The 72,089-nt window shown below is 47.0% G+C and overlaps 1 protein-coding gene across 2 annotated transcripts; it reads right to left on the minus strand.

The window, feature by feature from the left end:
• Nucleotides 1-400: 400 nt before the first annotated feature.
• LOC135914137 (ipis-1-like) lies at nucleotides 401-44,197 on the minus strand. 2 transcript variants are annotated; one of them, XM_065446889.1, is made up of 6 exons: nucleotides 43,949-44,197; nucleotides 36,463-36,688; nucleotides 28,784-29,063; nucleotides 10,302-10,587; nucleotides 6,770-6,914; nucleotides 401-1,624 (listed from the first exon to the last, which is right to left on the minus strand). In XM_065446889.1, the coding sequence occupies exons 1-6, from the start codon at nucleotides 44,107-44,109 to the stop codon at nucleotides 1,286-1,288; spliced, it is 1,437 nt and encodes a 478-aa protein (XP_065302961.1). In that variant the 5' UTR covers nucleotides 44,110-44,197; the 3' UTR covers nucleotides 401-1,285. The 2 variants fall into 2 exon arrangements, with proteins under 2 accessions (XP_065302961.1, XP_065302960.1); XM_065446888.1 differs by having other exon boundaries at nucleotides 404-1,624; nucleotides 6,740-6,914.
• Nucleotides 44,198-72,089: the final 27,892 nt, after the last annotated feature.

The raw sequence follows: 72,089 nt of genomic DNA on the forward strand, positions 1-72,089 counted from the left end.
TACTGGACGAGGCTTCAGGGTTTCTTCTGCGGATTCGTTCTTATGCGGCTTTCCGATTCTGTGCATCCGCTCTATAGTTTTCAAGTTAAGACCGAGCTTTTTCTTGAATAATTCTACAACAACTTTTTTTTCAAGTTCTTCTGAAGTTTCATTGACATTCTCCGATATCCCAAACACCATTAGATTGTTTCGCCGCATTCTATCTTCTAAGTCAGCCAGTTTTTCTTCATGTTTTTCCAAAGCTGAATTTAGCCTATCGTTTGTCTCTTTTAGCTCAGCAAGACTTGCCGCTTGGTCCTTGAAAAGCTGTACAATCTCTTCCATGACTCTTCCAATCTCTTCTGACTCGAACAAGCTACGATGAATCAACTGGAATCTTTTGCGTTCTTTTATAGCATGTTTCACCTTAAGGTATGTCTGACATAAGCGCATGGAATAGCTAAATGCTGGCTTCCCTCGCGTCGACGCTTATTCTTTGTGCGTTGTAGTGAAGCGTGCCTTGCTGAACGCAGCCACCTCTGATTGACGTGATCGTCCCTGCTGCAAGAACTGCCGAATCTGCTTCTATAGCGTTCATGCGCGCTTTCTAAGAATTTAAAATGCGTGTAATTCGACGCATCTCAACCTGTTACAATGGCAACCTGCAGTTCTCGCAAATATTTGCTTTAATCATGAGCTTGCTTTATTCACACTCCTATAGAACGATTACACCACTAATGGCAATTTTGGAATTGGTAGCGCGCTTACACAGCGTCGCATGAGCGCCATGTTTCTGCGTACATTTAAAAGCACACTCATCAGTGTCCGTTCACCCTTATTGTGTAATGCTATTTCGTCGACTTAAAGCACTGACTGCTTTATGTGCGATTCAGCGCAAAACTTAGCAATAACCTGCATTATATAGCTGACTATTAAAAAATTACGGGCTAGTATGGCTAATGGTTCGCTTTTGTAAAAAAACAGATGTACAAAAATGACTGCAGGCTTTCGATACGTTGAGAATAAGTTGTTAGAGCATAAGATGTACGTAAAGTTTGAATAACTGCACTTGAGAAACGCCACATTATGAACACAGTATGCATCAGATACTTGAAAAATGCAGATGGAACATTAGGCAGAAGAGAGCCACAAAAAGCTACGACTGCGCATGGTTTGTTGACTGGAACTAAAACTAATACATATTAGGAGCATGACAGGTAAAAGTGAAGATAACTAATTAACAAAATCAAATCAGAAAACAATAAGTATTGCAAAACATAAGGGGTAATCATTCCGGCAAAAGAAATCACCAAGTGATCTTGCGCACAGACCCAAGCAGTATCAGAGTGTCCGGGTTGGTGCAGATTAGAAAGAAGAGAAATGGCCGGTTCACGACGAACTCATCTCCGTGCTGGGGGGTCTTTACAAGGGAGGTAAGTCCTTGTACGAGGGCCGTTTCAAGCTGGCCCACCTGCATCGTCGAGTGCGAGTGGCTGCGGCCTCCTGTCCTTGCCGTCTCGAAGGCGGCAGCATGGCGAATCATCGACACGCGCTTCTCGCCCGCCTTCGAGCCCCAAAGCAGGGCCCGATCACTGAACACGTCTCGAACACCCAGTGCCGACAGGGCTGGGGCTAGTTCCGTGACCTGTCGGAAGCGGTGGGCAACATCCACTGACCACTTAGCATGGCTGCACCAGCTATTGCCTATACGTAAGTATTGCGCGTGAAATAGATAGAATTTGTCAATACTTGTGCTTGTGCGTCAGCAGTACTACAACCTGCACAAGCCCGGTCCTCTACATATTTAGCTCAAGTACACAATGGCTTACTAAAGGCTGTAATGCCTGCGGCTCTGTAATGTTTATGCACCTGTACAGGTAGGTTTCTTGTATCTGTTAATAAAAAGACGAAGCCGCATGGCTGCGGACATTGCGAAGCGAACCTTCGGTGAAAATAAATGAGGATTTGTCCAGTGGCGCTTGCGTCAAATGACGAAGTCAGTGTATGCCCTGGTAAGCAGGCTGGACTTGGCCTTCGCGTGTGAATCCAGCTTTAGGCGGATACGCCCGTCGTAAATACTATTCCAGCCTTTTTTGCCCTGACAGTGGTCGTGTGACAGATCTATAGCGAATCATAAGAAGCCAACAAACATAGACACCAAGGGCAACATAGGGCAAATTACTTGTACTTACTAAACTACTTAAAGAAATGACAAATTAATGTAATAGAAAGTGGATGAAAAAACAACTTGCCGCAGGTTTGGAATGATCCCACGCCTTCGCATTACGCGTGCGATGGTCTACCAACTGGGCCCCTGAGGTAATTACCCTATCTTCACATCTGTAGCGAGGTGAACAGTATTTTCCTCTCTTACTGTCACGTGAATGGATTCACAAAAGGCAATTGGCTCACTACGCAGTCGCGACAAACAGAGATAATGCTATCGGCCTTGAGAATAACAAATGAATACGACTTAACAATGGAGACACCAAGCTGCAGACAGTACAAAGGAGTTAATCTATAGTAGGCAAACAAGTGAACCATCAGCCCGCGGCCAATCATTTCACAAGGGCCTGGTTCCGCTGTAAGAACCTTGGATCCTGCAGAAGGGTACACATTACGCTCTTAAAAAGTATGCACCCTTCGGAACGTATCTCGTCCCACAACAATAATTGGCGTCTGCCTTTCTTGCACTGCCTTTCTTTAATGCTGTGAGGCTGGTACTTCATGGTCATGCACGGGATGCGATTTATCAGGGTGACATACAATTCTTGACAGTAATGCAACAAGCGCAGATTTTTCAAAAAAGAAAACGCAAGCGAGGGTGCTATAACATAAAGCTCTCCCAAACTTTTCTATTCCAATTCTGCAAACAGCCCTCCGAGATTGGTCAAAAACTTTTTTGTGTCACCTCCACTTCGCCTGTCAGCCACGCGATGTCAGGCAAACCGCAATATCCCTATCTAATATGACGTGTACACTCTGATTATGCATGATTGAGCTAAACAATAGAAAAACAGTTGTTTCGATTCGACGCCATTTTCCCATTAACCCTCGGCTATTGGTCAAAACATTATGGGTTGCACCCACTCCATCTACCTGTCACGTGACCTCACAAAACCGCAAAAACTCACGGCGTCAAAGTGACGGGTGCGCATTAAAGATGCGCTAATATGCCGAACAAAACTGATGTTTCCCTGAATAGCTGCAGGCTGCCCTGTTCGGAAAGGAATAAAAGATGGCTGCCGCCGATCGCTCAAGAATTGCTACAAGCACGTACCGGTGATTAGGGGCTTATTAGCATACAAGAAAACTTGTTGCGTGGCCGTGTAACATTCTAGAGCACTTTCGGCACGTTTACGACGTCGCACATCCAACATTTCTTTGCTGAGGATCCTTTTTAACGGCATTCTTAAGCTTCCGTTGTGTACCGCCGCGATTTTCCACCAGCAACCTCAAGCTATGAGTACGTGGACCAATCGCCGAAGCCGGTACCACCCTCTTCATCCACGGTTATCGATGTTCAGGGCACTCGCTCGGCCCCATCCAATCCCTCTCCACTTGAGCATGCGCCTCGCCTCATATGAGCCAACTAAATATGAAAGCCGCTCAATGTGGGCAATGTTATTCGTTTTTAAAGCAACCAAACGTGACTTCCTATAAAAGATGAGAGCGTTTGATTGGTCTGTTTAGACAATCCTGCGGGTCTCCGCCCGATGCTTGCGTCGGCGGTTACGCAAATTTGATGTCAGGAGATTGGAATGAAACTATTGGAATGGTTTTACGTTATGGGACCCAAGACGAAGATTATTGTTGTGGGACAAGACAAGCCATTAAGGACGCTTAGTTTTTAAAGTGTAAGGAAAATTGCACACTTAAGGGCGCTTTCTCGAGTCTATGACTCATGCCGATAGATCCATGAAGAACGGTGTTTAGGTGAACTAGTACTCCCGTTTGAGAGGGTGATTATTTCGCAAGTTCGCCCTTCACTCCCGATGAGTGTTTGCCAAAACACGCATTTTTATTCTATCACTACCCATGTCTTTCCAGCACCTATCCAAGTAATCTGGAATTGCTTTGCGAGGCGTTTATAAGAAAATTAAGCGAAAATAAAAAACCGCGCCACCTGGATTCAACAAGCAGAATGAGACTTGCAAGAGTTAACTCTCTGCCACTCCACCAACATAATTAAAGAAAATAATTCATCACCAGAACAGTCCAGTAGCGCCTCTAGCTACTTTGCTGGGCTGACGCCTTGCTTTACAATGCTTCAGTTTGGCTGTGAATGTGCACCGACGTGAAACAACTTAGCTGAAGCTAGCAGTAACATGGGAAAGGCAGAAGGGAGAGAAGAGGACAAACTAGATGTGTTTTTGCGCTTGACGATCGGTGGGCGCCACCTTCACAATGAATACCTTGTTCCTAGCGGTAGAACATAGTTCCGCATGCTGCTCAGAATGTTTATTCTAATCAATACTGCAAGAAGCAATTTAAGTCTTACTGCACATGCTGAGCTGTGCGTATGCTGCTACGTAAAGAACATACGCCTGAAGAACTATAAGTGGCCAACGCGCCATGATTCGCTGACGATTGGCAGCTGATCTACAAAAGAACCCCTAGCTGGGACAACCAAAACGAAGTCAATGGTAAAAATGGAAACGCCAAGTAGGAAATAGCAGAAAAAATTACCGACGATTACGTTACTTCCTAATGCGAAATTTGAGCGCAGCAAATAAGCTGTTTCACCTTTTCGATAGATTGAGGCAAAGAAATCGAGCAACACATGTATGCGCTATCACAGAATTTTTTTTTTATTTTTCACACGTATTCCTTTAACAAAGACTCCATTAACAGTTCTTGACAGTCATGAAGGAAGCTTTGTGGTCGGAGAAATAGACTGATATATGTTCGACTTGGTACACCAATGCTTGATTCTCAAAGACGAGATCTATACAAGTGCCTCGCGAGGTTGTCACAGCCGTGGGACGCGTTACGAGCGAGAGGAACGGGATGTTCTCCCGCATAAGTGTTAGGAAATTGCTGTTTGTCTTTATGTCAACATTAAAGTCCCCCACTACTAACATCGGTGTGGATCGATGGACGGTTAATGCGAGTTGCAGGAAGTGCACGACGTCTTTCGTGAGTGCGGTAGCGGACTCACGAAAGCGGTATCAGTCGGTCGCTGCTAGCGCTGGGGGGATGAAAGGGGGGCGGAGCTGGTTATGAGGCCGACGACAACGCGAAACCCAGGAACGGACGCCAAAGAGCCATTTATGTAGCCAGCCATCCTCCACAGTCTCTCCTCCTCCCTTCCATCATCCTCCCTCGCCCGGAGAGCCGACAGCGCGCATGCGTGGCGGCGGAGCAGCGGCGCATGCGCGGCGGCGGAGCGCGGCGGCGAAGGCGAGCTGGTTACGAGGCCGACGCCGACGACGACGACGACGACGACGACGCGAAACCCAGGAACGGACGCCAAAGAGCTGCGCTCTAAAATGATATGTCTTCCCACTTCACCACCGGGGACACCATGTACACGCAGTAGCAGGTTGATATCCACAGCCAATATTATGACCATGTCAAGCGCTCCAACAAGCATGCGGCCGAAACCCATGTATCGTTCGTCACTTGCTTGAAATCTTGATGTGCCCGAGCAGCCTTAATTATTAAAGTGGAAAGTTGGGCGAGTTGGTATGCATCCATAATCGTAACAGCGCGAACAAAATGACGACGGAGTGAAAGGACACAGGACTAGCGCTGACTCACAACTACGTTTACTGAAACACACACATCGAGGACACAGGCGATCACATGGTCAATCGAAGAACGCACAACCAGCGCACATGGATAAGGGGCATCTGTTACAGTATCGAGCTATGTAGGTAAATTAATCCCTGCGAAAAAAGCATAATTGTGAAGGCTCGCTAATGCACCACGTGTCGTTTCGCTCAATGTCGCTTGCTTGTATGACTAATCTCGTGGATACATCAGTAAGCTTAAACAACATTGTTGTTTCTTTGAGCATAGACTTGCACTTGGCGGCAATGGGCAGACACATGCGCATATTCATTCTTGTTCAAGGACAATTCATGCTCCCTAAGTCTTACATTGATGCATTGGCCGGTTTGCTCTATGTACACTCGCCCCACTTGAGCGAGAAAGTGTACATCGCATTAGTAATGCAGCCTACATACTCATAAACCTGAATCACGTTGCAGCTCAGATTATAATTACGTTGTGCTCCACTTGTTCACCTTTCGAGAGCCAGACAAATAGCACTGAATTTTCCAGAAGACATCAACCAGGACGCACGTTCAACGCAGCAGCACTAAACACAGCGACTTAACTGAGCGACACACTTAGCGACAAGTAATGATCTCCCATTTAGGCACAATAAGGATTTTTTATTATGTCCCTGGTTGATCTGTGTTTTTCGTTCAGACGTTCCGTGATCTGTGCTGTTGCGCCATATTGGATCCCGGCGGAGGCACTTATCATTCGCTTATAGTTGATCATGTTTGTATACACCCCGGAAACGAGGTGCTCGGTTATATATGGGGCTAAAGCTTCCCGACAATGCTTCCAAAATTGGTCATATGCGGCTGTCTACGTCTCACAGAAAACAATGTTCTGCACTATGCTCCGTGAAACTACTCTTGGAGAAGCCTGGAGTAGCACATTTCTCTCGTGAAAACTCCTGCAACTTGTCCTGAAGTAAGTATCTCTCTGCAGCCTGTGTGAACTGAGTATAAGTCATGCTCACCTGCTTAACCTTGAAAAGGGGCAGGCTCACATTTATTTCGTCCCGTGGTCGCAGCTTGCCGAGACACTGCAAGGCTGTGACGGTGTTCCGCTTTGCCTCTACGCTGTCAAGCCCGTTATGCTCGTCCGGGAGGAAGATCACCAGCGAGAACTCAGGCCCGTGCTGTGGTTCCTCACTGCAGTTAGCAAGAATAAAGATTATTTGTTATTGTGTTGCAAATTTATTTAAAACATTTTCAAGCATTTTTTTTAAAGACCACCCTACATTTTGGGACAAATTACAAACATCGCAGGTGAGCGATGCCGGCGTCTCTTGCTCCTCTAGCTTTGGCGAGGCTGCGCGTGCCGGCACGCACGGCCGAACTCGGGTGTGGCCCAGGCGCCATGTCTTGCAGGTTATCAGCGGAAAGACTGGTCGGACCCGTGATGGCTAGTCGTTTCATATAAGCTGTTTAACCGCGCCGCTAGTGTTGGATATCGCGTGGTCTCAAATTTGCGCTACGTGTTGATACGAGGGGTGGCACGAAGCATTCGCTCCGCCCTTCTGTTGGCGCTTTTCATTGCACCGGCTTTGTGACAGGGAGTGTTCGCGATCATTGATATATATATATATATATATATATATATATATATTGACACGTGTACTTGTCTTTATCGGGCGACACGTTTCACGGCTTAACACATGTTATCGCAAAGCGCCGGACGTGCCTGGATGTATCAGACTTTTCTGGAATGTTATCGATGGTTCCGTCCGCTGTCTGTGACCGAACCTTGTGTAATCTGATTGCATGTGTGCGCAACGCGAATTATGTAGGACTTTGTGAAAGGCACGCGGGTCCCAGCGATTACTCTGGAAGATTCGACGATGGATGTACAAAAGCCGACGCGCTTGACCGCTCATGAGAGTTTCGATCGCCGACCGTGTTCGCCGCTATCGTTGTGCTATAAGTGTAGCCTGGACTTGTGGGCACAGGTTCGCCCAATGAAAGTTAGTTTTGTCTTTCACAGTATTGCTACTGTGTTCTTCAACGTCACCACCACGTGACATCTGGTGGAGGTGCTTGTGCCTTCATGTACCGAACGCCCCCGCAAAGCCGCGATCCATGCCTGAAGCTCGAGGACAAAACCAACATCGCCCAAGCCGAGCGTGCAAACCGTCGACTGCAAGGACTGCCACAGAGCACGGACTTCTATCTGGGACGACAAAGAAGATCGTGGCCAAGACAACCCCAATGTCTGCCCCAGCGTCCCACGTTATCCTGCAACAACCTCGGGACCCACCGACCTTTTCCGTAGCGGCTTCCTGCGAACCTTTACGAGCGTCGTGCGCAAGGACAGGGCCGTAGCTATGCTGGACGCCCGAGCAGAGCTGCCTAACGAGAACGTTGCCATCTTTACGGAAGAAATGAGCCGTCTGTTCCGCCATGCCGACCCGGATATGTCCGAGGAAAAGAAACTCCGCCTACTGATGCTTGGTGTAAAGGAGGAACTTTTCGCCGGAATGGTACAAAGCCCACCGAAGACCGTCGACGAGTTTCTTCGCGAGGCCACTTGCATCGAGAAAGCACTGGAAATGCGGAACCGGCAATTCAACTGCCGAATGAACTCGACAAGCTACGCCGAAGTTCAATCACTGGCCACCGACGACCTGCATGAGACTATCCGTGCGGTCGTGTGGGAGGAGCTACAGAAGCAGTTCCCGTCGTCACTGCCTCTCGATTGCCGACGCCGTACGTGAGGAGCTCCAGCAACAACTGGGAGTAGCCCCCGAATCGCCGCAGCCTCAGCCGCAAGCGATGACATATGCCGCTGTAGCCAGCCATCACGTTCCCCCTCCACACCCATGGCAAGGCCCAGTGACGACACCGTTCCGTCGTCCACTACCACCCCCGCCGCCAGCACGCCAACCCGTCACCTCACGCGGCGTTTCAAGGAAATCTGACGTTTGGCGCGCCCCCGACAACCATCCGCTTTGCTATCACTGCGGAGAAGCCGGGCACATCTACCACCAATGCCCATACCGAGAGATGGGACTCCGAGGGTTCGCCTTTAACGCGCCGTGACCACAGATTGGCGAACGACAACGCTATGTCGCCGACTACCTCGCCGCTACTCAGTGGAACCCTCGACGATCGTCCCGTTCGCCGTCACCGGGACGCTACCTGTCGCCGCAGCGCCGACCATACAGCAGCCCAGCCCGGGGCCGCTCTGCGAGTCCATATCCGGAAAACTAAAAGCAGCAACTGATGGAGGTGCTGTTGCTGTTCGCCTACTGACGAAGATCCTCCGCCTGCGACGAAGACGACGAAGAGACCATCTCGACGACGTAATAACGACACGCCGCCGTCCAGAAGAAGTAAGGAAGCCAAGACTACACCGACGAACGACGACTTCATGACGCGAAGTTCCAGCTTCAGTTCAACACGACGCAGCCGTGATCCGACGTCAGGACCCAACTGAAACGCCAGGCAAAGGACCACCGACCTCGACGTACTTCTCGACGGCCACGCAGTCACCGCCTCTATTTTCCCTCTTACCGCTAACTCATTGATCGGCTTCTTATGTACCAGTTTCTTCCGTTCCCTTCTCAGGTCTAGGCTAATTCGAGTTCTTACCATCCTGTGGTCACTGCAGCGCACCTTGCCGAGCACGTCCACATCTTGTATGATGCCAGGGTTGGCGCAGAGTATGAAGTCTATTTCATTTCTAGTCTCGCCGTTCGGGCTCCTCCACGTCCACTTTCGGCTATCCCGCTTGCGGAAGAAGGTATTCATTATCCTCATATTATTCCCTTCCGCAAACTCTACTAATAACTCTCCCCTGATATTCCTAGTGCCTATGCCATATTCCCCCACTGCCTTGTCTCCAGCCTGCTTCTTGCCTACCTTGGCATCAAAGTCGCCCATTAGTAAACAAATCGTATATAGTATTGGGCTCCAGCTACACGTAACAATATGTTAGCATTTAAATCTGGATGCAAAGTCTGCAAATGCCACGTCTTCCTCTCTCTCTCTTTCTCCCTTTCTGTTTGCGTATTTTTTTTTTCAATAACCATGTATATAGTGGCGGTGTTCGACTGAATAAATTTAGTTTGAAGATAGTGCTCATCCGTCTGCCACCGTCACTTGCTTAGATTTCGCACTTCCGATGCCCTTACGAAATAATTATAGACTCAAATTTATATTTGCGACACAGATGGTTTCTCTTATACAGAAAAAATAAAAGCACACTCGACGCGAAAACAAGCCGCAATGTGGGAGCCGAACGTGCGACTTGCGCATGTCGCGTGTGGTGCTCTAGCAATAGAGGTACGGCGCCTGCTTTGCGACCGTCCATTTTCTTAGATATTTGCGTCACATATTATTCTCATTGCCTGCGAGTGTTAGATGTGGCCACTGGCGGCCGTGGTCGCGAATATGGAACATCAAGAAATACCCAGGTGACAAAAAATACGTGATCTTACGAGCAGGCAAAGTCCGTGCTGCGCAGTATTGCAGTGTGTGATTGTGATGGTTGCATTGTCCCCGTGACATTCCGTAAAAAGTGCTGCGAGAGCCACTCACGTGGGACTACACCTGCCATCATGCGGAGTGGAAGGCCCCGAAGCCATGCCACCAGCTCCCACGCCGGGTGCCTGGTACGGAAGGAGCAACGCCGTAGCCTTGAGTTCAGGGCACTTGGCGAAGGGGAAGCGCCCCCTCTGGTGCGCCATGATGACCGCAGAGGTGGTGCCGTCCGCCTCGCTGAAAGGCTCTCGGGTGGCCGAGCAGTCATCAAACGCGTAACGCCATGACCCCCGAAAATCCACGGCGCTCAGGAAGCAAACACGGGTCGACGGAGTGATGCGGCCTGCGTAGTGAGTTCCGCAATAAGAAGTCGGACACCGTCAGTCAGTGCGTGTATTACAAAGAAATATTCTGGTCTGCGTGGTTTAAAGAGAAAAGCGATTATAGGAATATAATCGGCGTCGGATAACTTTAGCGTGCAGTGGCATGTGATGAGCAATCGCTTCACTTCCGAATGCCGTCAGCAGAAATCTTCTGTATATCAGGGAACACGGTTCGAGACAAACAGAGATAAATAATGAAAAGTGCGTCACACATCCTAAGAAAGCTGTTGTATTTACAATTGTGGGAATATCATCAACAATCCAGAGGGCCGCTGTCAGCGCGAACACGTGAGCCGTGGCAACGCTCTGCGTGCAGCCCGACCACCGGTTTCAGGGATCAAGCCAAGCGCCTGACAGATTCGAGTTACTGTGGCGTCTGGTCACCTCGGTCACAGAGGGCTTCACCAGGAAATATCAGCAGCAGAGCAACAGTGAGGAGCGGCCCCGCTAAAATAAAGAAAGTTGATGTGGCGCCATACATTAATTGCATGTTGCATAATCTGATATTTATAGCAGGAAAGTTGGAGGTGGACGTCGTTGTTTCGGCACCTCAGCGTCTACAGAAGCCATGCAAACAGGGTAACTCAGAGAATAACAAGACGAACGCGTGTTTTGCTCAATATCGCAAACATTTCGTAATCTGCATTTATAACTTTGTCTATGCCTTTCCGCTTTCGTTGAAAACAACTTATATTGCTCATGCTGATAGATGCTACAATCACAGCACTCATATAAAACAGCGTCAAAAAATATGGCCAAGGATGAAGACCGGACCAGCGCTGGTTCTACTCTTCCTTGTCCGTGCGTTCAAGCGCTGTTAAAAATTAATGATCAGTGGCAACTAGCTCGCGCCTAAACCCTTTTGAATCAATCAGAGGCTAAAGGAGCACAAATATAACGCTTTTAAAGTCCACCTATTTTGTATGAGGCTGACAGTAGGATGACAAAGGAAATCGCGGAGTCCTATGAAATCCCCAAATTAGAAGAAAGGTACGTAAGTAGTCCTTTAGTGTCGCTGTCCGAAAAAGAAATCCTGGCGACGCAACATTCACATGGGGACGGATGACCAGCAACGTTGTGTAGGCAGCATAAATTGGCGGCATGCATTATGAAATATCGTATTTTTTTCATACGGCACCACACTACGCCGACACAAGCGCCGCCGCAGTCACAGCACCTCCAAGGAGTCCGCCACAAGTGCTGCTGCAGCCGCACCGGAACGTTAGACGCGCTTGGCGTTATGACTGCTGAAGCCCAGGCCTCATGCACAGGCGCCGTCGCAATAATCTTTCGCCCCATCATTATTTGTCAAATTGGGGTTAAATAAAGCGCACGAAGGCCAACTTGCTACACTAAGTGCACTTCCTTATACATATATAGTGTTTTTCTTACAACGCCAAATTTGTGTAGTTCTATTTGGACCCATGATATTAAGCTTACATTTTTTGAAAATAGGTGGAGTGGTTTAAGTCTGCTTTACCTCCACCGTGCTTGGGCCTGTTTTGCACATTCTCCGGGATCAGCCCCAGCACTCCGGTCCACGCGCCATAATACGGATGTATTAAGGTATACTACCCGGCCAGTTATTGCTGATCCATGAACTTTGACAGCGTGTATTCCAACAAATGATGGCCTGTTTCACCATCCTTTGTCCATGTTCGCGCTGTCAAATATCAATACGGACGCAACCCTGCCAGGATAACCAGTCCTGGGGACACATGCAGAGGATGCATACAGAGTCTAAGAGACACGAATTTCCTCGGTTTGTCGCAGTAACTAGCGATCGCTGTGTTTTGATGATGGCTTCGACACGTGTACGGTTCATCAATATGCACAAGTGAACGTTGTTATCTATTGTTTCTTTTTCGCTCGTTCGGTATTGTTGCAAATGGGTCGCAAGCCCAAGGGTAGCGTTGGCCTGGCGGCCTGGGGCACAGCCGGAAGCATCCGAAGGTCCTGGCAAAGGATGAGTCGACTGCTAACAGAACAACTTGTTTATTTTAGCATCGCAAAAGAGCAGCCGGTCAGGTCGACCGAAGTGGAGAGACGGGAGACCACATTACTCGACGGAAGAAATCGGAGCCTCCCTTGGCGTCCGGGGGCAGCTGCTTTTATACTCTCGGAGTCGAGGGCAAAAAGGAACGGCTCGGGATGGGGCGCACATGACGGCGGCGCACGGACACGTTGAGACGAGTAGTGACGCATCCGCCTGGCCGGCGCCGGTCAGACCTCCTCGCTTCACAGTTGGGGAGCTCCTCTTCCCGGCTGCCGCGCTTTGACAAGCGTGGGCACCAACATGTACACACACACACACACACACGCACACACGAAGACACGTGGCATTGAAGCATGCCTGGACGCGCTTGGCAGGAACCGTTGCGGCAGCGCTGAATGGGCCAAAATGTCCGCCGCTTTGAACGAAGCTCCGGCGTCCGTTGCATCCGCGCTGGCTACACCGCGCGTCGTAGGCAAAACGTAACAGACCGCCCCGCCGGGGGAAGGAGATCCCGATGGTCAGGGGACTGCATCCGCTGTCCGGAGGGATGTCGCTCGATGATGCTCTATACGAAGTCGGTCGTCCCTCGGCGTTTCTTGAGCGCAGCGCACAGAGAAGGCCTCGTGCTCACGTTCAGGTTCACACAGGACACTGCAAAATGAATTCAGGAGCGTTGCCATTTTTTCTCTCGTTCCCAGGAAGCGTTAGAACTACGCTGAAACTCAACCGCTTAGTAAGCAAGCACGACACAACCTTCACTAAGCCATGTCAGGCGCATTCCCTTTTTATACTACTGCCTAGATCCCTACAGTAGTCTAGCAGCACTCAGAACGCGTCCACAAATTGGAAAATTGAACTAGAAAGCACGTCATGACTTTGAAACACTAAACAAAAGCAATATATTAAAAATCCTGCTTCAGGAAGCAAAACATCAGTAACAAAGAACTGAGGCTGATTCCTACGTTAGGGGCTTCGACTTAAGCCATCGGCGTTACCGTTGAGACTCCCCTTTTTGTAACGCACCTCAAAGGAACATTGTTGCAAAGCGAGGCTCCAGCGCAGGAGGCGACCATTTTTGGAAGAGATGGTCTGCAGCCATTGGAGAGGGCAGTGATCCGTCTCAATGATAAACCTCGAGCCGGCTAGGTAGCATGACAATGTCTGAACGGCCCACACGAGGCACGCACACTCTTTCTCGGTGGCGCTGTACGCCTGCTCACGACTGGTCAGCTTACGACTAGCATACAGGACGGGGTGTTCCACTTTTCCATTATCCCATTGGCACTGTACACGCCCATGCCTCGCTCACCAGCATCGCACTGAACAACGAACCATTTTGTGTAGTCTGGCGATCGTAGCACAGGCTGGCTTGTTAGGGCGCTCTTTAGGGCGCTAAAAGCTCTTTCCTTTGTCTCGTCCCAGACGACTGTTTGGGGCTCTGTTTTTCTTAGAGCATCCGTCAGGGGAGCCGCGATATCAGAGTACCTGGAGATGTACCTCTGATAGTGGCCGGCGACACCTAAGAACGACCGAATATTGGTCTTCGTGCGCGGTTGCGGGAAGTCTCCAGAAGAACTTCAGTTTGGCCTAGTTGGTATTTACTGCAAATCATGTTGACCGCAAAAAAGACGGGGACATAGGAAGAAAACACATAAACAGCACAGGCGGTAACTTTCAACTGTTTTATTCATAGCAGGCAGTGGGCATATATAGGCAAAAGGAACATGCGCAGATCGCGGCAAACAAGAATGCAGATCAGCTTAGCGTGGCAACCAATTATCAAAAAAAATCTATTTCCGCTTGAAACAACCTAATGGAGGTATCGCTAACACAATCTTCGCCTTTCTTATTTATATGGTAAGCCTCCATCAGTTCACGTGCAGTCTGGTCATGGCTTCTGCCCAGAATCTTTATCTCCTCAAAAAGAGGTGCACAGCGACAGGCATTGCAGTGCGCAGGTAAGTGCGCCAACTCATCTTTCTTTATCTTTTGCTCATGCTCCCTGGCTCGATCATTTAGGCACCGTCCAGTCTGCCCTATGTAGGACTTGCCACAGGCCAGGGGGATTTCATACACAACTCCTACATTGCATTTGGCATACGGCTTGGTGTGGTTCTTACCACAACCTAGCCTTCCTTTAGGATCACGGGAGGTGCGGGGGCAGAGCCGCGCCAGCTTAAAAGCAAAAGCAAAAGCATGAGCAAAAGTTAAAGAAAGATGAGTTGGCGCACTTACCTGCGCACTGCAATGCCTGTCGCTGTGCACCTCTTTTTGAGGAGATAAAGATTCTGGGCAGAAGCCATGACCAGAGTGCACGTGAACTGATGGAGGCTTACCATATAAATAAGAAAGGCGAAGATTGTGTTAGCGATAGCTCCATTAGGTTGTTTCAAGCGGAAATAGATTTTTTTGATAATTGGTTGCCACGCTAAGCTGATGTGCATTCTTGTTTGCCGCGATCTGCGCATGTTCCTTTTGCCTATATATGCCCACTGCCTGCTATGAATAAAACAGTTGAAAGTTACCGCCTGTGCTGTTTATGTGTTTTCTTCCTATGTCCCCGTCTTTTTTGCGGTCAATATGATTTGCGGGAAGTCTCGCACAGCGGCCACCATTATTTCAGAGGGGCGGCGACGACCCCGTCCAATCACGTAACTGGGGTAGACAAGCTCGGCCTGTGCTAACTGGCACTTGGGAGCCTTGACTGTCAAGCCCGCTTCGCGCAGGCGGGTTAGCACTGCCCGCAAGTGTGCCATATGCTCAGACCAGGATGCGGAAAATATCGCTACGTCGTCTAAATACGGTAAAGCGAATTCTTGCTGTCCCCACAACACTTTATCCGTGAGGCTTGAAAAGTAGTATGGCGCGTTCTTCAAACCAAAACTCATAACTTTAGGACGGAATGTTCCCATTGGTGAAATCAACGCCGCATACCTACTAGCCTCTTCTGTGTGTGGAACCTGCCAATAACCCCTGACAAGGTCTAGGGTGGAAATAAACTCAGCGCTACTAACTTTCTCAAGGCGCTCCTCGATGATAGGGATCGGATAAAGTTGATCGTTAGTGATGGAATTAAGCCTGCGGTAGTCGACGCAAGGACGAGGTTCCTTGCCCGGTACCACAGCTAAAATCAAAGGGGAGGTATAATCACTCTCACCCGCCTCAATACCACCGAGCTGTAGCATTTTCTTTACCTCAGCCTCCATATTATCGCGCTGGCGGCGTGACACCCGGTACGCCTTGGATCGTACTGGCTCTGGGGAGGTAAGTTCTATATCATGAGTAAGGACAGAAGTCCTACCAGGCCTCTCAGAGAACTTACCTTGAAACTCTTGTAAGAGCTAGTGTAGTTCGGTTTTCTGCTCAGGCGACAGCGGTGCTTTACTGATTAAGTCACTAATGACTTGATCGGTGTCTTTCCTGTTCGTCACTGAGCCTAGTCCCGGAAGCTCGACCGGAAGCTCTTCGCGAACGTTTACCATCATGCACACCACTGCTTCCCGTTGTCTATAGGGTTTGAACAGATTACAGTGGTAAACTTGCTGTGCTTTCCGCTTTCCTGGCAGATTCACCATGTAGTTAACGTCCGACAGTTTTTGAACAACCCGTGCTGGGCCCTCCCACTGCACGTCAAGTTTGTTTTTTAGCGATGTGCGCAATATCATTACCTCATCGCCCACCTCAAAACGACGGGCCCTGGCTGTCCGGTCATAATAAACCTTGGCCCTCTGCTGGGCCTTTGCCATTGCTTCACCTGACAACTCCTGTGCCCTTCTTAAGCGCTCAAGGAGCCTAAGCACGTACTCCACCACGACTGGGTCGTCGCCCCTGCCTTCCCACTAGTCTCGAAGCATGGGAAGCGGAGACTGCAGCGAGCGACCGTACACCAGCCCAGATGTCAAAAACCCCGTAGCCGAATGCGGCGCGGTCCTTAATGCAAACATCACCGCCGGCAGACACAGCTCCCAGTCAGTTTGTTATTCAAAACACAATGCTCTCAACACGCGCTTCATGACGGAGTGGAGCTTCTCAACGGAATTAGACTGCGGGTGGTACACTGAGGTGTGTACCAGCTTTACCCCACATTTTTCGAAAAAGGCTGTCGTCAAAGCGCTAGTAAACACTGTGCCCTGATCTGACTGGATTTCCGCAGGAAAACCAACTCGCGCAAATATGGACAGTAGCGCATTGACTATCTCAACTGAGCTAAGTTCTTTAAGCGGCACTGCTTCAGGGAACATTGTCGCTAGGCAGATCACAGTGAAAATGTGTCTGTACCTCGTGGTTTTTGCTGGCAGAGGTCTCACTGTATCAATAACGAGCCGTCTAAAAGGCTCCGTAATGATAGGTGCCAATTTTAACGGCACCCTCGATTTGTCCCCTCGTTTGCCCACCCGCTTACAGGTGTCACATGTCCTCACAAATTGTTCTACGTCACGAAAACACCCTGGCCAATAGTACTCTTGCAAGAGACGGTCCGTAATCTTCTTAACTCCTAGGTGTCCGGACCACGAACCTCCATGCGACAAGCGCAACAGATCCTGACGGTAGCACTGAGGCACGATCAGCTCATCGAACTCCACTCCCCTGCGGTCTAGATACTCCAGTCCGTAACCCTTAATGACCATCGGTGATCTTCCCTCCTCATTACATGTCCTGCCCATGCCCATTTATTTTTCTTGATTTCAACTAAGATGTCATTAACTCGCGTTTTCTCCCTCACCCAATCTGCTCTTTTCTTATCCCTTAACGTTACACCTATCTTCTTCTTTCCTATGCTCGTTGCGTCGTCCTCAATTTGAGTAGAACCCTTCTCGTAAGTCTGCAGGTTTCTGTCCCGTAGGTGAGTACTGGTAAGGCACAGCTATTATACAGTTTTCTCTTGAGGGATAATGGCAACCTGCTGTTCATGATCTCAGAATGCCTGCCAAACGCATTCCAGCCCATTCTTATCCTTCTAATTATTTCCGTCTCTTGATCCAGATCCGCCGTCACTACCTGCCCCAAGTAGGTGTATTCCCTTACGACTTCCAGTGCCTCGCTGCCTCTTGTAAATTGCTGTTCTCTTCCGAGACTGTTACACATTACTTTAGTTTTCTGCAGATTAATTTTTAGACCCACTCTTCTGCTTTGCCTTTCCAGGTCAGTGAGCATGCATCAATTGCAATTGGTGCTCTAAGTTACCAAGCAAGGCAATAGCATCAGCGAATCGCAAGTTACTAAGGTATTCTCCATCGACTTTTATCCCCAATTCTTCCCAATCCAGGTCTTTGAATACCTCCTGTAAACATGCTGTGAATAGCATTGGAGAGATCTTATCTCCCTGCCTGACGCCTTTCTTTATTGGGGTTTTGTTGCTTGCTTTATGGAGGACTACGGTGGCTGTGGAGCCGCTATAGATATCATTCAGTATTTTTACATACGGCTCGTCACACCGTGATTCCGTAATGCCTCCATGACTGCTGAGGTTTCGACAGAATCAAACACTTTCTCGTAATCAATGAAAGCTATATATAAGGGTTGGTTATATTCCACACATGGTTATATTCCCTTCTGCACATTTCTCTATCACCTGATTGATAGTGTGAATATGATCTATTGTTGAGTAGCCTTTACGGAATCCTGCCTGGTCTTTTGCTTGATAAAAGTCTAAGGTGTTCCTGATTCTATTTGCGATCACCTTAGTAAATAGTTTGTAGGCAACGGACACTAAGCTGATCGGTCTATAATTTTGCAAGTCTTTGGCGTCTCCTTTCTTATGAATTAGGATTATGTTAGCGTTCTTCCAAGATTCCGGTACGCTCGAGGTCATGAGGCATTGCGTATACAGGGCGGCCAGTCTCTCTAGAACAATCTGTCCACCATCCTTCAACAAATCTGCTGTTACCTGATCCTTCCCAGCTGCCTTCCCCCTTTGCATATCTCCCAAGGCTTTCTTTACTTCTTCTGGCGTTACCTTTGGGATTTCGAATTCCTCTAGACTATTTTCCCTTCAATTATCGTCGTGGGTGCCACTGGTACTGTATAAATCTCTATAGAACTCCTCAGCCACTTGAATTATCTCATCCATATTAGTAATGATATTGCCGGCTTTGTCTCTTAACGCATACATCTGATTCTTGCCGATTCCTAGTTTCTTCTTCACTGTTTTTAGGCTTCCTCCGTTCCTGAGAGCATGTTCAATTCTATCCATATTATACTTCCTTATGTCAGCTGTCTTACGCTTGTTGATTAACTTCGAAAGTTCTGCCAGTTCTATTCTAGCTGTAGGGTTAGAGTCTTTCATACATTGGCATTTCTTGATGAGATCTTTCGTCTGGTGCGATAGTTTTCTGGTATCCTGCCTAATGGAGTTACCACCGACTTCCATTGCACACTCCTTAATGATGCCCACAAGATTGTCGTTCATTGTTTCAACACTAAGGTCCTCTTCGTGAGTTAAAGCAGAATACCTGTTCTGTAGCTTGATCTGGAATTCTATTTTCCCTCTTACCGCTAACTCATTACACGGCTTCTTATGTACTAGTTTCTTCCGTTCCCTCCTCAGGTCTAGGCTAATTCGAGTTCTTACCATCCTGTGGTCACTGCAGCGCACTTTGCCAAGCACGTCCACATCTCGTATGATGCCAGGGTTAGCGCAGAGTATGAAGTCTATTTCATTTCTAGTCTCGCCGTTCGGGCTCCTCCACGTCCACTTTCGGCTATCCCGCTTGCGGAAGAAGGTATTCATTATCCTCATATTATTCTGTTCCGCAAACTCTACTAATAACTCTCCCCTGCTATTCCTAGCGCCTATGCCATCTTCCCCCACGGCCTTGTCTCCAGCCTGCTTCTTGCCTACCTTGGCATTAAAGTCGCCCATTAGTATAGTGTATTTGGTTTTCACTCTACCCATCGCCGATTCAACGTCTTCATAGGAGCTTTCGACTTCCTGGTCATCATGACTGGATGTAGGGGCGTAGACTTGTACAGTCTTCATTTTGTACTTTTATTAAGTTTCACAACAAGACCTGCCACCCTCTCGTTAATGCTATAGAATTCCTGTATGTTACCAGCTATATTCTTATTAATCAGGAATCCGACTCCTAGTTCTCTTCTCTCCGCTAAGCCCCTGTAGCACAGGACGTGCCCGCTTTTTAGCACTGTATATGCCTCGTTTGGCCTCCTAACTTCACTGAGCCCTATTATATCCCATTTACTGCCCCGTATTCCTCCAATAGCGCTGCTAGACTCGCCTCACTAGATAACGTTTTAGCGTTAAACGTTACCAGGTTAATATTCCATTGGCGACCTGTTCTCCTATATGTTCTCAGGTAACCGACTATAAAACTGTTCCAGCCCGAAACACTGCAGAACTTTCTCGTGGTCACCAACGCTTTCTCTTCTTTGAGCCACTCCTACATGTTTGACATATGCCTGTAGGCAAACTCTGTATATGACTCACTTCTGCCTTTCTCATTTTCCCAAGACTTCCAACGGAACGCCTCCGCTGACAGCCTGTACTTTTTAGCAGACTCGATTTCACTTGGCCGAAATGCTCTGCCTCCTCTCTCTTCAAGCGAGTGACTACGTCGGCCGCCTCACCGGGTAACAAAATGAGCAAGCGCTGTGGCCACGTTTCCCGAGAGACCCCCTGCTTCTCGTACGTTCGCTCAAAGTTAACCAGGATCAAACCAATGTCTTCTCCAAGCTTAAACGGCCGCATCAGGTTAGTCATATTGAACGATACTCGTTCTCCTGCACCGTGTGCCTGACTTCCATTACGAGCGCGTCCCATCTCTACCTCGAGACGTTTCATTTCCAAAGCATGTTGACGGTCGCGCTCCTCTTTACGTTTGCGCTCGTCTTTCTCTTTTTGCTCTTTACGTTCGCGCTCGTCTTTCTCTTTTGGCTCTTTACGTTCACGCTTCTGTATTTTTGCCGTCACCCTCTCCTCTATGGTCTCAAGGCGTTCCGACAGCTCACCATCCGCAGCTTCCAACTGAAGAATAGCCCTTATCAGTTCTGGTTTTCTGAGTTTGTCTGAGACATCCAGACCCAACTCTCTTGCAAGCTCCAGCAATTTCGGTTTGCGCAACGACTTGCAATCCATGGCTGCTCGGCATGCTGCTTTCTCTACTGCCTACTATTGTCTTGCTGCAAACTAACCCGGCAGCAACGAAAACCACAATTACCAGCTCTGTTTCTGACACTAACACAAGCCTGGCAAAACTCAGAAGAAGAAAGTCCCGCACTCACCAAACCTCACAGCCAAGAATTCAGCGCTGTCGTTCCGCTGCAGGCAACCAGTCATCACACAGGGCTCGTTGCACTGCTCCCGGACGGTCGTTGTGCTGCTCAGCATACAGTCGACCGCATATCTTCGCTCCAGGCCTCCGTTGTCGCGATCTCACCACTGGCAAACAGTTGTTGCAAATGGGTCGCAAGCCCCAAAGGGTAGCGTTGGCCTGGCGGCCTGGGGCACAGCTGGAAGCATCCGAAGGTCCTGGCAGAGGATGAGTCGACTGCTAACAGAACTTGTTTAATTTAGCATCGCTAAAGAGCGGATGGTCAGGTCGACCGAAGTGGAGAGACGGGAGACCACGTTACTCGACGGAAGAAATCGGAGCTTCCCTTGGCGTCAGGGGGCAGCTGCTTTTATACTCTCGGAGTCGAGGGTAAGAAGGAACGGCTCGGGATGGAGCGCACGTGACGGCGGCGCACGGACACGTTGAGACGAGTAGTGACGCATCCGCCGGGCCGGCGCCGGTCAGACCTCCTCGTTTCACAGTTGGGGCGCTCCTCTCCACGGCTGCCGCGCTTTGACAAGCGTGGGCACCAACATGTACACGCACACACACACACACAGAGACGAAGACACGTGGCATTGAAACATGCCTGGACGCGCTTGGCAGGAAGCGTTGGGGCAGCGCTGAACGGGCCAAAATGTCCGCCGCTTTGAACGAAGCCCCGGCGTCCGTTGCATCCGCGCTGGCTATACCGCGCGTCGTAGACGAAACGTAACAGTATATATTTAACCTTTCTTGCGAAGGTCTAATCTATAGTTGTAAGTAGCGCTGCGTTTGTGAACATCATTATTTTTCCGTCCTCATTCAGTCGCACTTGCACATTCTATCATTATTTCCAACCACCTAGCCCGCCAACGTGTTTTACCATAAAATGTTGCCATGTGACAAAAGGTGCAGGTCGCAAACGCTTATGTATTTATTTCGAGCTTTGTAAAGGTTTCTCCGAATGTGGCAGCTTTCCTCAGCGACGTTATTGTGACCTGCTGACACAGAGTGAAATTTACTGACGTCGCGTGAAAGTAAGGCTTGGCATGATTGTGTTGCCTTGAAAAAAAAATGTCTTCGCTCTTTCTGGCTGTGCTATCGTGTGCCGCCGAAGCAACTAGAAGAACGTATCATGACGTCATGATACACACACATCCTGGTCATCGACGCGGAAACATTGCAGATATAAGTGTTACAATAAAGTATTTTTGGCGAGGTGATTGCACTTGCCAGTGCGTATAAGGCGAAGCCCTTTAGGTGAACCCTGTCGGGTTTTCGTAACCGTGGCTGGAGCTGCTGTTTTGACGAATGGTTTAAACGCAGGACACCACTCAATTAGCAAAGCTGCGTATATGTAGCCCAATCTTTAGTGTTCTCAGTTTTGTGAGTTGCGGGATCTCTTGTCTACACGATGACGTCATGAAACAAAAAGCAGGACTCTAATATATACTGGACAACAAATATGCATTTTCAAGGACATACCACCTTGAATAAAATGAAGCTTTGTAGTCCTACTTCCCGGATCTTTAGCCAGCTTCTCGGAAAGATTTGCACCTATCAAGGCGGACCAGTCCTGTAGATAGTTTTCTAGTTTACTGGATGATCTCAGAGATGGTGCGGTGAAAAGCGTGCCACTACACGACTAGATTAGGTAAGTCATTATTAACTCATTCAAAGTCGTTAAAAGGGCCCTGTACCTGACCGATTTAAAAGCATGTATGTAGAGGCGCGGCCAGTGCTTCCGGGAACACGGGAGCTCGTGGCAGCCCTCCGCGAAGTTCCACGAAGTGCAGCTCGTGAAGCCTTCGCGGACGACTAAACCTAGCAGACAACTCGCACGAAATCCTTATCATGTTCCTCACAGGATCACATGAGAGAATTATCGGAACAAGTTGTTACTATTGAGCATTGAACCACTTTTGAATGAATTGTTGGAAATGGTAGGATTGGCTTATTGCCTCTCGGCTGATAAATCGAGCAGATATTTTGTGGTGAAAAGTGCCGTCGGAAGTCTACAAAACCTTATACAATTGCCTACGCGGACTTTATGCGTCAATGACAAAGGGGACAACACTTCAGTGAATGAGATCGGGGTATTTTAAACGAGCGAGTTAAAACTTCCCTATTCATTATTCAAAATATTTAAAAATTGCCCTTAAATCTGAACCCTTTCCTGACATCTGTGTTATTTTTCTGGCGTTCATCAAAACCTGATCACTGTTAACTAGATACAAGACACTTAAGCAGAACAATACATGACCCATGCACATGCCATTTTTTAACACTTCCATCGCAGGTCCCGTAAGTGAACGTAAAAACTACGAAGTTCCAGCAATTTGTCGCAAACCAAACCGGAAGTTTTTTCAAATCAAACTGTTCTAAACTTGTCAATGACGTCAGCGAAACATTTACATTTGATCAAGTCATTCGGTGGCACAGAATAGTACAAGAGTTCGAGGTCAATAGAAACAGCAAAATGGTTATTGTCTTTCCAGTCATTGTAGAATTCCACCACTTGTTCAAACTTAGTTGGGTCGTCAATTGACAAGAGCTTTAAGTATATTTTTTAAACATCCCTACATGTTTCTGCTAGCTTGCATTCTCTGACACTATAAGTCGGAGCGGACATTCCGGCTTTGCGTTTTTGCTGAAAATAACAAGTGAAGCTATTCTTCGTGCTCTTTTCAATAGGCCGAGATAAGTCACCTTGTTTAAAACTTTTGCAGAATTTCATTGCGTCATTTTTTTACATTTGTAAGTGCGATGTCTTTGTGAACTTTGGAAGTTGACTGAATGGCCTCATGCGCCTTTTAATAATACATCAACCTGTTCGTCCCAACGAAACCGCCTTGCTTACCAGCGGGGATACATACGAGCAAATTGTCTTTTAGGATCTCAGCAGTTTTTCCCTGAACAGAATTTCGCCCCAGGCGGACGGGACCGGTTTGGCACATCTACTCCCTCTGATATACGCCTTTTCGACTGTACGTCAAGTACATGCTTTGATACTTGTCGTGCCGTCGCCGACAGCTCGAGAGCAGACTTCGTTGGCTGAATAGTGAACTTCGGCCCACATTTGACTACTTTCTCTCCCCCTGTGGCAGCATATTCTACCAGGCTTGACACAGGGAGTGTAGAAGCCTTCAGCATCAACGAGCCAGAGGCACACCATCGGTGACGTTGTACTACCGGACAGAGTACAGAAAGTACTCAAATGAGGGCCGAAGCTCGCGACCAACAAGAAAAACCAAAAAGGAAAACCAACATCTTTTGGCATTACTACAGAAATCACATGTGGATAAGACTGATTTAAAAAGTTAAATTCATCCTGTGTTAGAGTGATAAATGGCTGACTTACGCATTCGTGTGCATGCTTAAGGATGTAAGAACTTCAGCTACCTGTGCCTCACAACAATAGAGGTACTATGAAAAACCGTGCGCCACCACAAGCGCGATAATGGTATGCCGTTTAACGAAAAGTGGTGTTCTTTGAGCCTCGCACGTGAAGCGCAAGCCGCTTCACGTGCGATGCAGCCGCAGGTAACACGTTCTAGCTCTTAGATATTTCGTTATGGTTTCATACGTGGTGTAAGTAGGCACCCAGATCTGTTAAACCCCTTTTTAATGTGGTTCTGGGTAGTTTAGGGTAGTGAAAAATGGCTTGATAATTTCGTGCTCTGATTCTCCTATGGCAAAGTCATGTTCATTCTATGCAAGCTAGTTTTAATTCAAAGTTGGAGCGACTTAGTGCCGCTGGTTTTGTCTATAGTTTTTTATCTGCTTCACAGCGTTTGCTAGAAAAATGGAAAGTCGTCGGAACTGTTGGAATCGCCTCATGGCACTTATTGCAATTTACGAATTATAGTTGGTGAGACTGCAACACATATTCACTTGAAATGAATCTCCATTGTAGCACCAATTTCACAATATTGACACGTGTACTTATCTTTATCGGGCAACCACGTTTCGCCGCTTAACTGTAATCGCAGAGCGAGGGACGCGCCTGCATGTATCCGACGTTTCTGGAAAGTTATCGACGCTTCTATCCGCGTGTCAGTTGTCGCCGAACCTTGTGTTATCAGATTTTATCGCGTGACACGAATGGTGTAGAACTTTGTGGAAGACACGCGGGTCCCATCAGTTATTCTGGAACATTCGACGACTGATCTATAAAAGCCGACGCGCTTGACCCGCTGATCAGTTTTTCCGACGATCGCCGAGTGTTCGCCGCTATCGTTGTGCTATAAGTGTAGCCTGTTTTTGTCGGCACAGGTTCGCCCAATAAAAGCTAGTTTTGTATTCCACGGTATTGCTTCTTTCTTCACCGTCACTACCACGTGACATCTGGTGGAGGTGCTGGGTAAGTCTGGTTATGAATGGTAATTCTTGCCGTGCAGATTGCAGTCGGCGTAATGAGGTGCCCTCCAGCGGTCCGAATTTGGGGGCCCTCCCATGCAGTCTTAACCTTCTTCAACTGGGCGGCGATGTGTCCACTCATTACGGAGTAATCGGCCCCTGTGTCGACTAAGGCAGTGACTGCGTGGCCGTCGAGAAGCACGTCAAGGTCGGTGGTTCTTTGTCTGGCGTTGCAGTTAGGTCGTGGCGTCGGATCACGGCTGCGTCGTGTTGAACTGAAGCTGGAACGTCGCTTCGTCAAGTCGTCTTTCGTCGGTGTAGTCTTGGCTTCCTGACTTCGTCGGGACGGCGGCGTGTCTTCATTAGGTCGTCGAGATGGTTTCTTCGTCGTCTTCGTCGGCGGCGGAGGATCTTCGTCAGTTCGACGAACAGCAACCGCACCTCCATCGGTTGCTGCTTTTAGTTTTCCTGATATAGGCTCGCAGAGCGGGCCCGGGCTGGGCCGGTGTATGGTCGGTGCTGCGGCGACAGGTAGCGGCCTGGTGACGGCGAACGGGACGGTCGTCGAGGGTTCCACTGAGTAGCGGCGAGGTAATCGGCGTTGTCACGAGGGCGTTCACCTTCCCTCGGGCGCTGTGCTTTCACGGCGAAGCCTCGCAATCCCAGGTCGCGGTATGGGCATCGGCGGTACACGTGCCCGGCTTCGCCGCAGTGGTAGCAGAGCGGGCGGTGGTCGGGGGCGCGCCGAATGTCCGTCTTCCTCGCGTATGTGCGCTGGGCGACGGGTGGGCGTGCTGGCGGCGGCGGCGGTGGACGACGGAATTGCGGCGTTACAGGGACCTGGCGTTGTCGCGGAGGGAGAATCTTGACGTCGCTACCTATCTCCAGCGCGCCGAAGAAGCCCGACAGCTCGCCCGCCTACGGATCAAGACCCAGCAGCGTACCGACAGCCGACACTACAACCTCTGACCACGCTTCGTCGAGTACCAGCGCGGCGACCGTGTTTGGGTATGGACCCCCGATACGCCGGCGAGGACTCAGTGAGAAGCTGCTGCGACGCTATTTCGGACCCTACAAGGTCATCCGACGTATTGGCGCACTGGACTATGAGGTCGTGCCAGACGGCATTTCGCACTCACAGCGGTGCCGCGCACGATCTGAAGTGGTCCACGTGGTGCGCCTTAAAACATTTTACGGACGCTGATGAACTTCCTTAGTTTGTTGTTTTCTTTGCTACGAGTGCTTTTCTTTGTTACTTTTGTTTGTTTGCAGCATCGGGTCGATGTTTTTTTAAGAGGGGGGTAATGACACGTGTACTTATCTTTATCGGGCAACCACGTTTCGCCGCTTAATAACTGTAATCGCAGAGCGAGGGACGCGTCGAGCGAGGGACATCGTCGCAGCCACTTGAGGCTGCGACGATGGCAAGACCTTGCGCAGTTCTTCGCGCACGATGGCCCTGATGGTCTCGCATAAATCGTCCGTGGCCAGTGATTGAATTCCGGAGTAGCTTGTTGGCTTAGTGCGTCGGTCAAATTGCCGGTTCCGCAATTCCAGTGTCTTCTCGATGCTCGTCGCCTCACGAAGAAACTCGTCGACGGTCTTCGGTGGGCTTCTTACCATACCGGCGAAAAGTTCCTCCTTTACGCCACGCAAAAGTAGACGTACTTTCTTCTCCTCGGACATTTCTGGGTCGGCGTGGCGGAACAGACGGCTCATTTCCTCAGTGAAAATCGCGATCGTCTCATTCGGCAGCTGCGCTCTTGTCTCCAGTAGAGCTTGGGCTCGCTCGTTTCGCACGACGCTTTGAAATGTTTGCAGGAAGCCGATTCGGAAGAGGTCCCGCGTCGTCAAGGTGGCTTCTCGATTCTCGAACCACGTCTTGGCGGCGTCCTCCAATGCGAACTAGACATGTCGTAGCTTGTCGTCGCTTGCCCAGTTGTTAAACGTAGCGACCCTCATACGTTTCCAGCCAGGTTTCCGGGTCCTCAAATGTGGAACCGCGGAACGTCGGTGGTTCCCTGGGCTGCTGCAGGACGATGGGGGACGCTGGCGCTGCCATTGTGGTTGCCTTGGCCACAATCTTCTTGGTCTTCTCAGGTAGAAGTCCGTGCTCCGGGGGCAGCTGTTGAAGACGGCGGCTTGCTCGGTGGTCCGGGACTGCGTTGGTGTTCTGTTTGCGGTCTGGGCTGGGATCACGGCTTGTCGGGGGCATCCTGTACATGGACGAAAAGCACCTCCACCAGACTTCAACATAAATACAAGTCTCCCCGTGACTAAGCAGCAAGAGCTCAGAAGTCTGCTTCGACGATACAAAGACTGCTTTTCGACGTCATCAAGGATTCGACAAACACCGGTCGCAAAGCATCGCATAATCACCGAAGAGAGCGCTCGACCACTACGCCAGAGCCCTTACCGAGTTTCGACGCGAGAACGCGAAGCTTTAAGACAACAAGTCGACGAAATGCTGCGCGACGACATCATCCAGCCATCGAAAAGCCCGTGGGCGTCTCCAGTTGTTTTAGTGAAGAAAAAGGACGGAATCCTACGTTTCTGCGTCGATTATCGTCGACTGAACAAAATCACGAAGAAAGACGTATACCCCCTCCCGCGGATAGAAGCGTCGATAACTTTCCAGAAACGTCGGATACATGCAGGCGCGTTCCTCGCTCTGCGATTACAGTTGTTAAGCGGCGAAACGTGGTTGCCCGATAAAGATAAGTACACGTGCCAATATTATTTAAAAAGTGTTGCAAGAAATACATGGGTGCTTCAGTTACCTATGTTCTTACGAAAGTTCATCTTAGGAAAAAAGTCAGTGGAACAGCAGACCTCTCACGGCGAGAATGATGGTGCATTTCTCTGAACTGGTGTCATTCTGGATATACATTTAAAGTGGATACGCCTCGGATAGTCATCGACTACCAATTCATAACTTGCAATATGTGCCCTAGATAAATTAATTAAGATCTTAATTAGAGAGCCATAAAATAAGTTTATTGTGTGCTTTGATTTTTGAAGAAAGCTATGTTCGCCTCTCTGAATGATAAATCTCAAGGAATAAAACTGCGTTATCTCTGACAGATGATATTTAAAAAAATTGGGAAAACAAAAATAATCATCCAGTATATCAGACACGAGTTTGCAACAAAGCTTTAGTTGATAGAGAGCATTTGTCACCATCTCTGCATTTTCGACTATATCTAGTAGTTGCGCCGCGGATCATGAACATCGTAATCACTGATGGCTACAAAGTTTCTCAGCCATAAAAATGAAACGTTTTTAGTTGCATCGCCTCACACGACTCCCACATCGAATTTATTACAACCAAAACAGAGTAGTACCCCCAAAGGAAGTATTACATTGCATATAATTTAATATGGCACCGCTGTTTGAAATTACGTGGAGTTAGGCCAGCGGTTCAGCAGAAAAGGGTCATCTACGTTCGGTGCCGCCAATAAAGCAAAACGCACATCTCTCATGGTACTCTGATTCTTGACCGAGACCCATTGAATGAAAATGGTTACGCACCCTTGGGCATGACCTCTTCCGGCTCGAAGGCGCGCGTGTAGAGGCCCACGTACTGGTCTATCTCCTCGCTGCTCTGTTCGGCCGCGTGCACAAAGTCCCAGCTAAAGCGCCCCAGTCGCTCTCCCATCTGCTGTCCTCCCGGGGCCTGGGCCCCAACAGTGCGACCGACGCTGCAGTCGTGGTGCACGCTGTTCATGTAGCCCATGTCGAAGCGCAGTTGGGGCTCGCAACGCCGTCGATTGGGGATTCCACTGTCTCGCTCCGTGAAGTAGTGGGTAACCTGCGCATAATTTCGAACTCTGCGTTCATGTTCATTTCCACTCACGAAACAACAGCTTGCTTCAACGAACAGCCTCATTGTAGGTCACGTTAACTTTAGCCTGACGTGCGTCACTAATAGAGCGATATATCTGGCTGCACGATATTGAAAGACGCAGTCTTTCTTAGCGATTCGCCGCCCTTTTTCCGTATCGGGTATTTTCTAGGCTCCCATCGCACTTTGGTCCTGGAGATAGCGCAGCCTAAAAATGTGGGCCGATACATACCCCGGGCAGCACTTGCCTATAAGAATTTCGCCATGATTGTGTGTCCGAGAAGGCAGAATCGAACACCCTTATACATTTTCCTCGTGCCGGACAGCGCGTGGATGCTCTTGATGCATTTTATTGCAATATCAGGTCTACGAACACTCCACGCGATCTTTCGTCGTCATCGATTACTGCGCATAAAGACGTAGATTTTTCTTTTTACTTTTATTAGGCTTTCCGATGAACATTACGCACATTAACTGTGCGCTTTCTCTCTGTGTCGGAATTTGTGCGCCAAGTGGCGTCATATGTCTATCCGTGTGTGTGTTCCAATCGCACGGACTGGTGCACCAAAGCAGCACTATTCTAAGGTCACGGGCTGCTCACATCATTGCTTGCCCGGATCGAATTGCAACTCATCTATGCCGAACACTGCCAGCTTGTGCCACCATTTTCGCACACGTAGTAGACGTGGCAGTACCCGTCGGTGTGCGGTTTCTGAAGTGAAGCGCGGCGTCCCTCAAATAGCGCCAACATGCATCCACGTGTCAGTTGTCAGAACGCCAGCCGAGGAGCTTCTGTGAAACGTTAATCGCACTTAAAGGTGTACGACCCGCATACGAGCCAGGATCACTCCGCAGTGAAGACGCAAGAACCACGCGCTGCTGCGTGTGCGGCGAACGCTGCAGCTTACGGCACGGCGCTGCGGAAACAGCAGGCCGACGATGCCGACAAAACCCTTTAGTTAACCGCGGAAAGCGGACGCACATCGAGCCCGTCATGAGCATGCCGCAGTACATGAACGCGAGGCCGACGCAAGGTGACGATGCCAAGACCCTGTTGTTCCGAGTCCATGCTACTCGTAGTCGTCGCGTTCTTTCTGCCCATGCAAGTATGTGCACATCACTCCACGCGTGTTTACTTAGCCAGACTATGTTTACTGCAGGTAAAAACCGCCACTAAACTTACGAGCATAACTCCATGTAATATTCAAAGATGTTTCTATCGCGTTGATTGCTTCGCCCTTATGCGAAATTGGGAATTCTTAATCAATAAGTAACTCAAAATTTCTTCACTGCTGTATTTCAACAGACGACATCTAGCACAGAAGGCTCGTGCTTGCGCTTGGTGTGTGTTCTTCTGTTACGTCCGTGTCTTTCCTGTTGCGCAATATTACTTCGGTAGAATTACCAACTTGCCCAGAATACTGCTCTCATTCAGAAGCCTGATACTGCGACCATTCTACTATGGACATTGTTCCCCCTATAATGACGTGCCTCATGATCGCATGGTGTTTGGGCTGGTTAAATTCCGCAAATATTTAAAATTGATTAACCTATCACAATATGTCATAATATGTGTCCATCGCAAAGATAGTGGAGTAAAAACGTTCCGAGTCCGACGCTGCTCCTGCTCCCTTCAGGCAAGGAGCGCAACGATAAAGTGTGGTGGGTGGTGACTCCACCCCTATCACACGCCCGAAGCGGTCAGGAAGAATTTCTCTTTCAGCGACTCGAGGTTGAATCGCCTTTCAGACTTTCACATAATGAACGTTGCATCGCTGTTATATCAACAGATACACATGACACCTAAACCTAAGCTGGTGGTTGATTCCTATTCAAATGTTGGCCTATTTCACACATTTTCGCAAGTTTCTCGAATTTAGCAGTGGGTTTAACTTGATATCACATTACCAGGCACTGCTTGCATGTGTTGCCCACAATAAATGCAAAGTGGATGTTGTCTGCAGCGACACAACTCAATACATGCCAATTAAGCTGCAACTGAACTGGTGCATATCTTATGGCTGCCGCGGATGCAGAGCACAAATTCTTTACTTCCGCTGCCTCAGCCTTGTTTAAAACATAGCTGTTATTCAGAGATATCGTGAGTTTGCAAGTCTTGGAACCATCAAGATTCTGCAATATCTTAGGTAGGCTGATCAAGACGACAATAAAATTTAACTGTGAAAAAATTGCACCTGGAGGGTGCAACGATTTCAGAGTGTTGCATGTGGCTATAGGGAATGCTAATACTCCAGCAAACGTGAGAAAGGGAAAAAAATCTGCGATAAAACATATTCTTGACCCGTACGATTAGCACCTAGTACCTTTGTGCATAGGAGCTTTGCGTTAATTTATTACATATTGCGGACTGTAGGTCTAAGGAGGTTAGGCAACATAATCGTCACCCTCTTCGCCAGCCTATTTATCTCCATTGCAGGACGAAGGCCTCTCCCTACAATCTCCAGTTACCCTTGCCCTGCGCCATCCGATTCCTAATAGCGCCTGCGGATTTCTTAGTTTCATCACCGCATCTAGTCTTCTGCCGTGTTCGACTACGCTTCCCTTCGCTGGGCACCCATTCTGTAACCCTAATGGCCCACTGGTTATTCAACCTACGCAATACATGACCTGCCCAGTTCCATTTTTCTTCTCTTAATCTCAATTAGAATATCGGCTATACCCGTTCGCTCTCTGATCGAAACCGCTCCCCCTCTGTCTCTTAACGTGATGCCTAGCACTCTTAGTTCCATCGCTCCTTACGCGGTTGAAGCTTCTTTGTAAGTCTCCAAATTTCTGCCGCATATGTAAGCACCGGTAAGATTCACTGACTGTTCGCCTTCCTTTCGAATGGTGATGGTGAGCTTCTTGTCAGGAGCTGACAATGTCTGCCGTGTGCGCTACAACCCCTTTTTATTCTTATGTGAATGTCCCTCTGATCATAAGGGTTCCCTGTGAGTAATTATCCTAGGTAAACGTGCTCCTTCACAAATGCTTGAGGAGCTTAATAGAGAGAGTGAAAGAGTGGGGTTCAAAATAATATGCAGAAGACAAAGATAATCATGAATAGCTGGGCAAGAGAACAATAGTTCAGGATCCCCATTGAGGCTCTAGAGAAAGTACAAAATAAGCGAAAAGACAATGAGCAGTAAATTTTAGAAAATATTAGCGGTAAAGAACTCCAGCGAAATATTTCACATGAGCAAAAGATAAATTAAGTGTATCTCTTCATGGAAAATAAGCTGTTAGCTTATATGGTGGTGGTGTAGGGTATACGTCTGGTCGTTAGATATGTCTGGTCGTCGGATACCAAAAGTTTGTTATTTATAATGTTCAGAACCTTTCTTTGCATTCGTTCTATTCTAGTAATGTTTAGTGTAAGGGTCTAAAACGATACGTTGATGTTTAAGTTTAGGTCTGATTAGACAGGCGGTATCCGCATAGTTTAACATTAGCGAGGGTTCCTTTAAGCTTATGCCTTAAAAAAGTTACAAATGTTACATATATGAATGTTCCAAGACAAGTTGTTAGTCAGTGTCACTCCTCGCAATTAGTAAACGAAAACGCCTTGTCAATCACCTTTTCGCAACGTTATTCAAACTAATGCTTATATTATCTGGATTATTTGTGGAATGAACTTATTTGCACAATGTACTGTGTATGTGCAATGCACAGTGTGTGTGTCCTGATGTGCGGTTGCTTGGACTGCCACACGATAACGGTTGCTGCCCAGCCTACAAGATATTGATCTCGATCCACTGCTACAAGTCATTTATGAGTTGTGCTTTAAAAAATTCAAGGGGCGCGTAGATATCCCTACGTGGATGAATGCGAAAGCACTGTGACTAACGCGCGATGTCCATGCTCTTTAAATCATCTCGATTGAACTTCGCCTTCATTAACAACAAACGTTGTGGGTTGGACTCCCAGCAAACGTCGTGCGTTCGAGTGTCTAAATCAACTCCACATTATTGAACTGTTCCTCAAAGAACTAAGCCTTAGTTAGCACCAATGCTAGTGTGTTTGACTCTCACCAATGGGTGAGGATTCGACTCAATTCGCAAATTTATTCATCAACAATGTCAGTTTTACATAGAAGTGTATACAAAATAGGTACTAGACAGGGAGCCCCAAAGTTCGAAACTGTCAAGGGGATTCGCAAACATGAACAAATTGGCGGAAAACGAGATGTACATCAAGCAGTAGTAGCGGCAACTTCGGGGACATTTTGAAAAAGTAAATTGTAGAGAGAAAAACAAGAATATATAAAAATATTTAATAAGACAACAATTTCTAACAAATCTTCTCTAATAAACAAGCAATGTCATTTATCAATGTAAAAAAAATTGGAGCAATATAATATGTAGTATTATTTCTACGTCAATTATTACTATTGCAATCACAAAGGTCGGTTCTTAGGATCAAGAACGTTGTTGAATAAAATATTTATTAATGTGCTTCTTTAATACATACTCTGTGTGTGCTTACTTCATGGTATGTAGGACAGAATTCCACAGTTTGAGTCCTACAAATGTGGTAGTGAACTTACCTTAGCTAGGGCCCACTTTAGATAAAAGATGGTTATCGATTTTAGAGAACCAAGTATTCTTAGTATTTGCAAACACTTCATCGACAAAGCCCTCTACATGTGCAATGTTACGAAATAACTTATGTCACAATTGATAACATTGAATGAGCTGATGAAGAGGCTGGATGTTTAAACTGCAATATAGTGGCGTTGTATTGGATAAGAAATGGGTGAAAGTCACGAAACGAAGCGCGTCATTTTGCAGGCGTCGAAGTTGACTGAGGTGTGTGTGAAGTATGTGTTGGCCCAGGATGATACGCAAGAGACAAATGACGGTGAATGCGTGCGTGATAAAGGGAACGGATAATGTGCGGCTATTGGCGCGTTTAGATTATGTCGCGTATTTCAAAAGAAAACTTTACGGACAAGCGATTGCACCTGAAGATTGAATTTAAGGTCCCTGTCTGAAAGTACGCCAACAAACTTTGTGCTATCAGATATTCATGGTAACTTGTCGTCAAGACTCGGACATACGGAGTGTTTCGGTGAACACACAATTTAAAAAAAAGAAGTGCCTATGACAGATAGCGCAATGCAGGTCCTTGAGCTGGTCAATTTTATTAAATGCAGGCATTACGTGCACAAAAATTTGAAATGCAAAGTCGAACATTAACAACATTCAATAAAAAAGGTTTTAACGAATTACTGTAAGGCAGATATTGCAATTTAGTAGTTCTTGCTCGGCAGTTCGCAAAGCGGATCCACTTGGAACGAATTCTCAGGATGAACTAGGGTGGTAGCTTGGGCTAGTTGGTAATTCATGATAAAAAATCACGTACAGCGCGAAGGACGAAGACTGCGAGAGACAGTGACTTGCTGTGAGAACAACCCTTGTAACTGCCTTTCATTTTCTGCGCATGCCCCCTCTTGCATAATAAACACGATGTGACAGCGCAATAAAATATTGCTGGAAGTCGGCGCTGTGTATATCGTCTCTCGCAGTCCTTGTCCTTCGTGCTGTACGTAATTTTTTTTCTCAGGATGACATCAGTTTCGAGATACTAGTTCCCGAACTTTGCGGAGAAATCAATCGTCGTTCCAGATACTTTTGTGCTTCAGTTCATCGAAGGGCGTTTTTTTAATGAAGTAAGTGGAACGACAGTGCATTTTTACCACTTGTGTGACGACACACATGTGGTAAATGGTGTCATCTACACAAATAATTTTATTGCACATACACCTTGCAGTTTTAACCGCTACAATTTTGAAATTGAAATATGCGTCATAAAGTACTTGGTGTAAACCTTAAAGGAATTTTTCGGTAATTAGTCGGTTTGGAATTTAAATTTTGCGTGCAAGTCCGCCTATTTGAGTAGCCCTGCTTGTGGACTGCAATTGTGTTCTCTGGCAGAGGCAATACTTAAACATTTTTTAAAGTGTTCGGTGAAACACGCCATAGATTTTGAAATCATTATTGGGAAGGAATGAAAAGGCATAAAACTGTTTTTAGACGATTGATGGCCAACATGGTCTTTCCACACCAGGATATTATTTCATGCGGATCAGCTTGAAATTTTCGCTGTAGCTCGTCGACATTATTAGCGTAAGTGAATATAGTCATATAATCTGCATAGAAGATGCTGTGGGTAGTGGTAAGAACATTAATTAGGTCCTTAATTATTGGAAAAAGTGGCGGGTCCAATACTGAGCCCTCCGAAACAACTTGATTTACGTCCTTAGCAGATGAGACTGTGCCATCAATGTGAACAACTTGAGTACGATTAGTTAGATAGCTATACATTACCTGAAGTGGCCGGCCAGTTGAGCCGTAAGAGTCAAGTTTATAAGAATTTGGTGACTACCGGTTTTAAAATCTTCAGTTAAATCTTAGATACACTTCCAACTAGCACGTCTTGATCGATTGCATCTTGATTTTATCGGTGAAAGTTGGAAGCGCAGGGTCGGTTGAATAACCTGTCCGAAAGCCATACTGCTTGGTGATCGATTAAAATTTGCTGGGCAGGATGGTAAATGTGCATGAAGTTCAATTATTTTACTGAAAAATCAAAGAATAGAAATAGGTCTGTTGTTATCGGGAAGGTTACGATCACCTTTTTTGTAAACAGGTGTTATTCAACCAACTCTCAGATAATTGGAAAATGTGCCATTTTGTTAACAATGTATGCTGTGATAGAATATAATCAAAAACTGACTTGATAGCAGATGGGTGAACAGAGTCTAAGCCCAGTGCTGTAGACATAAGCGAAGACATAACGTGAAAAGCTTCCTCTGAACTCGTAGGTTGCTACTAGAAAGAATTAAGATGTTGAGAAGATGTCGGTAATAGGGGATCATGAGAACCGCAGGTACTACTACAATACTCAGTGAAGACATTCGCGACTTCCGCTAAATGTCGCGGGTTCGAATGCCTTCAGTATATCTCAATTTCCTGTGCCGTATTTAACTTTGCTTGAATGAGCACCAAAGGTCGTGGATTCGACTCGCACCGAACTACGGGCGTTCGAATGGCTAAATAACTATGTATCCTAATTTATTGTACCTTAATTAGCTTCGCCTTTATTACGACCAAAGGTCGTGGGTTCGACCCTCACCAAAGGTGAGGGTTCGTAGCCTTAATTAGTAGCAATTGTTGCGAGTTTGACCCCCTTCAAAGGTCGGGAGTTCGTAGCCTTTTGTACCATCGTATGGTCACGCTGACAACGCCGGATTTGCCGCCTCATGTGCCATTTAATGCCTTCACACTAAAACTCTGCGGAAGACGCCGTCTGCAATGAATGTCGGCCTACGCCAACCTACGCACTACCTCGTTGCCAACCCTACCATCTCTCCAGTGGTAACATGAAGCACGGTGGCGATCTGGGCTGCCGTCTCTCCACGGGAGCCGACGAGCAGTTCGTGAAGTGCGCTGGCGACCGCGTAGGGCGACAGGACCACGTTGTCGCCAGCTGAGGACGACCGTCGCATCTCCCGTAATAGGTCGATGCTGAACTGGAGCAGACTCCGCGATACAGCAATGTCGGAGCGGGATTCGATGTGAGGAGTTGCCCTGCGAATCAGTTGGCCGCACCGGAGACACATTTTTGCTGGACACACTTTATTCATAGAAATTTCTGTGGGCCTAGTTGGTGCAAAATTGGCAAATATTTTTCAAAGCACTGACAAGGAGCACGGCACAAAAGAAGGCCATTCGCAGAACAGACACTACATTCACAGGACAAAAGCCTGTCCTGTGAATGACCTTCATTGTGCCGTGTTCCTTGCTGGCGCAATGAAAAACATTTTTCAATTTATTGGTAGAGTTTACTATAAAATTTACTAGATAAATGCTAGCGCTAATGCGTATAAGATCCGCGAGTATGCTGGTTCAGCCAGTACGGGGAACGGTGCCTAATGCACGGATTTGCCAAAACTTCTCTCTGGCGGTTAAAAGCGGTTTTTCGACATCGCAAACTGATCATATTTAACAAAATATTGCTCTGTTGATTGAGTACAAGTATGAATGGTTTTACATGCGCGCAGAGCAGGCATGTACGCAAGATTTCTTTTCGGTGAAGCAGGCAACGCAAGACAACCTTTCTATGCAAATGAGGCAGGATCCCTTTACTATAGAAGAAATGCGAATAATGCCCATCATTCGTGAAAAAGACGTACACGTGCGTTTCCTATTTGGCCCCCGTCAAAATGTGGCTGCCGTGATCGTGATCGAATCCGCAACCTCTAGCAATGCCATAGCCGCAAAGCAACCGCGGCGGGCACGGAAATGCTGATCTGACGGTCTACCACTTCCGTAGTGTCGCATACAGCTTGCGGTGCGCTTTGAGCAATGTGGCTCTGCTTCTGCACGCCTTTTGCAATTTGTCCACTTAACATATATGCATGGTGCTCATTTTTGAGAAATTGAAGGAACCTACTGTACCGTACCTTAAAGTTAAGCCTATCCAGTTTCCCCGCAACCGCCTTCGTATAGTAGTAGGGTTCCCTTGCCATCTCAAGTGACCTTTCCCACCTCCGTCCCTTTTATTAGAACTGCCTGCTCTCCTCCCTCCTCTCTACAGTTCTATCTACGTCCCCTCTGGATTCGTACGTTTGTAGAGAGGGAAGCGCTGCAGTTTCTCCAACACTGAGGGGGGTGGCGGATAATTACAGCTATCAAGAGGCTGAAGTGGCGACATCCAGGTGGCTCAAGAGGGCATTCTGCAAATTTGACTCAGTGGCATCTAAATAGAGTTTTTTTTTTTTGCTTTGTCTTTCCTCTCCGTCTCTCTCCTGTGATGTACACACGCTCTGAACCACCTCCCGACGCGATGTGCCAGGCAGCAGCAGCATCAGCAGCAGCAGAGGGAAAGTCGAAGGAAAAGGCAAAGAAAGCTTCGCTTCAAAATACGTCAAAACCCCGCTAGGATAGGTCCCAACTTTCTCAGGGAGGTTCCTGTAAACAGAGCAAATGAAGGGGTTTGACAAAAAAATTTGGCACATTCCGGTCTGCGTGGTAATTGACCAAATGAATCCGGGGTGCGAGCCGAAAACAGTTCCCACACGCCCGGGTGACTTTCATTTAATGCGCAAGCACTATATCGCCCTTACGCGAAAGTTCGGCATTGTTTCTGGCGGCATACCATAAAATGTACTCGGATTTACGTCGAATTGCTCAGGGTATTCCTGTAAACACAGTAAATTAATGTCCTTGAAAACAATATTAGGTAAATGTCGGCCGGAATGGGAATTGAACCCGGGATGCGATTCAAGCACGCTTCACCGAGGCCATAGCGGCTCCACGGTTGTGGTTGATAAATCGTCTGCCTAGTGCATGCGTCATTCCGCACGTCACGTCTCAGTCATCAGGGGCGCTATCGGAGGTCTTTGCATGAAACGCATTCTGTTCAGTTGCTGCAATGCCACAAAGCGGGCAGCAGGCACAATTTGTGAGAACGGGAGGTAGAGAGGAGCCAATCAGCAAGAGGTGAACTCTCCGCAAGTTTACGTGTCTTATTTGCCGTCTGCTTGCAGACAATATATTACACAACGAAATGTTTCTTGTCTTCCAAAGAATAGAGTCTCTATATTAAAGAATGAATGTTTCCTTCTCAAGCTTAAACACGTTCTCAAATAGTATTGCGTATAATTACTACAATTTATAACAATTAGTTTCTCTGCGTGGTCGCTAGGTGGTGTAGCGCACAGCGACAAAAAGAAAATTGGGGGGGGGGGGGAGGACGGCAAAAGTGGCGCGTTTTTCGTGGGGTAACAGCAACGTTCCATTAACCCACTGGTACCCGTTGCTGGGATCGAGTTTGCCGCAAAAGCAATGCCCTGTTCGTTTCTATAAATGAAAGCGATGCCAGAATTCGCTTTCTATCATTTTTTGCAGACGCATTTCGCACCTTCAACAGCTCTGCTTTGTCTTCGAGCAATGCCTGCGCAACAACTGAAGATCCCATTGCAAGCTCCATTTTCTCGAATTAGACGTATGGATCTGATCGGAACGTAGATTCCGTAGCCGCAACAGCCCTTTGAATCCAATCCAGTCTACCAGAGGCGCCACGCGAATCCAGTCTCCTTATGAACGATGGACCGCTCGAACTTCACACCTCTCATCGCATCCTACTGCTAGCAGAAGATGTGCTCGTTTTCGATATGATTGATAGGAGCGTCTGATCGTTTGGACAGCACCAAAAACACGGCCGCGCCCCGCGCCTGACTACGTCGACGCGGTCGAGGCCAATCGCGCGGCGTAACTGAATGCGCGCTCCGAACAACGATCTCCGATCGCGCCCCTGGCTGACTAAACGTGTGGCCTGGCGCGTGCTTCGTTAGGCACGTGACGGCACTACCAATGGGTAGGAGGGGGCGACATGTAAAGTGTATAAAATGAGCATATAAAATAAACAGCATTATTGGAGAATTGAATGTCGCTGAGAGGTCCATCGAATTATTAACTACTCGAGCGCAAGAAAGCGCCTTGAGACGCTTGGCGCTTTTTAAGTTTTCCTTACCGAGGCACACTTAAAACACAGGCGAGAGCTTGCGCGGACAGGGAACGCGCAGAAAAAAAAAATACATTTAACTAAAGCGACTGTAACGCTTTCGCATTCACACACGTAATCAGTCTTTAAGTGTCACTGGCGAATTTTTTTTTCTTTATTACCGGCTTGGCGAAAGAAGGCCCAGTTTATATTACATGAGCACGAAAAAAGTCGCAGTTTTGCCGGTGTAGCACCAATTGCGATAGTAAGTTAGTGTACAGCTATAGAATGTAAGGATAGTCATATTATCGGCCATGTAAAGTTCGAAACATTTGCTTAATAACGAAACATTTGCTTCATAACTGAACTAACAAGCATATGATGCCAGCGCGCACGAGAAAACACGTAACACTCTATGAGCGTGGACACTCGCTGTGAAATACCCGCCGTGGTTGCTCAGTGGCTATGGTGTTAGGCTGCTGAGCACGAGGTCGCGGGATCGAATCCCAACCACGGCAGCCGCATTTCAGTGGGGGCGAAATGCGAAAACACCCGTGTACTTAGATTTAAGTGCACGTTAAAGAACCCCCGGTGGCCGAAATTTCCGGAGTCCTCCACTACGGCGTGCCTCATATTCAGAAGGTGGTTTTGGCACGTAAAACCCAATATTTTTTTTTTCGCTGTGAAAACCGCTGGTGCCATAAATGAAGCACCAGCAGCGAGCGAGGTGACCTTGATGCGGTCTACCGCTTCAATCGAAGAGCGGCAAGTACACAGCACGCAGAAAGGATTGAGCCGTCCGCAGATCATCATCAAATACACTCTTATAGAAATGTACACCGTTCGGGGTGTATATTTGCCACAGAACGATAATCGTCATCTGCCTTGCTTTCATTCACTTTCTTGAAAATATTGCCTTCGCTACATTCCTGCCAAAATGATCTGTCATTGGTGATAACGCGCATGCCGTTCGTGACTTGGAAGCACTGGGCTAGAAGCGTTAAGGAAAGGAAATGCGGACAAGACCGACGACAATTATTGCGTGGCAAGATACGACCCAAAGGGTGCACTTTTGCTTAAGAGTGTAGTAGGTGCCACGCGACCGCGCGCCACCCAGCAAAGCACACACTAAGTGTGTGCTTTGCTGGGTGGCGCGCAAAGGGGTGGTCGGCTTCAACTCCGTCGACAAGTCTTGTCGACGGAGTTGAAGCCGACCACCCCTCCTCCCTCTCCGCGCTGCCTAACCGTTTGTTTTAACGCGATAGCGTTAAGGAGCTCGTGTCGCAGAAAAGCCGGTGTCGGCGTCAGCGTTTTGCGGCGTTGACCGTGAGCGATAAATCACGGCAGGCACTCCATAAATAAAAAGCAACTTCAAAGATGGGCTGGGTGGGAATCGAACCAGGGTCTCCGGAGTGTGAGGCGGAGACGCTACCACTCAGCCACGATTTCGATGCTTCCAAAAGGTACAAACGCGCCTCTAGTGAATGCGGTGTTGCCTTCGAAACGAGCCGTGGAAAGTTATACTGTGGTGTATATCGGTAATTATGAACATGTAACTTACAGAAGTCGCAATTACACGAGTAGCGAAGTGCGTTTCGCTGCATTTCTTCTGCGCTTTCCGCACACGGAGAGCCATCTTGCGGCAAACACAGAAGACCCCCTCCTCTCCATGTACGGCGCTGCCCCGACAGATGGCGCGCCACGCGCGCATTGGAGCTGTCGCGGCTCGAACCAGCGCGAGGAGGCGCTGCTCGGACTCTCTCCCCTGACAACGCTTCGCCTGGCTCCCTCTGTAGAATCAAGCGTCCTTCCTTTCTTTAGATCACTATCTCTCTATCTCTCTGCCCGTGCCGATCACGGCGTTTGGTTGGCGTGCATCATTTCCCCCTCCGGGATACCGAGTTCTTTGGTTCGCTCCGCTTGCTCAGGCGCACGTTTCGTTGCTGCGCCGAACGCCGCGTTGCTCGACCATATGGCTCGACGCTCACCGCGTCTGATGCGGGGCGCCTCGTAAGTGATGGCTGCCCTGTAGCCCATTGTCTTACACCCATTGGCGGGTCGACGGGAACGCTATCGCGTTCCACTCTTGAAGGCGAAGCTTAAGCGTCCTCCAATTTTTAATCTGTGGCTTTGCGTACGCGGGCCCTTCATCAATTTGTTGCTGAACAAATTTGCAAGGGTGTCATCTTCAAAAATATTAGAAATGCACCATAGCGTACCTTGAATTTAGGATGATCCATTTTTTTCCGCAATCGTTGCGATGTTTTGCAGTTGGGCTTCATCCCCTTCTTACATCGTCTTTCCTTTTCCCGCCCTCTCCCAGTATGCATGAGGCAAGCGAAGAGCGCAAGGCTTTCATTAGAGAGTTTTAGTTTAACGTGTTTAGAATGACAACCGGGCTTTACGGAATAGCGGGACCGAATTGCGCTTTCGCAGAACGCTAAATGATCCGTAGCGTTTGGCCACTGCCTCCTTTGATAGACGCCTGCCGCGTGAGCTGAGAAGGTTGGGCCGGCCCCTCTCCCCTTTCAACCTCTTCACCATTGTCGACACCGAGCGCTAGTTGCGCGAATAGTTCCAAACTATAATTACGTGCCCCTACCTCCATGATTAAATCGGCGTGTGTTGTTAGTGAGGACCCCTAGTCTCACTCAGCCATGTGCCGAGCGCGCGGCGGCCTCGTTGTCGTCACCTCCTCCGCAACAGGAAGTGCTGTTGGCCGCGAGGGTCGTCTTTCAGCGACTGCCCTTAACCACGGGAACCTCCGCTACAATGTGAAATCGAGCCATGCGGCAGGCATCTTGTAAAAGAGCATTGGTTTACCGTACGCGCGCTATTTCTCAGATTCAACGTTACCCTCTTTGGGCGGTTTACGTAGTTCACGTCAAACAAGGCGGCGGTCCCGGCCGCCCACTCCAAACTGAATTTCGCTTTGCTGTTGTACAATTCACTTTGTTCAATGCAAATCTGTAAACTAATTTCGCTTAGTCTGGGCCACTTCGACGACAGAATATTGTGAATACATACCTTTGTGGACTTTTCGAGGTCGCTTGTCGTTTTGCCCGCGTCAAGGACTAAGAGACAAAATTCTGGCATAAGCTTCTTTGTGTCAGCTATCGGAGAAGACGAGAAATAGGCGCGACAGAATTTGGCTTCTGAGATCGCGAGATCTTGAAGGCCATAGACGACGGGGTTTCACTGATTTCGCCGCGGATCGGTAAACAACGCGGTACTGGCTGTCACTGAGCTGTCTCTCCTACTTGTCGGACGCACATGCAAGGCTTTGCGAATAGATAATATCAATTGTGTACCTTGAATGTGAAATTTAAAGAGTGTATTTTATTGGCGTCCCTCAAGGAAAACGTCGCCATCACGCTATCCTAAAACTCGCTTCCTGCAAAGTTAGTTTGCGGAACGGTAACGCTTTTTCCCCATACCTGCCTACTCTCTTCCATGATGTTTACCTCCCCTCGGGACTGTTGAACCTTAGTATAAAGTATAAAGGATAGTATAAACGTAAGCGCCATAGTTTATGCAATGCTTCGGAACGGGGTAACCGATAAAAACAGCATTCCACAGGGCATTGTAGACAGTGATTGAAAGGTCAAAAGAAGTGTATGACGTCGCCTTTACACTCTGCCGCGCTCCTGCCATGGATATACACGCTCTGAACCACCTACCGACGCGACGTGCAAGACAGCGACTGCAGCTGCAGCAGTTGAAAAGTCGAAGCAAGAGGCAAAGAAACCATCGCTTTAAAAGGCCGCCACACTCAAACTGCCGCAGTAGCAAGACTATGGGAACAGAAACGTCGTAACACGCTCGTTGTGAACACCGCCATTTGCGACTGTCATTGCTGCGGCAGAAGTCTCGCCGTAGTCCAGCCTCGATACGGATGACACACATTCTAGTATTCTAGCGTATTATGCTGCAACGAAACTCTTGCGCCACCCTTCACTGCTCTGGCGAGGGACAACATATGCAGTGTTTCGCCGTAAGGACGTCAGGCAGCGCCACCATTCTTTTCACTAATTTAACATCTGCTTCCTCGCATCGACAGCACGCGAATTGTAGCGTGGCGGTTTTTGTACGACACAAAGCAGAAAATGCGTTTTAACGATAAATAAACATCGTAATAAGGGTGTGTTTGCGTAAGTTTCTGTGCGCGCGATCTTTTCACTATCAGTTGAAGGGCATCCCAATATTACTATATAATCTTGAATTACTTCTCAGAATTAAATCCCTTGCCTTCGTAACATCGCCTGCTAGCAAGAAGCGGACCACAGATTGCCTTCGTGTACTCCAACCACTACAAATTGGACATCTTCAACCGCTTCACTCACCACCCACTGGACGATTGGCTGACGTCCTCATGGATTAGGGCATTGGCTGTCGGTGTTGGAGAGGATCCGCCAGTCGCTTGAATACGGGGTGAGCTATATTCACCAACGGGTGTCGACACTGGAACCCTGTCGCGAGCCTGTCGGCTTGTCTTCTGACCCATGCTTTGTTTTCCGCTGTACCAGCTGCCCCTCACAAGGTAGGTTGGTTGTTCCTGAGCTTCCAAGGAACTGCAAACGCGACACCACCAATTTTTCTTCTTCTGGCTTCCAAACGGTTTACCCACTACGCCACAATATAGAAGAAGCAGGCACTTTATTAGTGTGTTTAGTTAGTGCAAAACACGAGAACCAAATTAAAACTTAAAATAACAATAATGTCTGAGTAATAAAACAGTTACAAAGCTGAGTAGAAAGCGAAATAGACGAATTTTTTTTAACTGCAGCATTAAAATAAATGAAGCAATGAGAACGTTTAATAATTTAACAACGTAGTCGTATACGACACAATGAAAGTTGTAAACTGCAATACAGGCGACTCACGGCACTCAAGTAGAGATAGCTCAAATGAAATTATGGGTTACGGAGTTAGCAATCACCCTAGCTGCCCAACTAAAATGTGCAAATGTACTGCTTCTCGTCATCCTATTTTAGATGATGATGATGATGACCTTAAGAATCAAAGTTCTTGCTCACGTTTGGAGGATCGACGAACAATCTTCTTCCTGTTACAAAGCAATTGGGAAAATTCACTACAAGTGATAAGATGCAGGCGCTTTTCTATTGTATTAGGCAATTATCTCATAAACAAACTTCAATTTTTACTGCTAAAGCATGGGTTCTTCAGATGATGGCGAGGCATGAAGAACATTGCAGGCTTTTGCCCAATTCCGAGACGAAAAAATCACTAGAGACATTTAAGACTGGCTACTAGTGCGAATGCGAAAGCATTATAGTCACTTTGGCGAAATTATTTTATTTTATACGCTCATGACGTGGCGCCGCCTCCTCCCCGTAAGTTGCGCCGTCACGTGCCCAGTGATGCGTGCACAACGCGTGCACACACGCACTAGGTACACCTTAAGTCAGCCAGAACCGTGGAGCCAACGTGGGGTTGGGGAAGCCTGCTCGTCCCGCACCCCTGAGGTCCGGGTTTCATTCCCACCCAGACATAGCAAAGAGTGAAAACACGCATTGTTTTATTGCGGTAACAAATATGTGAAAACCACAGCCACATTATTGCCGTCACCGTGATGTTCCACATAAGGTCCAACGGTGATAACACCGTCGCCATGCGTTGTATGCTGCACGTGCGAGTGAAAACCCGCGAGGGAAGCCGACGAGCGACACCTTGGTTCCACCAACGACGAGAGCGCTCCTTCGTCTCGGCGAAATCGTGCCACCAGTCTCAGCAGTGACAGCGCCGAAGGGAGCGTCACATTAAGGCCCAACCACTGCCATGCGTCGGTACGTTTCGGCACACGCCGACAAGCGAACGCGTCGCTTCGCGTCCGTAGGAGGAAAATGGCACACAACCAGTGGACACAAACTCTGACGCCCACCGCTGCTCGCTCCTCGGCGTCGGCGCACTGTTGCTGGACAATGTTGTCTGCATCCGTCAAAGTCAGGCCTAGGACGGATGGAAACAACTTTATTGTAAATCCGGCAAAGCTTAATGAGCCGGACTCAGGTCTCCCATGAGGAGACTTCAAGGCCTTGCCTCGTTGCCGCCTCTCTGGCCTGCTGGACTGCCCACTCCTGTGTCTTGTGGTTGAAGCTGCGGACAGCGGCGGCCCACTTCGACGCAAGAGCCTACGGCGATACAGTGAAAGCTCGTTAATTCGAACTTGAATAATTCGAATTTATGGATAATTCGAACTGTACGATTTGGTCCGGCCAAGCTCCACAGAAGTCTATGTATAAAGAAGTCCGTTAATTCGAACACGAGAAGGTTCCCTCACGGATAATTCGAACTACGCTCGCCTGGCACACGGCCAGAGAAACGCGCCTACTGCCTACACACAAGGCTGTATTGCCTCCGAAACGGAAAGAACGGCGAGAGAAGGCAAAATCGGAAAAAAATCTAACCGACGCGGGGTCAGCCAGAAGGCAGCGGCGGCTGCCGCCTCTCCGTTCTACGTAACCTCCGAGACTTCTTGCCCGCTGCGAATATCGGAGGCTTCGCAAATCTTGTACAGCTGCTAATGCTGTGCGGAGATGACACGGCAAGCGCCAAAACACAGCGAATCAAGTACGTCGCAGCTGCGCTTGCAATCAAGAACCAACAAATTAGGGCCTTCGCCACCTTCACATGTTCAGCGTCTTTGTCTCGGCAGTCTTCATCGGTTGTGCACCTCTGTTTTCAGCTTAGGAGGCATCGGCCGTCGCGATTCATTGTGATGGTGTTAAGCCTCGGCTAACGTTCGTTTTATTGGACATCGGTGGTGTGGCACAGTCGGACCCAGAGCTTCGACTCGAAGATGGCGTGTGCCACACGCCATCTTTTCGACTTTTCGACTTTTCGACTCGCCAAATTTCTGACATGCCCTACTGCTTCCAAATCGCAGTGTACTGTTGCTCTCCTTCACTTTCGTTAGTTCGAACTTTCGTTAATTCGAACTGAAGCGGCTTCCCCTTGCGGTTCGAATTAACGAGCTTTTACTGTACTACCGTTTTAGCTGATATAACAGAACACTCCTACAATATGCGTGAGAGCGTCGCTCTATTTGCCTGACAGAACCAGCAAAGAGCACTCGCGTCTTGCACGGGCAAAATGTGCCTTAATCGTACCGAAGATGTGGAAGGTTTGTGTCTGCAGTAGTCGCTAGATGACTGCCTGATAACGCTTCAGTATGGGTTGAGGTAGGAGCAATATCCGCCTGCGTAGGTGGTAGTGCATGGTGATGTCGTTGAATCTGACTAAGCGTTCTCGCGTGTTTTCAACCAGGAGTTCCGAGCTAGAAGAGGGGTCTCCGACTCTGCGCGGCAAGTAAGTTCTCACGCAGAGCGGTGTGCCACTTCGTTCAAGTTAGGACTCCCTGGTCGGTGGCGGTGGCGACGTGTGATCGGATCCATATGATATCGGTGCTATCGAAGTGCTGTCGACCAGCATTCCTTAGAATCTGGAGAGCTTCGAAGGAAATGCGCCCCCGCGCGTAGTTACGAAATGCGGATTGTGAGTCGCTAAGAACTACCTCGCTGATGCTGTCGGTAAGCGCAAGCGCAATCGCAACCTCTTCTGCTGTTTCCGGGTGTTCCGCGCTGACACTACACGCGTGCGTAAGCCGCAAGTTAACCTCTGCGATTACCGCCGTGAACCGGTGTTCTCATGGGTATTCTGCCGCGTCTACGAAGCGCGTAGTGTTCTTCCCCTAAAAGGAGCGCAGCAGTTTCTTGGCACGGGCCTGGCGTCGGCCATTGTTATATTCGGGGTGCATGCTTCGAGGCACTTGCGCCACGATCAGCGTGTCGCTAAGCTCGGGTGGAATGACCATTTCTGACCGTGTTGGACGTCGTGATAGAAGCCCAGTTTCAGCAGGACGTGACGGCCCGTGGCTGTCAGGGACAGGCGTTCGAGTTGCGAGGCTCATTGCGCGTCCACGATTTCCTCAAGTGCGTTATACACCCCCAGCTGTAGCAGACGAGCAGTGCTTGTGAAGTTAGTGAAGTGCGCCTTCCCGCAACACCGCCTCGGTCGCTCAGTGGCCTGGGTCTAGTGAAGTCTACTTTACAGCAAAGCCAGAGCGGCGCGCTCCAGCGCTGTAGCAGACGACGCGAAGTGCCTCCCCCAGGTCCGTGTGTGTCTGTGCCGCTTCGCTTCGATGCACCGTCGCACTGGCTCTCCGCGAAGCGCGGCCGTGGGGAGCCGTGTTCACCCTAAGAGTGGCCGAGCCTGTACATGCTTATGATCGCAAGAATAGTAGACATCTCGACTGCGCAAGTATCTCCTACATAGCTTCTGCATGCTGTTGCCGATACACAGGATTGGCCTTAAGGGCATGATCGCGTTTAATTTCGCTTAAGTTCATGTACGGCAACCTTTTCTTCTGCCGTGCGCTGCACCCACGGCCTACCCATGGTGATGCCGGGGAATGCATTGCGTGACGTGTGTAATGCAATGCAGATATATGCAGTTCGTCTGGGTAGCGTGGCGTTGAACCACCTTTCTTTAAGACACGAGAAGAAAGGGGGTTAACCGAGGGGCCCGATTTTTATTAGTGATATCATGAGAAGCCAACAAACACTGAAACCAAGGACAACATAGGGCCAATTATTTGTGCTTAATAAATGAAATAAAGAAACGATAAATTAACGGAAATTAAAGCGGATGAAGAAACAACTTGCCGCAGGTGGAAACCGAACCCACAACCTTCGCATTTCGCGTGCGATGCTCTAGCAATTGAGCTACCGCGGCGCTGTTTCCCCATCCTCTTTCTTGGGTATTTATGTGCCCTAGTAGAACCCTGGGAGGGTTAGCCAGTGCCACCATTCACAGACCATGGCGGTGGACGTGGAACGTCCTTTTCGCCGCAGGCGTCACGAGAACGTTATCTTTTTGGGCGAAGGCAATTGGTCAATAAATCCACATATGCTACCTGAAGGTATCAAGGTAGCCGGATTCTAGACCCTCGTTATGTAATGAACGAGAAGAAAGGCGGTTAACCGAGGGGCCTGATTTTTATTAGTCATATCATGAGAAGCGAACAAACAGTGGCACCAAGGACAACATAGGGAAATTATTTGTGCTTAATAAATGAAATGAAGAAATGATAAATAAATAGAAATTAAAGTGGATGAAAAAACAACTTTCCGCAGGTGGGAACTGAACCCACAACCGAACCCGCGAAGGTTGTGGGTTTGGTATTATGGCACGTGTGATGCAGTTTTCGCTGAGAGCATGCATCAATGTGGCTTACTGCATCTACAATTTGCGTATGCACGTTGTGTGTCGTCATAAACCTTAGACACCATAGCTGACTGTGCATAATGCCTGTGATTGCCATCAGATGCATCATCATGTAAGTCTGCCTATGTGTATGTTTGTCCGCATGCTCCCATGATTTCTGCCTGAAAGCCTGCTATGACCACCATATGCTTCAATCAATGTCATTTTTTGCAGTGGAGGCCACAAACTTGCCAGGCACCGTAGCGGAGGCCCCAACTTCCGGAAGTGCACTTGCAATCTGCGCTACTTTGCCTAGCGCAGTGGACCCAGGCCCGTCATCCCCTCCTGGTGGACTTTTTTCCACTGTTGATGAAGAGGTGAGGCCAAATTTCTGTATCACTAAATCTTCATAGATATGCTTTCCAATGGAATGTCAGGAAAAAAAGGTCCGTGTGTCATCGATTATTGCCACAAATAAGGAATGTGAGGTGAATGCTTATACAGGAAATCTCCATATAACAAAATTCAGGGGATCACGGTAAATTGTTGATTACTCTGAAAGATCGTTATAGTGAAAGCCCCAAAATTAACCATTCCGCCCATCAAACTATCAGTTCACAAGTTGTCACCATATGAACTATTCACAATAACGTCGCTGTTGGCCCGGACCACGTGCTGCTGCTATTTTCCACAGATTCCGCTGCCTTGCACAGTGAAGCACTGTATAGTAAGAGTGACGCGTGCAAAACAAGACGCTGACGCTGAGAAAATTGCCGACAAAAATGTAGCTCTATGTCGTCCCCAAAGCGCAATGTTCTTGCTTTTTGTTTGTTTTTCACATTTCTTGCCGTGTACACCACAAGTGTCTCGCTCGAGGCAGACATCTGAGCTATGTCAAAGTGCAAACAAGCGTCAACAACACTGTCTAGAAAGTGCAAACTGTGACCGTGTGGCATCCCCACGAGTACAGAGGTTACATTTCACTGTGCATATAGCTAATCCGACCGCAGAAAGAAGCGCGGAAGAAAGGTGTGCACAGAAAGAAGGGTGAAAAAAAGGAAGAGACATGCCTCCGTTGCTAGGCGACATTTTTCTGGTCGGAGCATGTGCTTGCAAAACCTTATGCGCCGTCGGTTCCACCTGCCTACATTCTTTTTTTCTCTGGTCCCGTCTCATGGTTTTGGAAACCCATGCACCGTGACGTCCACTCTCTGTGCCTTGTCTGCTAGCCTACTGTTTTGGCTGCTGTGAAGAATACACGGAAATCTAAGAATCCTCAAATTTCGGAACATTAGTTTGTAGTACTGAGGTGTTAACGTCACAGGAAAAGTAAATAGCGATCACTATTCTGAAAAGTTTGGTATTCTGAAGTTCGTAGTACTGAAATTTTTTTACATTGACACTGCAAGAAGTCGGCAGGGGATTTCTGAAAAGTTTGTTATTGTGGTGTTCATAGAAACCAGGTTTCACTGTGCACTATTGACTCTGAACACACTTCGGCCTCAAGAGAAGTCAGCCTCACGTTTGTTACTTTGAGGACAGTTAAAGGTCGATAATGGTTTAGCTTGAACTGGGAAGCTTGTCAGCAGCACAAAAAAAGGGGCATACGGTAAGGCACAGATATTGCTGAGCACAACCACTAAACGTCCGAACTTTTATTTAAGCAGTATAGACACTTTAACATTAGGAGATAAGATCCGCATGCTGATCTTATCTCCTATTATTGTATGGAACCTTGCACCCTTGAAAAAGCTTTCACAGGGCCTGTAAAGTCTTTGGATGTCCTTTAATTTTTCTCTCGGAGACCTGCAGAAACTCTGGTTTAGGTATTTCCAATAATTTTGTGTTCCGACTATAGTGGAGGGCTCACCCATTGTGCAACACTGAAGCTTCCATTCAGCCAGCTTCACGGGAAGGGGGATTAGGAGCTGAGAACGGAGGATGCTTTCTTCTGCCGTGCATTGCAACTCCTAGCTTTAGCTGCACTTTGTAGTGCAGGAAAAGGGTGTGAGTAGTATGGCAAAGAAGTGAGAAACAGTGATGGCTTATTAGCAGTTTATCAAATGCCTTTACTTTTGCTATTACTGGAGCGCCCTATGTAAAAAATTCTCGCAGCTTAGATTCATGTACACTACAGCTCTCGCTAATAACAATCCCAGATATAACGAATTATTGCTTCAAATCACCACGTTTCATTGCATTAATTTACGATTTTCAAACCATGCTTGTTGAAACTGCGTCCACATATAACGAACATATTCAATAGCGCTGTGCTGTTACAACGAACATTTCAAGTAGAACTTGTTGCTGGCCGAGTTGGTTGAAATCTAATGACTACACTGTTGCACCAAAAGGAAAACTAAAGACTTAGGAGGGAGAGTAAGAAGCGGCAAGTCAAGCACTGAAATTCAACTGATTGTATTCTTACAGCAGAGCAGGGAGAATCAACAAATGCGCATGCATACGTCAGTATTGTCTAGAGCGATTACAGTGATGTTTTTAACAGCTACATTTCGTTGTCAAAGAGGAACATAGACATATCACTAATGCAACTCATGCCTCTCTCTTTTATGGTTCTTTTATGTATTGCCACTTCTGCCAAGTATCTTAATCGCATGTAGTAGTGGCTGGCACGTGCCTGCTACGCGCATTACCTTTATTAATTATAGACAATTCATGCTCCTGGGCCTGGCCATTGACACATTTCACATATGGTGTAGTGTGGTTTTTCTGGCATCCTGACGTTTTTGTTAACGCGACTTATGCACGGGCACAGTCCAGCCAACTTGCGTGGTGCAGAGAAAACTGGCACACCGAATGTAGTAGCATTGAGGCATATCACATAAAAGAGAGGCATGAGTTGTATTAGTGATATGTCTGTTTTTCTGTTTGACGAGATGCAGCTGTTGAAAACATCACTGTAATCGCCCTAGACAACACTGATGTGCGTATGCGCATTTGTTGATTCTCCCTGCTTTGCTGTAATAATAAAATAAGTTGAAGTTCAGCGCTTGACCCGTCGTTTCTTACTCTCCCTCCTAAGTCTTTATGTTCCTTTTGGCACAACAATGCATTTATTAGAAACATTTCAAACCTGGCCGCGGTAAAAGGAGGGCGCTTACCAAGTTCTTAAGTTTGAAGTTGTGACGGGACTTGGCGAATCCTCCGCTGCAGTTTAATCATGATGAAAATACAGCTGCCAAATGTGGATTTCAGAAGCCACAAGGGAATTCACTCCTTTTCAACCATGCAAGGGTAACCACACTTTCAAGGCATGTCTCCTGTGGGTTTCAGAACAATGCCATGTAGTGTAAAAAAAATTAATTATGGGGTTTTACGTGCCAAAACCACTTTCTGATTATGAGGCACGCCGTAGTGGGGGACTCCGGAAATTTCGACCACCTGGGGTTCTTTAACGTGCACCTAAATGTAAGTACACGGGTGTTTTCGCATTTCGCCTCCATCGAAATGTGGCCGCCGTGGCCATGTAGTGTATAATGGCGGTGGTCTTTGGAGACTGACACGCGTAGCTCTCTAAGTCACATGCACTGCGCTGTTCTCCATGTCACACTGCTTGCAACCTTGATGGTACTCATTCTTGCACTGTTCTCTGCGTGGCGCTGCACCTATTTGAAACGACTGTTTTGCTTTCTCTATCGATTGCATAATTTCAAGGTTAGACTGTGAAATATGAATGTTTGCTACCCTTAATGTGGGAAAATTTTATAAGTTTAATCCTTTACAAAAAAGTAAATTTCTTGGTGTGGTTGGGTTTAATCCCGTTTTTATAAAACTTGTTTGAGGTGCAGAAGTTGGAAATTATGGGGTTGTATCAGAAATCGAAGGAGCTAGCCTTTATAATATTGTTTTATACAGACGTGTTTTAGTGTTAAGAGTACTGCTCAGAAAAAAAATCACTTCATATCTATTGCAGTTGCAGATTGGTGTGGGATACGTGATGCCACTGAGCAAGTGGCATTACGTATTAAAATCCACGTGTGATGCGAAGTGCACAATAAATGTTGCACGACATTTATGGACACCAGCAGAAGCACGTGAAAGAAGCCTGACTGGCCAGGCCTGCCGTACAATGTCCGAGGCATCCGGCAAACTCCCAGCAACACCGGATAAAGTGGCTGCTGTAAAGAGTAAGTCAGCAGTCACCTTGTTTAAGAAACATGACAGTATATACGTAACCGTTATCTGGATGAGTAAACATATTGCATGATATATGCACGACGCAAAGAAATGCCAAAGCAAGAACGAGGCAAGTGCCTATGTGTACAATCTCTTTCCACTGCTGTATATCCACTCTGTCTCGGCATATAATTTAAATGTATCTGCAGTTATGAAAAGCAGCAAAAAATAATTTTGAGATATTCGTTTCTGGCAACAATGTTTCCCCCGTGATTAGTTTAAATGAAAAACAATTAAGAAAGTCAGGTGGCTACATGTGCCTTAAATTGTACATGAGGCATTAATTTTGTAAGGACCTTAATTGGCAGCTTGAATTACGTTCACCTCCTGCTTATTGTCTTTATAACAGAAGCGAGCATTTAAGCACCTCATTGTCTTTGAAAATTCTAATGTAGACTTGGCATGTGTTGTAGCTTTTCATGCTGCAGCTTTCATTTCACTGTTATTGGAAAAATGCTTCTGAAGAAAATTGGGTTCCGACACAGCTTGGCAAATTTTATTGTCTGAAAAGAAGCTTTTTAAACCGCTGCCTTCCAATGTGTTGACTGTGGTCACCTGCTCTGCCACTTTACAATCTGTAGCGTTCACAGCCATGCAATTGCAAAACAAAACACTGTTCTGATGATTGAAATTTGTAAGATATGGCCTATCAGCACTTTCAGTGATCTCATTTTATTTGAGCATATAAGAATGAGAAAAGAAATGCTGCACAAAGAAAGCACCTCGTACATTAGTCGCATGTACGCTGTGACATGGATAGCTGATTTTGTCCTATGCAAAGCATCCTATAGACTTTCATGCCTGTCGTTGGTGCCAAAAAAAGCGAGGTGGTAGGCATCACGCAGAGTTCCAGCACTCGCCACCAGCCTGGATTAGAATGGACGACTATATAGTGTGGCTGTAACTGGCATTCTTTTTCTGGGCAGATTCAGTTGTTTTATGGATCAAAGTACCAGTAACTCTTGTACTGGCATGAAAGAACTGTCGCAGATTCCGTTTCCTAAAAAATGTTTTGAAAACAAATGAGCATAAAAGATTGTTCTGTATTATTTTAAGATGCTTGTTTAGGCTCCTTTCCATTTAAGATGTAGGTCAGCTTAGCAAAGTAGCGATATGGAGATTGCAAACTAGAACACAAGCAATTTACGGATCCCATCAACTGTGAGAATCGATGTAAGTGAAGCTTTGTATGCTGTGTTGTTTATTGACAATAATGACAAATGTGTAATTTCTTTAGCATGTAGCCCATTACGAGAGTGGTGAGATGATGTAAATTGTTTTCGCTGCATGCACCACTGCTGTGGGTCTGCATTGTCCCTAGAACACACAGGAAGACGTGTTTACTTGAGGCGTTGTTGCAAGTCACTGTTCATAATCTCTGAGAGGGAATTGAGCATTGTCATAGCCTCACATGGCACACCAAATTGTGGCACAAGTATGAAACTTTCATAGAATTATGGGACTGTGCCTACTTGAATCAGTTGTTATAATTGTATATGTATACATTGATGCAAGCATTCGCGGTCTGCACCACATTTTGCTGTGTAGCGAAGACGCTCCTCTTCTGTGTGACGCTTCTTTCGGGCATGGGTGTCCTTGACACCATGTGCACACCTTTAAGCCATCCTGCTGGCACGTGTTTCCGGGCTTCTTCTACATACATGACGAGCACACTGTTGAGACTCCAGCTCAAAGCGCTCTTTTCAGACTAAGGACGATTGTAATGTTTACACTATCACTAGTCCAGCAGCTGCATGTTTGTCGCATATGACTTAAAGATAGGCACAACACCACGTGCAGTACACGCAAACTGAAATGCTAGCACAGCAGCTCTGGCCAGGATGTGCGGATGTGAGTGCCATCTGAGGGTGTTGCAAGAAACACAGCGGCACGCATGACAAAACCATAGCAGCAGGAGCGCCCGTAAAATTGGGAGAAGAGGCAGAGAAAGCTGCACTTTCAAACTTTGATTATAATTGCCATCATTTGCAGTTAAATAAAGCTTGCAAACCAGCCATGACTACAGCTTTTACATAAAATTGTTTGTTTATATATATGGCAAATGCTAAAGTTACGACCCGCTTGCCGCCAACTGCACGAGCAACAGGTAAAGGTAACAGGTGATGGAGTGGACAAACCAGGCAGCTTGCACCTTGCAGCTCTCCTGCATGCTTGGAGACAGTGTAGCCAAATTGTGGCCTCTCAATCTGACAGAAATTCGGGTGGTGGTAGAGCAGACAAATTATGCTTTGTGCAGGTTTTGGGTGCAGCTGCCATGCGACTAAACCTTGCAGTAAAGCCTACCTCCCGATAAGAAGAAGCGTAGCTTTGGCAAAAAACCATGTAAATCTGCAAAACAATGTCATGCAAGTGTATGCATTGTCACTACAAATAAAGCTGATCTGGCTTGCACACTGAGTAGCATATGTTTGTTTGTAATATTTTCTGGAATTTATTATCTGAAACATTGTTTACTCGATTTTTTGCTTAAAGTGATTGCAGTAGATATACTTCACTCTTATTGCTACAACTCATTGCAAAACAATTTACTTCTACATTTATTACACTCGTCCTTTAGACTGCCTGGAGAAGTACATCAGCCAACATCTAATGGGGCCACCACCACCACCTCCGGAGCACCGCATAGCGTCAGTGCGGAAGCACTTACGCAGCTTCTTTACTGAGGCAGGTCACCAAGGAAAGCGAGTTAGAAAGTAAATAGTTGAAATCTTTTTTCAATAAAATGTGATTATATGCCACACTGTATGCTGCTTTACATTGATTCTTTATGGCATGGAAATGGCCGCATATACTTGGCCACATGTAGGTACAGACTATACACTTTGCAAGACTCAAGATCACATGAAGATAGCGCGTCATGAGCTTCCCAAGTGCAGTGGCTGCTCCTCAAATTCGTTGCACAGCTTGCCTTTGACCTGCTGTGCCCATGATCATATCCAACATGCCGCCCAGTGCCCACCGTGCTGCCCAGCACCCACCGTGCCGCCCAGCAACCACCGTGCCACCCGTCACCCACTATTTCACCCGTCACCCACCATGCCGCCCAGCATGCCAGCCATCACCTTAATCCATCATGATGATGGGTGATGGATTCCACCATGCCCAGCAACGGGCAAATTTTCAGTAGGGCTGTGCTACATGGCTTGGGCAACCTGCCGGCCACAGAACCCAAGAGTGCTTTTGTGAGGCAAAATAATTTTTACTAAAACTTTTCTGAAGATATGCATCCGAAAATTTTTTTGCCCAGCAAAATTTCTTGTAAAAATTTACTTACTACAATGCTTTCATCCGTGGCTTTGTGTAGCTCCAATCCAGAAAGCAGTGCTCAATAAATCTCAAAATCCTCTGGGCCTTTTTTTTGGGTAGATAATGTGGAAGACCCAGAATGAAGCGAAAAGGCAGGCCAGGCCTGCCAGCAAAGACCCAGAATGAAGCGAAAAGGCAGGCCAGGCCTGCCAGCAGTGACTATGTCACAAACAATCGCTGCGCATCGATGTGTAGAGCCTCCCTTCCACTTCTTTTGTAAAAGGATCCTTCAGGAGGCCCCCCGCGAACTGAAAGCCTGAGTTGTTAGCCTTTAGGCGCAGCCTCTTCAGCAGGCCCTTTTCAACAAATGAACTGTCACCGATGTCTACCTGTGAAACAATAGAACAAGCACAGATTCATTTTATACACCTCTGATCAAGGAATGGTTAGGAAATAGGGTAAGGTTTGCGAAAACGGAAGTAGCAGCTTCTTGTTGATTCAGTATAAAGAACAAAGCACCCTTACGTATACCATACATGCATTGTGCTGAGCTGTGTACTTTCACCTAAGACTACAAAGAACTGGGAACTTCAATGCGAAAGAAAGACATTCATCTGCCTAGATCTTAGCAAATTCGTTCCACCCCTTGACACAGAATGAGATCTGGTGCTGTTCTAGCGATTAGCAGACATTGAAAGCTTCAAGCCTGATTGAGTATTGGGCTAAGGGTCAAGCTGTGCTTGATTAGTGATGCACAAGTGCTCGAGAACTATTAAACAAGATGCAGTTGTCTTCGATTTGCTGACTGCACTTGGGTGTAAAGATTTTGTCTGACAAGTGAATAAACCACATACACAAGCAGCATTTTCATAGTTAGAACAGTCGATACCTTCAACTTAGAAAGCCCTGTATATTGGGCTTCATCAAACTAATTTCATAAAAGGTTTGGCAAGGTAGAAGCATAGAATTTTGGTCATTAGAAGACAGGTAAAATGAGTTAATTATTGCAATTATTGCTCACATTTAAATTGTAGACTGCTCATCCCAATGAGAAATTGATGCAAGCAGTTTGTACATGCCACATAAGCATTGAGATATCAAAAATAGGGATTAGAGAAAACCTTCGCGTGGAGGCTCATTATTGCAAACAGCCATGCTCTCGAGGAGCAACTTCTTTTTCTGTAAGCAGAAATGAGGCTTGAGAATTTTATTGACACATATATGTGCCCATACATATATGTTATCTCTGTTGTAAACCTTTATTTCATGTATATGCAAGGTGTCTTTGTAACATCTAATTCTGCACAAAATCAAATCCATAAGAACCCGACAAGAAGCTAAACAAACAAGAGAGCCATCCCAGTGACAAGTCATGCTAAACCAACGATATAGCCATCCCAGTAACAAACCGTATAAAAATTTTATTGACATGAATTCTGACCTTTGAAGCATAACATGTGTATGTGAATGCTATCTACATTAGGGTGGTGGGCAACCTTAAACAATGGTTATGACAGCATCAGGATAATGTGAATGAGAAAAGAGTGGCGTCAAATGCTCTGGCAGAACATGCAGCAATGACTAAACACAATAGTGACTGGATAGTGTCTATCATAATCGGCCAGGAAAGAAATTGGTAAACATGCCTGTACCCGGATTCCCTAGAGATGCAATCGACAGGACGCACATTCATCTGAAACCAAGCCCCCCCCCGCCCCCCCCCCCCCTGTCTCATGCTAAAACTTACTTAAATATGCACTCATACTTTTTTGCCCCATTGTGAACAAGGCTTTCATATGGAAGCAGAAATGTATTGCTTTTAATGTTGTATTTGGTTGGTCTATGTCTTCCTTTGTCATGTTTTGTACCGACCACACAGGCTTCTGTGAAACTCTTCATGATACAACTTTTGTGCGAAAGCATTGCTTAAGGCACTTGTGCCTAAACCATGTCTTTAGGTGGTAGAACACATTTTTCTAGACACTGTAGACACATTATTCGCCCTTTCGCTGTCGGACCTTTCTGGCCGTGACGCACCCCCAGTGTCGGCTTGGTTTCAGGGAACGAGCATAACAGGGAATGAACATAGTAATTTATTTTTGATTATGATTGGTATACCAACAACATAGTCAATGCAATATACACATTTCAGTGTTCTGCAGCTGTTGTTAGTAAACATCATCATCATCATCAGTCTGACTATAACATCCCTTCAACATCCGAATCTGACGATGCGGAACCCTCTTCCTCGCATGCGACTCTGTCCGAGTCCGAATCCGAGCTCGGCTCGTATTCTGAATCGGAATTGAGCCACCGCTCCAATGAGCAGACGAAGGTCCCGCGCGCTGAGCCATCCGAAAGTAACCGCGCGCAGGGAGGATGCGCTTTCAGTCGCCCGCACAACGGAGATAAACGGGACGTTGCGTGATCAAGATGACAGAGGGAGATGGAAAAAGGCTAAACAAAGTTGCTGTTAGTCGGAAGCGAGGGTGCGGCGAGAGAGCGAAAGCAGCAACGAGACACTCGTTTCGGAGAGGCAACGGCACGTGCGCCTGAACTTGACGCGCCACCGTAGCAGGCACACCAATAGAAGAAAAATAAAAACCTTCAAACCAGCGGAGATGGCAGAACAACCCTTGAACCCATAACCACATGCGCGCGACGCATGATACAGCGAACACGGAGCCACCGCGCCACTCAGCAAAGAGAAAGTGGGGAGTGGCAGTCGCGCCGTACTCTTCAATACATGGAGTAACACAGGTCGGGGCGAATATACGAACTTGTAGAAAGAGTCAACAGATAGCGTGGCCAATCCAGGAGCGCCAGCTTTGCGCTCTGGCGCGAAATTTTGAACGCACGATAGAGAACGTACCGGTACGTCAGTGACACTGTGGGGGGGAAGCGCGATGACGTACCGGTACGTCCGTGACAGCGAAAGGGTTCACAGCACGAAACCTCAATTCGTGGTTCTTAAAAAGGCATTTTGGCTAGCTTAATATTGAGTCCATATGGAGTATATCAGGCATAATTACTCAAGCCCGCAATTATATTTAACTCAGAGGAGGCTACATTAGGCAAATTGATTAAACTGAGTGCACTCCACCAAAGCCTAAAATTCGTGATCAGCCACTAGAAATCATGAAAATGGCAATACAGTAAAATGGTTGCATATTACACAAATGTATCCTACAACTCAAAAGGCAGCGCCAGTTTTGTACGCACCTTTGAGAAAGCACACAGATCAGGTGCTTTACCGTCGTGCTATCCAGCTTCCAGTAGTGCAGCAGGTTCCTGCGGGATGTAGGGTGCCTCCCGTATCCACATAGCCTTCAAAAGTAAGAAATCTTTATTTTATTGTGCTGTGAACCTGAAAATTTGTGATTTACCAGTGTCATGTGGAATTGCAACGAGAGCCTCACACAGCCAGCTGCATGAATTTGCGTCTGGTTGTACAAATGTCTCTTTGTTATATCTGAGGAGGTTACACTGCTTTTTTGCAACAAGTGAAATTTCAGGAAGGAACGAAATCCGCAGTAACAACAGGCTACCAGGTCAATTAACAACAAAACTCAAATGTGCAGTAAAACATAGAGCATTGGAATAAAAAAAATGATGAGCACATGAAAAGTATTCTGAAAGCTAGACCACGATTTTGTAGCGATGCTATTCCTTTTCGCTATTCGTTAGTGACCTGACCCACGCCGTGGATGCTACGTACTGGAACAGCCGGCCGTTAGCGGTGGGCGACAAGAGTGGTATAGAATCGTGTGGTAAGTATCGCTACAAAATCGCAGTCCTTACTTTATTACGCAATGCCGTAACCTACGAGTGCCAGAGCTGACATACCGTTCTTAAGAATTGGTTGGTCTATGTCTTTCTTAAAGGCGGCATCTGACTGAAATGTCTCGATTAAAAATAAACCTCGTTATTGTAATATCGGCCTATATCTGCTCTGAAACACACAAGACAAATACGCGAAGACACTGAAGAACATAAACAATGCACACAGGTTCTCGCGACGCGTATACATACAAGAAACTTCACACAAGCTTCTATTTGCTTAAGCGTCAAACATAGCAATTGTGTGCCAATGCGCGAAGCCCATGGTACATCAACGCATACATCACACATGCCCTGTACCTGCGGGAATGCGTATATAACGTATAACCTCTTACCAGGAAACTACCGAACGAACAGCAACTTTCAGTATTTTCATAATTGTGTGCCCATTGAGGCATAGCAATCAAGGCGGGTAGCATATATTTCACACCAGAATGCAGGTACACCGTAACATCAGAGGAAGCCTTCGTGAAATTGCTTGCTAAATGTGCACAGCAACATGGCCAACCTACGATCAGAAAGCGCCTTGCTCTAGCTAGTTACACAACGCTCATTAGGTAAATCATAAGGTTCAAGAATGCGCGCAAGCGCCAAACTTGTTTACCTTTCAAGACTTGGCGGATGCTCCTTCGTCTCTCAGGTACCGAGGCACCGACGTTTGTCTGGCGTAAACACTGTAGAACTTCCTTCCGATGAACTCCAGCTCCACAAAAGCACAACCTTCAACAGTCTTACGTACACTACGATTCGAAGCCCCAGTACCAGAATTTTCACGAGAGGGCGGGCAGGTAGCTCGGCAGAACAAAGGCAGCTCGGACGGGCGGTGTAGTAGGACACTCACTGTCGACACTGGTGGATCGCACGGAACACACGGCGAACTAATGATGTTACACGAGTCCGTAGGGTTTGTGATGGTTAATGCACATGACCTGGAGCACATTTTGTCGAGGCACTTCAAAGTAAAATTCAACTACCGTCTTAATGCAAGGAGCATTCAGTACGAGCAACGTGGTGTGTCGACCAAACAAATACTGCAGTAGCGCCAGTCCGCGGTTTTTAGAAAAATGTATCGTAAATGAAAAAATTACGTGTTTTTCCTAATAACAATCGCTAGGGACCCTTCAACAATTTTTTGGGGTCCAAACGTGTGTACTTTGTAAAAATATGCACTTTGTACTTTGTGATACGAAGTTTAAGGAAATGTATACATAAAGAAACGAAGCGAATGTTGCCTTCAAGATTCGCAACCACTTCATGCACATGCAGTTTGCTAAAGCACGGCCTTCGAGATCAAACTTTGTCACTCAAAGGAAGCTGTAGTTGGGAGGAGCGCAGGCATTTAGGCCCCGATTGTTGGGTTAACAGTGCCTAGGTAGGCTTCCCTATATATAAAGCATATACAGGGACTTACGCCGAACCATGAGCGAGCTTTTTGTTGGCGAACACAGGCGATCAGCGCGCCGTTCGTGCAGCTCCGCCTGCTTGCAATGGTGGATGGCCTACGGGCTTCTTTGACACCGACTAAACACAAAGTCATGATCCCTGCTCGTACACAGGCTTCCTAGGGCGCTGGCTGTCGTGTTTACGAGAATATGCGCCCTTATCTTGAATTGGTGAGACCATATTTCCTCTTTGCGTCCTCTATTAGACACAATAGGGGGGCACACGCGAACGAGAAATTCGATCCTGATCGGGTTTGATCGCCTTGGAGAGTGGGCGGTGTGACACCCGTATTGCACTACTCGAAATACGAACTAACGCTCGACATGATCGCATCTATTTCTAGAGCGTGAGGCTTTCCATTGACTGTCGCTATACAACTAACCAACGTTTTGTTTCGTTTGTGCTACAGTGGGCCGTGACGATTCTGTTTATAGCTTCAAAGTGGACAAGAGACAGCCGTTTTCTCGCTCGTAGCATGTAAAGGTGGGCTTGTGCTTGGCAATGAACTCTGACCGACATGTTTGCTGCGGGCCGGAGCAGCAGGTGCGATAACTCGCCGTTTGTAGGCTGCCGGCCGATGGCGGTATATATATATATATATATATATATATATATATATATATATATATATATATATATATATATATATATCCCTGTCGCAAAACCCAGTGCCACCGGGACCCAGCACGCCTGATTATGGACACAGCGCCACGCGCTGGATGCTGGGGCGCTGGGCAGGCGGAGCGTACTGGGAGGCGCTGGCTACTTGTGCGAAAAACAGCTCTAGCGCGCTAAATGGGCGGCGTCTGGACACCGTATATATATTTTTTGAATAGAGAAAGCAACAATGAACGTTTTAGTCCTATAAAAAACAGAAAAAGAAAACGTAGAACATAACCGCTCTGACCAGGACTTGAACGTCCGACCTACAGATCCCAAACCCAACCCTAATCCGCTACGCCACGCCAGCCTTTTTTTTCTTTATTACATGGAAAAGAAAACTGAAGGCGTATTACAAAGTGGACACAAGTACACACTTAAAACTCAGGCAAACACACGCATACATCCAACAAGTGCATCCAGTCTGGCGGAGTTTCCTGCGCAGCGTAGACACTTCTTACATAAGCAGCACTTTCGCGAAAGAAGGACTTTGTAGATCGCGGGTTTCCTGCATGGCGGTCACGCAGTGTACTTCTCCATAGGCTATGTAAACCAAGTACTATGAACATGTCTTAGGGAGGACCACCCCTGACCTTAAACGGTAGAAACCTAATTGTAGATGGAGTCATGTCAATGTCCTTTTTAAACATCTGTTGGAGAATGTCCCAAAAGAATGCAGCGTCCCTCCAGTCTATGAAGGAGGGATCTATGGTTTCGGCACGTGGACAGAGCCGACAGTTTGTTGACCACGGCACAAAACAACCCCTCGAATGCAACCAAGCTTTAACAGGGAGTGTTTACGAATGTAATTTAAAGAAAAATGTTTTTACTCCAGGAGGTACACACAATTTTCGGACGCGCTTGAGTAGATCCTGATAAGGTCGGCTTAAATAAGGTGCAAGATACAAAGGATCTGTAAAATGGAGTCCACCAGTGCCGCAGAAATTGCTTTTCGGCTCGCAGTGAGCACGTACTCCAGGCTGAATCTAACTTTCATGAAAAGAAATGTGTCAACAACCTCCTTAAGAAAGCCCCAAGGAGCCTGTGGCGCATCTTCTATATTGGCACTACTATATTAGGAATATAATGAACTAAACGGAGTTGCAACATTTCGCGCAAAAATGGATGGTCATTGTCTCGAAAGAAAAACAGGCGTGAAACAATTTGCCTGATGAAGAGGTGGACTAATCCTAGACCACCATGCTCAAGAGGGAGGAACAGATTGTCGCACGGCATCGATTCACAACTGGAGCTCCAAATAAAGGTTGCAAATACGCGATGCAGTGCCTGAAGGCGAAGTCGTGAGCAGTGCAGTACTTGCAGCCTATACATAAGAGGGGAAGCTAAGAAAACGATACACACTTCAGCACCAAAGAACATTGACAAATTCCGCCCTCACCATGAATTCACTTTTTGTTGAATTTTGCCAACTTCTCCCGACCAATGAGCGTTGCTATTTCTATACTGTGAGAGAGGCACACCTAAATAACGCAGATATTCTTTCCATTGAATGCCTACGTGATGTGATGGCATTGTGTCCCATAATCCAAACCAAAAACCTCAACTTTTTTCAAAGTGAACGCTTGCACCAGAAGCCGCACACCATTCTTCTGTAATTGCAATAGCAGTCTTCACACTTTCTTTATCTGTACAAAAAAAGGCCACGTCGCCTGCATACGCAAGAACCCGAACCTCATTAGTCAGTAATTTAAACCCTTAAAAATTTTGTTCTTTAACAATGCTCATACAAAGTGGCTCTAAATACAAGCAGAACAGGAGCGGTGACAAAGGGCATCCTTGTCGTACTGATGATGCAAGCCTAATCGAATCGAAGAGAGAGCCATTCACTATCAGCCTCGTTAAACCATTAGCATAACATATCCTGACGCCTCTAAGGAGCAGGGACCCGATATTTATATGCTCTAGTGCATTAACAGGAATGAGTGATTTACCCTGTCGAACGCCTTAGCCAGATCTAGCTGTACCATCGCCACCTGTCCAAACCCCTCAGCTACACACTCTAGCACCGATCTCGCAACATGAATGTTCGTCTGAATGGACCGGCCCCTGATGCCACATGTTTGATGATCACCGACCACAGATCTTATTAAAACTTGCAAACGCTTAGCTGTTACCTTAGCAAAAATGTTATAATCAACATTGCATAAGGAGATAGGCCGATATCCGTCAACTTTTTCAAATTTAGTCTCATCATCGCTTTTGGCTAAAAGGACGGCGTGTCCTTCGTACATTGTGGTCGTTAGGTACCCTACTTCCAAGGCCTCACGGTACACCTGAAGAAATAATGGTGATAAGAGGGAACTAAAACACTGATAAAATTCGGCAGTAAGGCCGTCGGGGCCGGGCGTATTGCCCTTCGCTAACGAATCGATGCATGCAGTTACCTCAATAATATGAATGTTTTCATTTGTGTAATTGTAATCATCCTGATTTAACTGGGGCAGCAACGATACAATTTTTTTGGCAGCATCTGTATTCAATGGCTTATGGTCTCGAAATAGTTTTTGATAATGCTCGAAAAACGCTTTACTTATTAGAATAGACTCATTAACAATGATTCCACCATACTCTATATCTAGTATTTGTTTCGACAGCACGTGTCGGCGTTTATCACCATGGGCCCTACTGCAAGGCTGTTCTTCCATGAAACACTGCTCCCGCACACGCACTAGTGCACCTCTGTATTTTTCTGCGATCAAAGTTCGTAACTGTGCCTTGACCTTATAAATATCATCAATATATTGACCCGGATGTAGGCATTCAAGCTAATGCAATTCACTCAGAAGTTTATACAATGCTTTGTAATTATTCTGTTTTTTTTTCAAAGGCCAATATTGATGATTCCTTGATAGCTACCATATTAACTTCCTGTTCGAATAATTCCCACGCAGCAAAGAGTGGCAAGTCTTCGCGGCATGACGCATGAGCTATAAGCTCAGTAACACGCATTAAGAAACACTCACGCGAAAGTAATTGGTTATTAAACTTCCACAGCTCCCAGCACATACGCCGACTTTGATACTGACGGCTGCCAAACAATGCTGAGACTAGGCAATGGTCACTAAAGAATATAGGGTTCACAGCGTAACCATAAATAAGAGGTAGTGCGCTAAGTGAAACGTAAATTCGATCAAGCCTTGCATGCGAGGCGCCCTGGAAGTGCGGAAATCGACGTCCTGCCTTTTCATTTTCCCCAATGTCCACAAGCTGATAATCACATATCAGGCGTTGCAATGCATCACTACTTGGATCATGTCTCAGCTTCAGTGACGTACGATCTTGCGTGTTACATACACAATTAAAGTCTCCAAAGAGGACCAATGCACGATCAGTACAGAAATGATGTTCTAGAGATAAGAAGCACTCGCGTTCACGTAACTTGTTCCGAGCATATAAACACACACAAATCTAAAGCTCATACCACTGATATCCATATCGCACCCGATTAGGCGCTCTTCCCTATCTGTAAACAAATGTAGCAAATCACATGGTAAATGTTTTCTAACAAATAACATACAGCCTGCGGAAACGCCGACTGCATGGTTGACACAAACATTATAGTCAGATAGGAATGGAGATAGAGCTACTTCTGTGTTTTCGTCGGATTCAATCTTTGTTTGTTGGATAGCAGCAATATCTAGTTTTCTATTGCGTAACAAATGAAGAAGCTGTACTTGCCGTTGCTTACTTCGTACGCCACGGACATTTAAAGTACCAAAATGGAAGGGAAGAGCGCCCGCCATGATTACCTATGTAGGTGCAACGTCTAAACACTGCCCCAGAGGTGCACCACTCCCTTCTTGATGAGGTGATGCACTATGGACCTTCTGGTGCACGTTAACACACGGGACGTCTGCAGGAGTAGGCCTTCCCCGGAGCGGTTTTTTCAACTTTGACACCTTGAGAACGCGAGCCTCTTTTCCCGAGGGCGATGAATTGTCAGATGGCGTTGGACGCTCCTTAGCGGCCTCGCACATCGATCCAGATTCCACTGACGGTAGGCGATCTTCAACTGGTGGCGATTCTGCCCATGACACAGATGGTTCGTCGTCAGGCGCCTTAGTCTCATCCTCGCTCGCAGGCTTCTGGCTGAGGCTAATGTCAGCCGATGACGGCTTAATCTGTTCTTGTCGATGAGTCTCAGGGAGTGTTTCTCCAGTTGCATCTACAACTTCGTTCACGCCCATGAGATGATCAGTGATGGTATCATCCTTAGCTGGTCTATTTCGACGAAGCTTGTCAGCGTAGGTTCCGACGCATGCATCTGCAGGGTGACCGTAGCGGTGACAGTTACTGCAGCGTGGTGTTCGACATTGCCGCCGGATATGCCCAACTCTGTTGCACCGGAGGCAAAGTGGTGGTCGGCCAGGTACGAAGATAAGGCACTGGTGGCCGTATATGCTCAAGCGATGTGGCAGATTACTGGCAGAAACACATTCTTTCAATGTGAACGCTACGTCTCGGTTAGTCATTTGCCAGCCCTCCATGCCGTCACACCGCCACATTTCTCGCGTGATGGACTGCACTGTGCCATATGGCTCTAGCGCTTCAACAATCCATCTCTGTTCGAGGTGTGGGGGAAGCCAAAGAAGCTTCATCTTGATATTCTTGCATTCGGGGTCAATGACAAGGGACTTGAGGCCCTTCACCAACAACTCGCCTTTGCCGACAAGTTTCTGTTGCGCGATGCTATTAACACATGTCACCAACCACAAATGGCTCATCTGGTATTGTCCAGCGCCGAGTACGTCAGTTGCATTTAGCACTGAAAGGAGAGCATCGCGAAAGTCCGGGGCTCGATACGGCCGCCCTGCGAGGTCGGCATGCAGGAAAACTGAATTGAGAACGGTGTTGCCAATCGGTAGACGAGGAAGAACGACTTTATAATTACCGGAATCGGTAGATCACGGTGGGTATGATCCTCGGCCAAGGGCCGATGCGCTGTTTCCATAGGAGCCAGCGTACGCATTTCAACGGATAATTTGCCATATCAAAATCTAGAAGTAGCTTTAGTTTCGTAGAGCCAAGTCTCGCACAGACATGGTAGAAGCGCTATCGCCCAGCAACTAAAACTCACGGCTGTACTACAAAGAACAATTTGCTGCCCGTATTCAGTAGCATGCTCGGAAGTGCCACAACATGGATTTTCACCTGCGATTGGTATTTTAACTTCGAAAAAAGTCCTAAATGAACCGCTGACCTGGGACGCTGTATGGGCTGTTACTGCTGATTTCGATAGCCGTTTCTTGTTCCTCACGCGATGGATATGCAACGTTTTCTTAGTTCAGTGATGCCATTCAGTCAACACGTCTGTCTAGTCGTATATCTTCGTCAGAGAAGCGCAGGCTAGTGCTTGGAGCCTTCGGCGATAGCAAATATACCTGTGTTTATGACGCGTCACATCGGCGGTCATCGTTTCTTGTGCTGGCACTGTAGACATGAAAAAATTGTTTGTTTAGGAACACCGATGTGAAAGTTGAAATACAGAGTGATTTATCCTTCTAAGACTTCTTGATTCCTGAGCCTAGACATGCCGATAGCGTGAAGACGGACTCGGCGGATACGTTAGGCCTAAGCTTCGGTGGGGACCGATCTCGGCGCGGGTAGCTGGCGAAAGCTAAAATGTGTGTATTTGAGCCTCATAACTTTTATTGCGAAAGCAATACAGCTCGCAGTTTCGGCCCATCGGTGGTCGTGGCGCCTCCTTACACAGCTGCGCGTCACTTGACCGTGTGACGTCAGGCCAGACCGAGAGACGGGGCCCCAGCTCGCGGCATCGATGGTGGAGGCGAAGCCTTGCCACTTACTCATGCCAGAGGAATTTTCTGCTGCAAGGTAGTCTTCAAGGCTTATGAGCCGCAAAAACCCCAATGTCGGCTAACTTTTGCTAAAAGTGCATTGCAGAATGACAGGCAGTGCTATGAACTTTGATAAATGTCAAGGGGTATAGATCGGCAACTAGAAAGACTCTCCGAGTACGTTTGCAAATATCCGTCACGCCGGCAAGATATCTCTGGGCGCTGCCTGAAGAACACTACCGTGACGCAGTGGAATACTGTAATGCTGAAGCTGAAAGGGTTCGGGAGTGTACATTATGTGGGGTGGGGGGGGGGGCACAATCTTTCAATGTTTGCTCACGCGACGGCGTGCAACCTGTTTGCCGTAGCCAAGGTTTCTTACGCACTTCAAGTTTTGTGCGTGTCAAGGGCCAACATACAAAGTTTGCACAAAGTACTAGCAGTGTTTGTACGGGGTTCAAACTGGGAACGCGCCTGTCGCACTAATCTCTTTCGTTCTGCTATAAGTGCAGGACTAGGTCTTGCACATTTGGTCATGAGGCACATTGTATCTAGGTTCGTTTACATACTGGAACAAAAGCACCCCTTCTTGTTAACTATGTTTCAAATAGGGCCAAGCGACGGCATACCCGAATTCATTGTATCGTCTCGTAGGTGCAGTCAAGGCAGAGAGTATGGTTTCCTAAAAGTAGTAGTCTGGGTTTTACAGCTGTTTAAGGTTCACTTTTCCATGGAATGCTTAAGTCGGGTACCACGAAAGCGCTTATATAAGGACCTGATAGGCGCTATGTTGGCGCTACCATTGTATCGCTTGATGTTCTCCGTTGTACCTGAAAAGAATCTTATAAAAGGTGTAATACGAGTACCAGTACGCCCGTTGGTAAAGTCCTTTTTCCAGCTCCACACCAATACCTTACTTGTCAAACCACGGCTAAAGGAACAACGACTTTTTGTGACTTGGAGAGTCAAGCGCTTACTATGCCGAAAACCCGAAACAGTCGAACACAGATTTTTTGACTGCTGGGGTGGCGTATTCCATTGGGATACCTTACAGAGAACCCTAGAGAGAGACTTACCGATTACGCTCTACGGAATTCGTTTCTTGGCTACTCTAAATGAAGACGCTGTACCGCATGACATGTTCATCCTGTTATCCTTGCATAGTTTATGGAAAAATATAATAGCCTTGAGACATGCTGAAATAAATGCGCACGGCCTGTCAGAAAACGCTTCATCGAAAACATTTGTTATATTAAGGAAATCTATAATTGGCAAAAGGAAAAACCAGCATGGTTCACTGTGGTGCTTGAGACTGGGATACATAGCGCAAAAAATTACACAGGGACAAGCAGAACACAGGACGAGCGCTAACTTTCAACAATTGATTTATTGCAACTGGTGAGTATATATATACTCACTGGGACGCCACTGCAATAGAACAGACTGAAGGGAAGGAGGAAAAAGACAGTCATGTGACTACTATGCCGAAAAATTCAAGCTCTTTCCTTGATAAAAACATAGACGGCATGCTAACGCACTTCACGCATGAGCGATGAGCAGAGAGCGGACTACGTAAGAGAAAGGAAAGAAGAAAGGGAAAAACGTAAAGTGGCGGTGATTCCCTACTTTCATAAGGTTTCCCACAAGTTTAAAAAGGTCGGGCAACGTTCTGGTGTAAACGTTGTGTTTACAGCACCTAACAAACTCTTGAGGTTGAGTGTGATGAGCTGTCCCATGAGGAAACCAAAGCCTGGTTGCGCTACCGCGCACAAAGATCCTTTTGTTGCATGCACTCGTAATGTTGTGTATAAGATCCCACTCTCGTGTGGGAAGTACTACATGGGCCAGACGGGCAGATGTTTAAACGTGCGTCTGGCGGGGCATAGAAAAAAAGTGGAGAGAATTGCAATAGATGGGCATCTGGCTGCCCATTGTAGAAAATGTGACGCGAAGGCTCCATGCTTCCCGCTATTCGAACGAACCGTTGTTGTCTATCGCCACAGGGATAAGATTACGAGGGAAATTGTGGAAGCAGCTGAGATAGCCAGAGCAGGTGAAGAGTGCGTTAGCACGCCGTCTATATTTTTATCAAGCAAAGAGCTTGAATTTTTGGGCATAGTAGTCACATGACTGTCTTTTTCCTCCTTCCCTTCAGTCTGTTCTATTGTAGTGGCGTCCCAGTGAGTATATATATACTCACCAGCTGCAATAAATCAATTGTTGAAAGTTAGCGCTCGTCCTGTGTTCTGCTTCTCCCTGTGTAATTTTTTGCGCTATGTATCCCAGTCTGAATGCGTTCCACCAACACGCCCAAATTTCTTCCCTGCTAAAGTGGTGCTTGAGCTTGCTAACTTCAAGCGCTTTAGCCCCCGCGTCAGCCATCTAATGGCAGATATTTTTATCGTGACTGTAATGTATTGTTAACATGTCTTGATTTGCATGTTGCCATGTCGGTAATCAAGAAAAAAGCGTCTGTGGCGTGAAGGTTTCAATTACAGGATGATGTACTTGAACTGTGTTCGAATGCTGCTGGTTGATGATTTTTAATACTGTTTATTTAATTATTTATTACACTGTACCTTGCAGAACATGACGAATTTACAAATTCGTAGAGCTGTTTGAATGCAGCAGGACGAAGTTTAGGCAAATCAATGTACTTCCCATAATTTAAATGCTGGCTGAACCACCCCGATTGCAGCCGCCGTAGACACTAGCGCCAGTGTTTCCTCTAGTAATTATTCTATTAAACTATGTATTTGGTGATTTCTTTAGCTTTGATCTTCCTACGACAGGTGTCAGCACATGCCTTACTGGCTTGTTTTGCTTTGTCACTTCATAGAGAGCGCGGGAGTTTTGAGGCACGGACATTGAAAAATGTGTGGAAGCGTAGACAAATACAACCTCGCTGTAAAAAGCGAAATGCGGCAACGAGCCTGTCATCTCGCGCTTCTTTCCGGACACGCTCCTCCACCTTGCGCCATTGTGTCCGGGTGTTCCACGCTGCAATCAAATGCAGCGTAGAACAGCAGTTGGGTACTGTGATGGTATACCATGCTGTCAACTGTTAACTAATAAATTCTAGCTGTGACATTGGTGTAAGTAGTGTACACCGTTGAAGACGTGCCAGCGAAATTGGAATCTCATAGGACTAGATGACAAACCACAACTTATTCTCAAAATTATAATAATTGTTAGGAGACTAAAATGCTTGCAATAAAGAACTAGTAAGTGTATTGTTTTCTTAATACGTAGAGACAGAGAGAAAGTGAGAGTTAAAACATTTATGTTTCCCAAAGGAGCTAATGCCACAGTGCAGGCTTCCTGATAGGCTCATGCCTTGTGGGCCAGCAGGTTGTAGCTGGAAATGACAAGGGTTGTGGAAGCACAAGGCGTTCGCGGCAGCTCATTGCTAAGTTTAATATTCACGTTCCATAGGCAGCCGTTCTTTGTCCCTTGGAAATGACAACATCCACTAGCTATTCTGCGAATGATTAGAGCACCGCGGGGCGCAGCAACCAGTAATTTTTCTGCAGTCACAGCAAAGCCGTGACTAACGCAAGCATTTGATAGCATTAATCATAATATCCTATTTTCTAAGGTCGAAGCAATAGGCATTTGCGGTCCCGCCCTTTCGATACTAAAAAGCTACTTATATAACCGGGTTCAAATTGTTTCAATTTCCAGTGCTTATTCTCGACAGCGAACTACTAACATCGGTGTGCCTCAGGGCTCCATCCTGGGGCCACTCCTGTTTTTAGTTTACATTAATGATTTGCCTAACTGTCTTTCTTCGACAAAATGCATTCTGTACGCTGATGATACCACTATATTTACTTTTCATAAAGATATCTCATCTCTCGTTAACAAACTAAATGCTGACTTAGAAAATATTCGGAGGTGGTGCAACGTTAACATGTTATCTATTAATGCATCTAAGACTAAATTTGTTGTATTCTCTTCACATCAGCGAAACATAGCGTCCATTCCATCTATCAGTCTTGGTCCCCACTGCCTTCATCCAAGTTCATGTTCA

The sequence above is a fragment of the Dermacentor albipictus genome, unplaced genomic scaffold (assembly GCF_038994185.2).
Source record: "Dermacentor albipictus isolate Rhodes 1998 colony unplaced genomic scaffold, USDA_Dalb.pri_finalv2 scaffold_15, whole genome shotgun sequence".
NCBI lineage: Eukaryota > Metazoa > Arthropoda > Arachnida > Ixodida > Ixodidae > Dermacentor > Dermacentor albipictus.

What these genes read in the sequence shown, in the direction of transcription:
- LOC135914137 (XM_065446888.1), bottom strand. Translation starts at nt 44,109, where the DNA reads ATGGGTCAGAAGACAAGCCGACAGGCTCGCGACAGGGTTCCAGTGTCG. An exon ending in AGCCAATCGTCCAGTGGGTG is followed by an intron (nt 36,689 to 43,948) that starts GTGAGTGAAGCG and finishes ACTGATTCGCAG; the next exon opens with GGCAACTCCTCACATCGAAT. An exon ending in CCCTTTTCAAGGTTAAGCAG is followed by an intron (nt 1,625 to 6,739) that starts GTGAGCATGACT and finishes CGCTTCCGACAG; the next exon opens with GTCACGGAACTAGCCCCAGC.